Source organism: Rhineura floridana, chromosome 11, assembly GCF_030035675.1.
Source record: "Rhineura floridana isolate rRhiFlo1 chromosome 11, rRhiFlo1.hap2, whole genome shotgun sequence".
Taxonomy (NCBI): domain Eukaryota; kingdom Metazoa; phylum Chordata; class Lepidosauria; order Squamata; family Rhineuridae; genus Rhineura; species Rhineura floridana.
Window position 1 is genome coordinate 25,534,318 of NC_084490.1, and position 52,983 is coordinate 25,587,300.

Sequence of the window (52,983 nt, forward strand, 5' to 3'; positions counted from 1 at the left end):
GGTCAAAGGCGAGGGTAAAGAGATGCATTTTTAACATTCTCCGGAAACTGTATAGTGAAGGTGTCCACTCCCAGGCCACCCCTCCCAAACGTCTGACAGAGCTATCAAGAGCCCCCCCCCTGCTGATCTTATCACTCAAGAGAGTCTGTAAGGAAGGAGGTGATTACTCAGATATATGGGGCCTAAATCATTTAGAGCTATAATGTCAGATATAAGCCAAGTAAGCATGTTGGGGGAGGGAAGCCTTGTGGGCCAAATTAGGACCCTTGGCAGGTCCAATTTACCACAATTTAGCTACCCCATGGGATTCCTTGAGGCCTTTATAATTTTATCATTGACATGAAGCCATTGCAGAAGATCATCTAAAGTTTTGGAGTTGAGTCTCATCACTGTACTGATTATACTCAGATCTAACTTCCTTTTCAACTGATTAAAAGGAGGTAGTGAACGTTTTAAGCACTGTTTGTGCATAGTGATGGCTTGGATGTGTGCTAATAAGCTGAGGCTCAGTCAATACAAGACAGTTGATATGTTTGTCAGTACAGACACTAATTGGGAATTAGAGTTACAGCCTGTTCTGGATGGGGTTGTACTTCCTCAGAAGGGCCAGAATTATAGCTCAGGGGCCTCAATGCTTTAATAACTTTCTATTTACTGAAATGTGCTATATGTACTGGTCTTGAAGAGTGCTTAGAAACTGCAGCTGGTGCAAACTGAAGCAGCAGACTTCTGGCATGTGCTTTCTGGACTATACAACAATTCCTATACCAACTACTAGCTGCCAGTTTGTTTCTGAGCATAATTCTGGGTGCTGGTTCTTAGCTATAAAGGCCTAAATGGTTTGAGGTCAGGGTGTTAGGCCACCTCCTCTGTATGAGCTTCTCTGAAATTTCTTATCTTCATGGCAGGTCCTGTTGTATGCCCTACCACTTCTTTGGTAGGATGGGAACCTTTCTGCGCCCCACTTATGGAAATCCCTCTCTGTGAAAATCAAATTGGTCCCACCTTAGTTCAACTTTAGTTGGTCTATGTAAACTATTTTGCTTTGACTGATGTGATATAAATAAATTTAGCTTTCTTGTTCTGCTGTTTTTTAATTGCTGTTCATATATATTGTTGTATATTATATATTTATTTTATGTCATCTTGTGAGACCTTTTGGGGGAAGGCAATCTATAAAACTATTACTACTACTGTTGCTGCTACTACTACTATTCCTCCTCCTAATAACAACAACAACAACAACAACAATAACAACAATAACAACAGCAGCAGCAACAACAACAACAACAACAAGAATAATAAAGGCAATTTTAGCAATGAACTTGTTCAGATCCAGTTGTGTTGATTTTTATGTTTATCTCTCTCTCTCTTTTTGCAATTTTAACATCAGCTGGTTAGTTTCATAAGGAACAATATTTTCTGCGCAAATTATTTTACTCACATTATCATGCACATGCAGATCAATGTATTAGCCCTTTCCCCTGATGCTTTTGCGCTCATCTGAAAGTGATTTTATTTTATCTCTGTGCTTTCAGTAACAAATAAGGATGCAAACATGTTTTGATTTTTAAGAAAAAAGGAAGATAAATCTCTATCATTTCAGATGGAAATGAAAAAGAGGTTTATATCATGGTCATTGAACTAAATGCAATTTATAAATGTTCATTAAAGATAACTTTTCCTTCAAAATATGAAACATCCACTCCATATTACCATTGCTGTTTTTTTAAAAAAAACATGTTGACATTTAAAATGACTGTTGGTCTCTTTTCACAATTCAATGCACAAGACATAACACAAGACAGTAAGTATCCCATAGCCATTGGATATGTCTCCCACATTGAAGACAGAGCTCTAGTGGCAGAGGGTAAGATTTGATTTTGAATTCCCACTGCCCCTGAAGCCCCTGATGCCCTGCCCCAACTGAATCTCTAACATATGTAAACACCAAAAAGAAAGAAAATAAAAAGTGTCTCAAGTATATTGGGGCAGGTGGGAGTGACAGGAAAGGAAAAGGGAATGGTCGGGATCCCAAACAACCCAGTGGTGAAAATGTAGTTTTTTCCTTCTCTGTCTGCAAATCAAGATCTTCAATTGTTAATTTCTGTTTTTGGCAGTTTTTCATTGTTATCCATCAGACTGAGTGATTACTGAAGTAAGTCATATTGCCTCCCTAAATTTTCTGATGTGGTGGAAGCTAGTAGGTTCTCAAGGCATATGAGAAATGTTGGGCCATTCAAACAGTGGAAAATTGTTTTCTCCACTTTTTAGTTGTTGTGCTATCTACTGCTCATTTTTCCCCAGTGCATCAGAGCCAAAAGACACAAAGAGAGATAGAAGGAAGTATTGTTTCTTGTTATTCTCCCTCATAACTGCCATTACTAGGAATCCAAAACCAAAGTGATGGCAGGAAGCCAAATAAAAAAGCACATTCCCAGAATCCTCTGTTTTAAGCTGGAGATTTAATCAAAGAACTTTCAGCTCAATTCTGTTTCTGTTTATACCTGGCAAACACGTTATTTAGCAAAGCCACAGAGAATACAAAGAGCTTTGAGTTTGTTTCCCTATAGTTATGAAAAAGAGTGCAATTAATTCTGCTGCTGGCTAAATCCCCTGTGGAATCTCAGTGTCCATAACAAAGCTAAAAAGAAAGACAGTAAAAAAATATCAGAAACATACATACTATTCAGTAATAATTCAACTTTGCTTTTTTGTAACCATAAGTCAACACCAGCTACAATCCTCTATAAACTGTGTATGATATTGAAAATGGAGAAAGTAAGACAACAATGGGCATAATCATTTAGCTATAACAATGCACAAAAATTTTTGCCAATTAACTTAAAGCATAATAGTTAAATAAAATGATCTCTGCTGTAGGAAATGAAAACTGGTCAAATTTATGACACATTGAGAAAGAAGTCAAAACTCCTTACACTGGGTTGGTTCCAGACACAATCATGCTTAGAGTAGACTCATTGAAATCACTGGGATTTAAGTAAGCCATGACTAACTTAGTTAGACAGCTATCGAAGAGGGGTTGGAAAGCTCTTTCATATCTTGGGAAGGTAAGAGACAAGCTTGGAGGAAGTTCATAGGATAAAGATGTTTTTCATAAGTGGATGGGCAAACAATCATTTATTGGCACCACCATCTGGAACCTACTTTTCAGAAAGGAAGGAAGCCACCATACAGTGTTGCCTCCAACTTCAATTCTTGAAAGCCAACCTATTTCCCACCTGTCACTCTTCTAGCTCATAACATCTACCAATATGAACATGGTGTTTTAAGTCCAAAAAATGTGATTTCAAACCAGACTGAATTAGATCTAGATAATCATGTTTGTTCCAAATAATCCTGAGTTGTCTGACCACCATTCACTTGAATGCCTTGTCACCATACTTAGAGACTGACCTATAAATGATCAAGGTACTAGGTTTTCTTAACAATTTAACAATTGTATTGTTAAAGGCTGGTAAGAAATATCCTCCCCAAAAAAGTTTTATTAAGTACTATACTAACTAGACTGGCCTTTAGCACCTTGTCTGTGTCCTTGAGTGAAACCAATTGAAACTCATCCAAGCATCTAGCTGAGTAGCTGAGAGACCTTCCAAAACAGTTTTAATAACCAAAGTCATATACAAATGTTCCTTTATCCTCACATTATTGGCAAGACCACTGATGGTTTCCAAAGTTTCACTAAGAGAAGGCAGTAGTACAGAACCAAACTCTAGAAAGCAGGAGAGCAAAACAGAAGAGCAGAGCCACTGCTATGTCTGAAGCCCTGCTGCTTGTATTGGACAGGGCAGAAGGTGCAAGGCATTCTCCTCCTCCTCCTCTTCTTTCCTGTTTACCAGCTCAGTGCTAGCAATGGGTTCCATGAGGCTTTGTAACATGTGGATCAGCAGATTCTGTTGCCCCATTTCGGAGCTTACCAGAGGCTACCACAGGAGAACCCTCAACATATTTGGCCTCCACTGCAGCAGAGACACCCCCTCTCAATCATATTTTTGTGCTGGCAGAGGCCTGCAGGAGCAATCAGAAGTTGAGACATTTCAGATTCTGCCTTTATCAGCTGCTAATATATACAGTAAATGTTGTCACCAAAGTGGCAGTTATAGACCTTTGAGGATGGAAAGCTTAGAGAGACTTCATTTGCAGAAGCTAAGTGATGTTTGTACTGTCTTCCATGTTAACGCCATGTGGTGCCAATGTGTGCAGAGAGTATATCCAAAGTTCTCCCTTCTAGTCAATGCTGCTGGGGGGAGCCAGCGACAGGTGTGAGGGGGGAGCCAGTGACAGGCGGGAAGGGGGTGGCAGGATGAGTGCTGGGGGCACCCCCCCATCATCACTCACCTCAGCTCTTCACCTCTGCTTCTGCCTTCTCCTTCATCCTTGCCCTCCGGTGTGGTCTGGCTCTCTACTTCCTCCCTCGTGCCTCTTAACAGAGAGCACAAGGGAAGAGCAACACTGGGCATAAGCCCAGTGTGAGGCACATGTCTTTTGTCCACCATTCATAGCAGCAGACTTCTCCTGTTCCCCCCCAGTAATGTCCAAATGTAACTCGGGAAACGTTATAGTTACAACTGAAAAGTAATAAAATTACCACTCATTCTGTTACAAGCAAAATGTAATGAAGTTACCCACTTGTTATGCAAAAAAGTAGTGAATTACAAGTAACTCGATATTTCTAACGCGTTACTTCCAAGCTCTGGAAACAATTCAAACAAACATAAGTGGTATTGTGTGGCTGGCTCCTAAAACATGGAAGAATTAGGCTGAAAAAACAAATCAGATTAAGAACAATGAAGGGAGAGGGGGTGGAAAGAAAAAAGTAGGTTTAGGAACCTTTTAAAAAAAGATGCACGGGGCGAGGGAGCGAGAGAGTGTGTTAAACACAATTATAATAGATGGGGAAAAGATCAAGCAGATAGGCTTAAGAGACAAGATTTATTACTACAAGGGCTCTGCTAAAGTCTTGCATTCTGCTCAGAGGGAGAACTAACCGCAGACTGAGTCATGCAGAGACAGCAAGAATCAGTCTTATCCAGCCACACAAATCATGACTGAAAAGCAAAGAACCTTCCCTCCTCTCCCATCCATTTTTCTGTGCTGATTTCCAGGAAGAGCTGTCAATTAAAGTGCCCTGGCTCCCAACAAGAGAAGCAGACTCAGGACTCGAAGTGTCCAGCCAACCAGCTACCTAACTGTATTGTATACAGCAATATTTCTATTTTCAGGGCTGTTTTCACCCTTTGCCATCAAGTAATCAAAAGAAGAAACAAATAGCCACTATAATTGTGGATATAGTGAGTGCTTTAAAAGAGTAAAGGGTAGTCATTCTTTTCAGATCACTTAAGTTATCTCTTTATTTCACCCTTTAGCAATAAGCGCACAATCCTGCTCTACTTATAGTAACTGCAGAATAAACCAACTCTTACTTCTTATTGGATGCAAACAAACATGCCTCTTTATTGCTAGATAGATAAATAGATAGCAAAAATGAAAATGAAAATGAAAAGCAGAGCAAACGAAAGTCCAAGAGGTGGTGTCTAACTGTAGTCCATAATACAAAGTTCTAATATTTAATGCTTCAAGCGTTATGTTACAATACTGACTGCTTTTTTTTCCAGGATCACCTAAGTAATTATAGGGTGATCATGATCATGAAAAATTCACCCTCAGTCAGGGAAAGTCTTGAGTGAGCAGACTTTTGGGGGCTCTTCCAGATGAGGCTTTTGTTGGGCACTCACCCGCCTCATTCACTGAATTTTTCAGAGGATCCTATTCTTAAATTGCTCCTGTTTTTAAAACAAGCTATCATTCTTTAAATGTAGGTTATGGTTGTCTGTCATGCCACAAATTAAAAAGAAGACAATTTCCAAAAAAATAAGGGGGGAATCACAGCTCTATGGGGGGTTGTACCCCCATTTGCCCCCAAAGTCTACAGACCAGTATTGGGAGTACTAAGTGCTCAGTAATAGGGTTGCCAGGTTCTTGTTCTGAAACTGTGCAAGTGTTCTTGCAACACTGTAATGGGAAAAACCACAAGGTAGAATTCCCTTCCCCCGGCACAACTTTTAAAGATACAGAAGACCTCTTGATTGCCAGGCCAGGCCTGTGGTTTTTCCCATTACATAGTTGCAAGAACACCTGCACTTGGCTGACTTTCTCTTCTCCTAAAGATACAGGATCAGTCTCAGGCCATATACCTGGCAACCCTACTCAGTAATGTTGCCTCAACAGAAAGCTGTGTTCAATGATTTTACCTAGAGCAAATTACATCCAGGTTTTAAATGAAAAAGAAACATACTTTAAAGGTAATTAAAGGAAGGGCATTTTGTAGTTAGTATCCAAACAACCTGTGCAACCTTGAAAAAAAGGTTGCAAACACTTGCATTTTGCTACCCTACTCTAGTACATTTAAAAATGAAATGAGCCACTGAGCTCAGCTTGATGGCCCCTTCAATTCACCTTGGTGGCCCCCTCAGCTCAGCATTCCAGGGTAAGGTTGATGTGTGCTGCTTTACCAGAGAATTCCCTGCGGTGAATACGCTGGCAAAGCATACCCCTGCAGCCATCAGGATTAATCTGTCTGCTCAGCTGATCAACATGCTGGCAAACCTGCATGTCAACTTTGACAGGTGGGTGTGACCTCTCATTTATAGACTTGATGTCATCATTTTATCAGATGATTGACAGGTGGGTCCCCACCCACTTGTTAAAGTTGCCCCTCCCAAGGGCAAGATACAGATCTGGCCCACTGGGCCAGAGAGGTACTCCACCTTGCTCTAACTGTTATTGGACTACAACTTCCATCATCCTTGATCTTTAACCATGCTGGCTAGAGCTAATGGAAGATGGAGTCCACCAATATCCAGAATTGGGTTGCCAGGTTCAGGACCTGAGACTGATCCTGTATCTTTAGGAGAAGAGAAAGTCAGCCAAGTGCAGGTGTTCTTGCAACACTGTAATGGGAAAAAGCACAAGGTGGAATTTTCCCTTACCTAGGCATAACTTTTAAAGATACAGAAGACCTCTTGGTTGTGCAGGGGGAAGGGAGAATTCCACTTTGTGGTTTTTCCCATTACAGTGTTGCAAGAACACCTGCACTTGGCTGACTTTCTCTTCTCCTAAAGATACAGGATAAGTCTCAGGCCATGAACCTGGCAACCCTAATCCAGAACCACAGTATCCCCACCTAGCTGTAATGATGCAAATATTCTGGTTAGGCTGTCACTCAAGGCGGGCTGTGCTACCCACTCTGTTCTCAGAAATGGATCAGTATTGTTACCGTAGGGACCCGCTTTTCGGTGCCCCACTTTTCGGTGTTCTGCTAATACGGAGGCTTTCAATTAGAGTAAGGCCCCACTCATACAGTGTTTGTTCTGCTTTTACAGTGTTTTTTGGGCATTGGGCACCATTCTATTGAATGAGTTCTGCTTTTCAGCGGGTTTTGCTTTCAGGCGGGGGTCTGGAATGTAACCCGCCATATGAATGGGGCCCTACTGTACATGCATAGCCCTATATGATTTTTTGTGACATCACAAGTGTTAGGTTTTGCTTTTTCTGTTATCGTTTTCTGGTGGAGTGTTATTGCAAGTCCATGTGTTCTCTGGCATCCTACTAAAATGTAGCAAACAGCTTTCCTTCAGCTGTACTATATAAATAAATCCCAATTTTAAGTGTATGTTTGACCTATAATTATCAAAACCTGGCTGCTTTTCAAAATCTCTAGAGAGTTGTAGTGGTTGCTAGCAAAATTAGTAATGATGTCTATGTAGGCTATGACATAAATATGCTATATCATATTCAGTTTTGGTGCCACATCGCATTCAGTTTTGGTGCTGAGGATAAGAGACAGACATGGCCCTATCAGTCTGATATCTGATATGATTATGGCTTTCTCAGTGTCTGTGCAGGTTTATTTACTGCAGACAAAAGAAGAAGAAGAAACATAATGAGAGGTCCATCAGTTAGTTTTTAGCAAAGTGATTCTTAAAAGGGAAATCTGAAGCTAAGCAGAAATTTGCTTTTAGTATGTTTTCACTGGTGGCATTGACACTGTTTCTCCTGCCTTCCATGATGTGCTATACATATTCTGCTAAGTGCACCATCAGTGATCCTCTTCTAATTCCTCATAAATATTATAAACCAGGAGATCTCATTGTTGGTGGAATTGTGTCACAAGCACTTATTCTTTCAGAGCCGACTTCTTTCCAGGAGCACCCTAACAAGGCAGTGATTGATGAGCCTCTGTAAGTCCACATATACAGACCCTCACTTTGTACAACTGAAGGGTACATATTTTATTCACATTAATTGTATCTGATTAAGTATATATGGAGAGAGAGAGAGAGAGAGAGAGGGAGGGAGAGAGAGAGAGGGAGAGGGAGAGGGAGAGAGAGAGAGAGAGAGAGAGAGAGAGAGAGATAATGTTGTTGCTGAGTCTTATCCAGATTTTTTTAAACAAATCAAAACAACACAGGAGTGTTTCCGAATATTTTCTGAATATTTTATATCTGCATTGAACACTCTACAATATGTGATGTTAACTGTTGATATTTTGAAGTATTCTGTAGCTTATCACAAATATCATTTAGTAAATGCCAGTATATGTAACTGATATATCACTGCATGCCACATTTTTCTGGTTTCTTGAACAACTTTCTCCCTTCAAGGAATACATTCCATACATGTAATCCACTAAGGATCCACCATTTCTCTACCACAGAACTCGTAAGCATTGCATAAAATTTTGTAGGTGTGTTCTAGAGTGTACACTCAGTTGACAGAAGGGGTGGGTGTGTATGAAATAGAGAGAGAGAGAGAATTTATGGCAGGGGTGGGACCTGTTTTTTTCATCTGTTTTACCCATTGAAGAACTCTTCCCTGGAAGAACATATGAAATTATAACTGGAATGAAATATTTTGTAACTTGCAATAATCATTTTAATTTTGAAATATAGATGTCAGTGTTGAATCAGGAAATTGATACAGATCCTGGGTTAGTTCATTCATCCTTATTTGTGGAATCAACAAAAAACTATACATTTATTTATTATATCTATACCCCACCTTTCTTACATGATCAGAGGAAGGCAATGGTAAACCACCCCTGAATACCACTTACCGTGAAAACCCTATTGATAGGGTCGTCATAAGTTGGGATCGACTTGAAGGCAGTTGATTTCCATTTTCTTTCATGATAGAAACCCAAGGTGGCTTACATATGATTCCCAGGCAGTCTTCCATCCAGGCATTAGCCAGACCTGACCCTGCTCAGCTTCGGCAGGGTGCTGGCCTCATGTGCCTTCAGACAATAGCCTGGAACCAGTTGTATCTAAATCTGTTGTAAATCTATTGTATCTAAATCTATCTAACCTTTATGACCTACCTCCTCATAACAACCACATTTGGAATGCTATGTAGAGTTCTGGTTGTCTCACATTGAAAAGAACATTGTAGAGTTGGAAAAATTCAGAAAAGGGCCAACTGAAAGTATCAATGAGATGTAAGAACACCACTATGAGGAAATGTGTTTTTTTCACTATTTGGGTCTTTTTAAAGTCAGTAAAAGTGACATGATAGAAGTGTATAATATTGTGCATGACATGGAGACAGTGAATAGAGAAAAGTTTTTTCTCACTCTCTCATAACACTGGAATTCATGGGCATCCAATGAAGCTAAATGTTGGAAGATTCAGGGTGGACAAAACAAACTACTTCTTCAAACAGTGCATATTTAAACTAGGGACTTCACTGCCATGGGAGGCAGTGATGGCCACCAACCTGAATAAAATAGGACTAGACAAATTCATGGAGGATTAGACTATGATGTCTGCTAGCCATGATGGCTAGGCTCTACCTCTGTGGTTGGAGGCAGCATGCTTCTGAATAGCAGTTGCCAGAAACTGCAGGAGAGAGTGCTGTTGTACTCAAATTCTGCTTGTGAGCTTTCCATAGGTAACTAGCTGGCCACTGTAAGAACAGGATGCTGGACTAGTTGGACCATTAGCCTGATCCCGCAGGTTATGTTCTTAGCAGCTCATCCTAAACCCATTTGGGGAAAAAGAGAAATAGCTGAATGGATGTATAGCTCCTCTTCAAACATTCTGTATACTTCCAAGTATTGGGGGCCATAGCTGTCATTTTATCACAATATATGTAATAAGACTAATGTGTTTAACATGGATAGTGAAGTCAGCATTGATCAAACACAGCACACTCTACACACTGTAGAGACATTTTCTGTTACCTCACATGTGACTATTATTGCAGTGTACTGACTAAGAACTACCAGCATGTCCTGGCCTTGGTATTTGCTGTAAAGGAGATCAACGAAAACAACCAGATTTTACCCAATGTCACCTTGGGCTTCCACATCTATGACACCAATTTCAACACAAAACAGACCTATCATGCAACCTTGAAACTTCTCTGCATAGGCAGAAGACTTGTCCCCAACTACAAGTGTGACACTTGGAACAATCTGCTTGCAGTCATTGGGGGACTTGAATCTGAAACTTCTCTCCATATTGCTACCATCTTAGGGGTCTACAATATTCCACAGGTAGGCTATGTATATATAAAATGGAATGTAAGAAGTGTTTTTGTTGTTTGGAGACAGGTAGGGTTACGTGTGTAATAATCAGGTAGTTCCTGATATGGATTGAACTAAGAACCACAACTTTACCTTACATGATTTGCAAAGGCTTATAAAATTTGTTTTAATGTGAATTGTCTCCTTCTTCTAAGATGAGAGCTAAGGGCTCCTCCTGATGACCTGTTTATTCAGCATTCATCCTGATCTGCTTGCACAAAGCTCACACAATTCTTAGACTATATCCAATCTTTACTGATCATTTGTTCTGATATGTTTCTGGGGTGGCTATATGACAATGTGCATTCAGCCTGATTTTGGTTGTGGAGTGTTTTCACATCTTCCCATTAATCTTTTTTTCTTCATCCCACACTTTTTGGTTCATTTCCTTGTCACTTTTCTAATTGCAAAATACCCCGAGAGCTGCCAATTATCAGAGAACATAAGAACATAAGAGGAGCCTGCTGGATCAGGCCAACAGCCCATCTAGTCCAGCATACCATTCTCACAATGGTCAAGATACCTGTGGGAAACCCGCAAGCAGGACATGAGCACAAGAGCACTCCCTCCTCCTGTGGTTTCCCACAACTGGTATTCAGAAGCATACTGAAGCATATCACTGCTGTGTGGCAGAGCAATTGAAAGAAGTATGATTTATTTATTTATTTAAAAAGAAATTCCTACTGTTTTTCTAGTAAGTCCTCCACACTCACCTATGTTTTGTTTCTCTTCTCCCCTGGAAAAAAATGAAATTAACAAAATGTCTGTAGTTTCACAGCCTTGGGAATGGAGCCACAAAGATTGGGAGGTATTTTTGAATTAGCTCTAAAGTAGTCATTAAGAACATAGGAAACTGAAATTAACCAAATAGACTATTAATCTATCTAGGTCAGTATTGACTATACTGTCTGGCTACAGCTCTCCATGATTTCAGGCACAGTTTCTGTCCCAGCCCTACCTGGAAATAGTGGATATTGAACCTGGGGCCATGTGCATGCAAAGCAGATGATGTACTACTCAGCTATGCCCTTTGACTTCTTTAGAAATAGCTCCAACAGCAGGGTGACACTTCCCTTCTCTTGACAAGTGATTTAAGAGGAGAATGGGAAGGTCCTGAAGCATATCATCTCCATTAAAGTGGCATGATTCCTACTTCTCTCTCAAGAATGTGAAAAGAGCCCTGCAGCATCACACCAAAGACCCATCTAGTCCAGCATTCTAATCTAACTAGATCTATGTGTGAAGGCTCTAAGCAAGACATCAGCTCAACACCACTCTCCACACTTGTACTAACTGGCAACTGGGATTATGAGGTATACCAGCTAGAGATAATATATATCCATCATGACTAGAAGGCATTGATAGGCTTATCTTCCATTAATTTGTCTAAATTCCCTTTTAAAGCCATCTAGGTTTGTGGCCATCACTACATCTTGTGGTAGCAAACGCCATAGTTTACTGATGTGCTGTGCGAAAAAGTTTTTTTTTTGGTCTGTCCTGAATCTTTCAACATTCAGCTTCATTGCATGACCCCAAGTTCTACTATTGTGGATGAGGGAGAAAACCTTCTCTGTCCACTTTCTCAGTACCATGCATAATTGCATACAACTCCATCATGCCTTTCCCTACCCCATCTTCACTTTTTTTTCTAAACTAAAAAGCCACAAATAATGTCTTATTTTCGCACAGAGGAGTTGCTTCAGCCCCTTGATCATTTTGCTTGCCATTTTCTGAATTTTTTCAAGCTGTACAATATCCTTTATGTGGTGCGGCAACAGCACACAGTATCCCAAGTGCAGTCACACTATAGATCTATATAATAGATTAATGATATTGGCAATTTAATTCTTAATCCCTTTCCTAATGACACCTAACATGGAATTCATATTTTTCACAGCTACCCCCAAATGGGTTAACATTTTAATCAAGCTGTCAATTTGAACACCACAATATCTTTCTGAGCCAGTCCTTTCCAGTTTTGCCCCACTTTACTCCTGCTTACATTGAATAACATTTTCCATTTCAATCTCCATTCAGCTAGTCTGGATAAGTTCTTTTGGAACTCTTCACAATCCCTTTTTTGTTTCTGCCACCTGAAGAGTTTGGTGTCATCAGCAAATTTGGCCATCTCACTTTTCACACCTAACTCCAGATCTCAGTACTAATCAATATAGTTGATAGTTACAAAGCTCAGGTCCCAGTACTGAACCTTGGGAAAACATATTTCTTACCTTTTTCCATTATGAAAACTGCCCATTTATTCTTACTCTCTCCTGTTCTTTAACTACTTAGTAATCTATAAGAGTAATTTATAATCTATTATTCCATGACTGATAAACTTAATCTATGATTGATAAACTTAATCCAGAGTCTTTATAACATGCTTTTTGAAAGAACTGTACTGTTTCAAAATAAGAAAAGGTTAGTTAGACCAGAGTTACTCTTGTAGTAGCCAAGCTTATTTTTTCCCAGCAAGATTAGTTCTTCTGCCTGCTTGTTCATTCTATCTTGAATACTGCTTCCTCTCAGTTTTCCCAGAACAGACTTTAATCTAACTAGCCTGTAATTTCCTGGTTCCCTCTTGGTCACAAAAAATGGTGTTCCATTGGCCATATTGGCATGGAGGCTGAGTTTAGGGACAAATTACATATTTTGATATCTTTTGATTCCACAGGAAAAGGAGATTCTCCCCCTTGGATAATTGCTGCACTTTTTGAGAAAATGTCATCCCTCTGAAATTGTTCTTTTTTGCTAGAAAAAACAATGGCAAAAAAGGGGGGGAAGCATAGCCTGTGTTTTGTTTTGTTTTTCCAATCCAGGGACTCAATACTGAAATGTGGATCCAGATAAGTTTCCTCCAAACGAAGGACTTCTTCAGATGGAAAAAAAATGTTTCTGTTGGTCCAGCTAAGAGTTATATTTAATAATGTTAGAGGCATTGTGAGAATTATACATGGCCAACAAATATTTGTTTGTATTACATAATCGTATTGTTAAAATGGAATTGATCAAAGAGCTGTGCATATTACTATACCTTACTCATAAGGAATATTACTTAGGGGGAACATAATTTTTACAAAAGGGAACATGAAGTGAATCTGTTTAAAGTGAGTCCTCCACCCTTCTGCTGACATTCAGAGTTTAGAAAAACCCTATGATTTAAACCAGATAGCCCAACTCCAAAATGATAGAAAAGACAATTAAACCCAATTTTCTACCTTTTTCTTTTTACTCAGTTCTTTCCCATCCTTCCTAATCCATCCCAGTACCTTCCTCTAATATACTGTTCTTCAGTCTTGGGTACTCAGTTGCAGTCCAACATCTGGAGACCCAGAGTTGAATAACACTGTTCTAAGATAGATAGATAGATAGATAGATAGATAGATAGATAGATAGATAGATAGATAGATAGATAGATAGATAGATAGATAGATAGATAGATAGATAGATAGATAGATAGATAGATAGATAGATAGAGTTGCCTCTTGACTGTGTTTTATGGCACAATTCTATAGATATTCCCTCATCCTTGCTCAGGTGTGACTCAGCCGAGACCAATATAAATTTTGCTGGTGTATTGTTGTTGTTATGTGCCTTCATGTCGATTACAACTTATGGCAACCCTATGAATCAGTGACCTCCAAGAGCATCTGTCATGAACCACCCTATTTAGTTCTTGTAAGTTCAGGTCTGTGGCTTTCTTTATGGAATCAATCCATCTCTTGTTTGGCCTTCCTCTTTTTCTGATCCCTTCTATTTTTCTTATTGTCTTTTCTAGTGAATCAGGTCTTCTCATTATGTCTCCCAAGTATGATAACCTCAGTTTCACAATTTTAGCTTCTAGTGATAGTTCTGGTTTAATTTGTTCTAACACCCAATTATTTGTCTTTTTCACACGGTATGCACAAAGCTCTCCTCCAACACCACATTTCAAATGAGTTGATCTTTCTCTTATCTATTTTTCTCACTGTCCAACTTTCACATCCATACATAGAGATTGGGAACACCATCGTCTGAATGATCCTGACTTTAGTATTCAGTGATACATCTTTGCATTTGGGGACCTTTTCTAGTTCTCTCATAGCTGCCCTCCACAGTCCTAGCCTTCTTCTGATTTCTTGACTATGGTCTCCATTTTAGTTAATGACTGTGCTGAGGCATTGATAATCCTTGACAGGCTCAATGTCCTCATTGTCAACTTCAAAGTTACATAAATCATTTGTTGTCATTACTATAGTCTTCTTTTTTTTTAACAATAATTTTTATTCAAATTTTCATAAAACATACAAAACAAAATCATAAAACATTCAAAGACAAAAAACAAAACAAAACAAAAATGATTAAACAAAAAAATAAAATGTTGACTTCCCATTTGTCGCAGATCAAATCAGTTGTAGGTCTACAATATATAACAATCCTGTCTCTTAAATTATATTATAAAATCACTTTCCTCCAGTAGTTATCTTAATTAATCATCAAATCTCATAAACATTACTTTATTCTTTCCACAAAAAGTCAAAGAGAGGTTTCAATTCTTTAAGAAATATATCTATCAATTTTTCTCCAAATAAACATGTCGATTAATCCATCTCGTTAATAATTATAATAATCTTATTGTCATAACCATAGTCCAAATAAACATATCGATTAATCCATCTCATCAAAATCTGTTAGGTCCAATAATTTCAATAGCCATTATTCCATTATCCATATTAATTCCATCTTCCATCTTCAATAGTCCTGTTAAGTCCAGTAATTTCAGTGTCCAATCTTCCATTATCAGTATTCCATAATAATCTTGCTGTCATAGCCATAGTCATATAATAAGAGTCTGATGGGAATTTCCTCTATCCCAAATATTTTCTTGCCATCCATTCTGAATAAGTTGCTGAAATACTGTTGTAAAGTCATATCTGTGTTCTTCTTTTTTACAAAATGCACTGGCTCATCTCTTGAGAGTTTTTCCATTGTCACATGGCTGCAGTTAATTCCATAGATTTTCTCTATATCAAGCTCCATCACGTCATTCCAGTCCAGAAGATTATCCAAGCCATTGATAACTTTATCTCTAATATCTTCATTAATTTCTTCAGAGATAACGTTAAATTCCAAACAGTAGATTTTATTTCTAATATCCATAAACTCCAGATCTTTTTCCAATTCCACATTTGTTCCAATCTCCAGGGCTTGTATCTTCCCTTTATTTTTTCTTTTCTCATCTCTGATCTCATTCTCCTCTCTCACAGGATCCCCTATTTCTTTAAGCTCCTGCGTCATTTTGCTCAGTTCAATTTTCAGCTCCTTACTGCCCTGTCGCAGGGTTTGTTTCGTTATCTCAATCTCATCCATTATTTTCTGAAACATAATTACTTCCAGATTCTCAGCCACTTTCTTGATTGCCATTTTTAAAACCACGAAAACAAAACAAAACAAAAATAAAGAAGAACCACTTCTTATTTCAGCAACAATTGGGTTAATATTCCAGGCTTGATGACATCACAGTATAAACAGAGCAGCCTGCCTTATCTCTCTATGTTCAAGAACACAAAACAAATTTAGTTCCCAGCATCAAAACAGTTAGTGGCGTCGTGAAGAAGCAGATTCGTCAAAATAAAATAGACCAAAAAGAGAATAGTCCCAGACAATATAATGTTCCTCGGAATAGAAATCCCTCTTCTGTTTATATCTTTAGAATGCACTTCCAGGACAGCTTTTTGCAATAGAAACAGAGATAAGCTGTTAATTTCATGAATAACAGAGAAGAGTTATAGCTCACCCAGAAGTTCTTTAAAGCTGATTCATTTGACAAATCTCTTTTTGCTGCAACAATTTAAACCAAGTAAAAAAAAGAATAGAAAGAAGGGTGCTTGCCTGTTAGTCCGTTTTCTCTTTGAAGAAAAGATAAACGTATCGCATTAATCAGATAGAGCTTGTTCGGAAGTCCATCCGGCATTGCTGGCTGGACCTTTTCTCATAAATTAATGAAATCCAGTCCTCCCAACAAAAACAGGCTTTTGAGGTTGATCTCTACGTTTCTCCCTGCCCGGGAGAAATTTCATCAGTCAAAAAAAAATGTTCTGACTGATTTATATCTGAATAAGCTTCTTTTGAGGCGGGAGCCCGTCTCAAAAGCAGGCACAAGCGAAGTCACCCTTCCCGGAAGTCCATTACTATAGTCTTCTTGATGTTGAGCTGTATTCCTGCTTTTGTGCTTTCCTCTTTAACTTTCATCAGCATTCATTTCAAATCATTACTGGTTTCTGCTAGTAGTATGGTATTGTCTGCATATCTTAAATTATTGATATTTCTCCCTCCAATTTTCACACCTCCTTCATTTTGGTCCAATCCTGCTTTCCATATGATATGTTCTGCAAATAGATTAAACAAATAGGGTGATAAAATAACCCCTGACCCACCCCCTTTCTGACAGGGAACCAATTGGTTTCTCCATATTCTGTCCTTACAGTAGCCTCTTGTCCAGAGTATAGGCTGTGCATCAGAACAATCAGATGCTGTGGCACCTCCATTTCTTTTAAAGCATTCCATAGTTTTTCATGATCTACACAATCAAAGGCTTTGTTGTAATCTATAAAGCACAGGGTGATTTCCTTCTGAAAAGGGCCATTCAGTGGGTGTGGTGAGGCAGGACTTGAGGAGCTTTGACATGCCATATCTTACATCCATTCAGCTTAGTCATGTGGTCTATTTTATTTTATTTTCTCTCTGCCCAGCTAAGCTGGCTCAGCCAGCATTCTCCCCTCCCAGTGGCTCCTGAAAGGAGTTAGGATTTGGTGTACTTTTTAATTATGCAGGCTTCCTCAATGTAGGTTTACTCCTTTAATTACTTATATTGTTAGTCTTTGTCACACTCCCACTTGGTGTCACTCAGCCTGCAGCAGAAAGAGACATTTTTTTCAGTCACATACTCTATAACAATGCTGCTGTTAAGGACTTGCTTTATTCTCCACCCACAGTATTTGCTAACAACTGTCCAGGTACACATTCAAGCCTCATCCCCCCCACCTCCATGTTTATCTCTAAAAGATCACAGCCCTGGACTGGTCTGCTGTGACCTGTTACAGTTACTCTCTAGAGTAAACTCAGCTGCCACAATTTGATACTTGTTTACACCTTTGTTTATGTTTTGCCAACACTTGCATTTTTTGTGCTAGCTGGCCAAGACCAGACGTATCTTTTAAAACCAACATATTTATTTAACAGAAGATATGAATAAAACAAGAATATTTTTAACTCAGTTTCTCAAGAGTGTGGTTACAGATTGTTGTTGTTCAGTTCATAGAAAGTATGCTTACTAAGTTCCTTTAATACTATAAGTACAACCCTGCCTCACTACCCACTACTACAACCCTTCCAACCCTATCCCTTTCAAGTTTATCTGTCAACTGTCATTTCTCAAATAAAAACCAACCATTGCCAATTCTCTCAACCAATCACACACAGCATTCATCAACATTCCATCTTACTCATCTCCTCCCTTTACTAATACTTACAATATATAACCTAATACTAACCTCTACATAAATATCATAATATATACATAGTGAAGCATCACAGTCTTCAGTTAGGATAGTTACATAGGCAGTGCCAATCCCCACTTTAGTTTGACCATAGCCTATCCATTTTATTTACAACTGTATCCAATTCAAAATGATGCTACCATGTGTTTGTGTGTATTCTTGCTTGTGTCATTTAATAGTAACATATACTTTTAAGTTAGTTATTAGCCTTCAATTCTTAGCTTCCTAGGTAGTATTGCTATCTTTACCCTTCCTCTAATTTTGTCCACAGTGTTTTATTAATTGTGGGTCATTTGTATATCTACTTATCTGAAATTTAGGAGGATTAATCCCCTCTTCAAGGACTACTATGTCTGTAGGTTCCATGCACCTGTGTGTGGGGGGGGAAAGCACTTCAGTTATCAGAATATTGCTTTTGATTTGGGGCCCTAGGCCAAGCTGTGCCAAAAGTGAACTGAAGTGACTAGGGGTCAGATCCAAAGTGCCAAAACAGTACCCAAAGTGAATCATGGGAGGGGGAGGCTCACACAGTCCTGTCAGGTAGCTTTGGTACTGCCATTCAGAATATCAATAGGCAACAGCAATAAAAAAAAACTAAGCAATGTTGGGGTGGGAGTGGCCATTCCTAATTCAAATAATGTTATGCAAGAACTTTCAGCACAATCTGAATCCAGTTTGGCTGACATTTAGGAACTAGCATTAAGAAAATTAGAAGTATATTTCTATCATGCTCCTTCTAGGTGGAAGGATGGGATATCAATTTAAGAAATAATAAATAATATACATCTTGAAATTCTCATATCATTTTCAATAATCATGTCTCTTCCCCTTCCGGATTTGAAATTTAGCTCACCTATAGCTCTGCTCCAGTGGTGAGTCATAAATTCCCAGGCATTTCCTTCTACCATATGGTCCCAAATGAAAGCCATCAGAACATGGGGATCGTGCGATTACTTCTCCATTTCAGATGGACATGGATTGGGATCATTGCTGTGGATGATGACAATGGAGAAAGATTTCAACAGATCATGCTTCCCATGTTCTGGAAGAATAGCATTTGTTTTGACTTCATAGAAAAAATCATCCGAATGACTTATTTCAAGGATTATTTTCACTTGTTCCAAGTGATGTGGAAAACATTTGACATTGTGATGGAGAGTAAAGCTAACACATTGGTCTTTCATGGAGAAATTGAGTCTCTTATATATTTGAGATGGATGTTAAAATTTTCAGAGACGGGATACATGACAGTTAGGCCAAAGGGAAAAGTGTGGATTATAACAGCACAGATGGATTTCATATCATTTTATTTCCAAAGGAGTTGGGATATACACATCATCCATGGTGCTTTATCCTTCAGAGTTCACACAAATGAAATCCGAGGTTTCCAACAATTTCTTCAGAGCAGAAGTCCTCTCTTGACAAATGAAGATGGCTTCATCAAGGACTTCTGGGAACAGGCCTTCCTCTGTCATTTCTCAGCTATGAAGAAGATGTTTGATGAAAAGTGCACTGGCAAGGAGAGGATGGAGAGCCTTCCTGGGTCAGTTTTTGAAATGAGCATAACTGGCCACAGCTACAGTATCTACAATGCTGTTTATGCTGTGTCACATGCTTTGCATGTCATGCTTTCATCCAGGTCAAAACACACCACAAGAGTGGATGGTGAGAGACAGAAACTTCTGAATGCTCAGCCATGGCAGGTAATGAGTTGATTCTTGCAGGATAGTTTCATGTTTCAATCCTTCAGGATAATTTTTATATACAGAGTATTTAGTCCATGCATCACCAAGATGCCTGTAGGGGTGTGTGTGTGTATATATATATATATAGACAGACAGACAGACAGATATCCTAGCTGATGTAGTCACCATATATCAAATTGGACTTGGGTATGTTCTACATATCTACACCTTTAAGACTTTCCCCCCCAATTTGCATTAAAGGATAATGTAGCGTAATGAGTCTGTAATGAAAAGCCAGTAAGGCCACATAGGCATATGTACCACCATGAACACAATCATAAAGAGGCAGCCTGATCTCAGTTAATTATGTTGCACTCCTGTGTTTACTTTGTTTATCAAGCTCCATCAATTTCTGCGAAGTATGTCATTTAACAGCAGTGCTGGGGACAGAGTTTCCTTTGATCACAATGGGGAATTGAAAGCTGGATTTGATATTATAAACTGGGTCACATTCCCAAACCAATCTTTTCTTAGAGTGAAAGTTGGACAGGTGGATCCCCAGGCTCCAGAGGACCAAACATTCACTATAAATGACATGGCCTTCACATGGCACCGTATGTTTAACCAGGTATGATCTGACTGGGTGGGTCAGAGCTGCTAAGCTAGCTACCACATGGGAGGTTCCTGCTGCTTTCTGGGAGGTGGAGCAATGAAGCAGTAGGGAGGTCAGTGTGATACAAGTACATTGGTGGAGCTAATCCTGTACTCCTGGTGGTGCACTTGTGCTAACTGACCTCCTGCCATCTCACTCCTACCCCTCTCCCTCCCAGTAAACAATAGCCACCCATCAACCAGGAAGAAAATATAGTGGTCCTGCCCCACCTGGTGAGCTGGTACTGCCTTGGTAATTTGGGATGGAATAGAACATACAAACTAAAGGAACATGAAATGAAGGAAACTGTTCATTACACATTTCCATCATTAATTTTAGCATTTCTCATATTCCGATTAGAATTCAATGGAATGAAATGTAGGGCAGAGTGAATTTGTAGAATGATAAAAGGAACAGAATGTGGGGAGATCCTTCCACTTGGGCAGAGCAATCCAAATGCCGAAGAGCCAGTGGAGAGGATTGTGGTGGAGGAGCCGGCTCCCATGAACAGGCCTCCCAGGGAGTAAGTGCTTCCCATAGACTGCCATTTTTTTTTTTTTACTGTGCCAGCCTTTTGGCCGGCAGAGTTTCTGGGTGGATTGGGACCTGGGGGAGGGCAATGCAAGAAGGAACTCATGTAAGTCCCCCCCTGCAGCTCCACCCTGCAGCTCCACCCTCTCCATCTTCCAGGCTGGCTGTCCCCGGCTGTCCCCTGTTGATGTCAGCAGGCTCCTGGCAGAGGAGGCAGGTGGTCTGTGGCATGCAACTTCCCCCAGCCTGGTGGAAAAGGGATTTGGATTGTGCCCCTAGTTGCTAAAGTGTTAGGTTAAAACCCAGGAATTTATCAAAGTAGTTGAGGGTTTCAATAATGCTGCATGTCTATGGTTAACAAAGTACCAATACACTGTTGAATACCAAAGACCTTCTAGAGTGTAAACAAATTCTGCTAAATTGCATATTGAACAGTAAAATATGCATTCCCACAACATAATGTGACTAATAAAATTCTCTTCTTTCATTTCTGGGCCAGGCACTGCCCATTTCTCTTTGTGCTGACAGTTGTCACCCTGGTTATAGCAAACAAAGGAAAGAGGGGGAGCCATTTTGCTGCTATGACTGCATCTCATGTCCAGAAGGCAAGATTTCAAACCAGAATGGTAAGAGATGTAAGAACTGTAAGCATAGATTTATAAAACTTATTAGATGAGATCCATTGGAGTCTTCATGAGAGATATTCCAGATCTCCAGGGGAGATTGACAACACCATGAGATGGGCTCCTTTGGGAGGAAGGGTGGGATATATATTCAATAAATTATCATCATCATCTTCATTAGGGGGCTCCACATCATTGGGGATAGTAATCTTCACTGACCATCATATAACTTTTTTTATTTGCTCCCATGGAGACTCATAGCCTGAATATTATAGGATATCAGCACTTTTTGTTTGTCAAGTCCAAGGCATTGCCTCATGGCAACCTATAAAATCTGCTAGGGAAACCATAACAATGGTTTAGAAATTCTGACACGTTACTATTTTACTGCATTTTACCAGTTATTACTTATAGTATTATTATTCATATCATTTGCATTTCAGTTTTTTTATAATACTTCTTATATACCAGTGATGAATATGACAATATCAATTTTACTTAGTTCTATCCAAACAACCATACCAATCATGTGCACCCTGCAGGCCTGCCATACTCCTCTTTCTTTGTTTTTAATCTAGGAAAGGAATGAAGCATTAAAGTCCAGTTTTACATGAGAATGGGACTCAATCCACGCCACGTCATTTCCATGTGGATTTTTAAAGGGAAAAAACTTTAAAACAACCACTAGAAATACAAATGTATTTTTCTATAAATACTTACAACTCTTCAAGGTGGTTCAAGAGATCCAACACTGCCTGTTTCCTCTAAAAGAGATTTATGTCCCTTAAATTCTTAAAGGATGTGCTAATGCATGGGGCTCCAGGACACTGCATGCTTTGAATGCAATGTAGCAAGTCCACCCAAGGGTGACATGACTTGATATATTATCACTCTTGGGTGGGGGGAGTCATATGGAGAAAAAATATGATCGCCATCATGTTTTGTGCTATTGTATTCCAAAAGAAATCAGGTGTCCAGAGATATATTGGTAAAATATAATAGTTTGGAATCTAAAAATATACCAGTAGATACATTTTATACAGAAAAAATGCATAATGGAGGGCAGTAGTGGATGGCATGGTCGGGCAGCAGCAGTCACTTGATCTTTGGTTGGCCTGTGCTGCTGCTGCTACTGCTTACTGGGAGGGGCCAAGCAGCTGCAAGCAGGGGCGTCACTACCGGGGTGCGGAGGGTGCAGACCACACCCGGGTGACACTCTGAGGGGGGTGACACCCAGAGCCACCCTGCCCCGCGCCATTGGCCGGCAAAGGAGCTGAGAAGTGCTCCGGGTCAGCACAGCCAACTCCTCCTCGGAGGTGGGCGGGCGAGACTGACGGCAGGCACCCACTCACTGGCAGTGAAGCCGGGATGGGCCTTCCACCACCAGCCTGGAGCATGTGGTGAGTGTGTGCATGTGCGCATGCGCATGTGTGCACAAACATGACCAGCCACCCCCTGTCCATGCACCTGGGAGGGGGCGCGCCGGAGGTCCGCACACCTCCGCACTCCCACTAGTGACGCTGCTGGCTGCAAGATTGGTACAAAGCAAATATGCTAGCAGGAGCACCAGATGAGGTCTGCTAGTATATGTGCACCACAACTGCACTGTGTTTGCAGCACCACCTCACTGTTCCTCTTCTATCTTCCAGTAAGCAGCAGCAACACAACTGACTAGAAAATAGCTAATCCCTACCACCCCACCATGCTGTTGTCAGCTGCTGGTGGAGGAAAGTGGGGTATTGTTTGCAGATTTTTAACCAATAACATTGATCAGGAAAAAAGGAAATGAGTTTTTGATCAAATTGCTAAATAAGGAAAGAATAATGAATAAATGAGGTTTTCTTTAATTTTTTTACAAAGGAAAAATAATTATAATTCAGACTGGATTTTTTTTAAAAAAAAATAAAGAATTTTAGTAGGTGGAAGTCCCCTTTCATGATTCACTTTGGGTACTATTCTGGAACTTTGGATCTGGTCCCTAGTCACTTCAGTTCTGTTGCATGCAAAATAATGTGCAGTTAAGAACAAGCCACCTCACTACTGCCCACAAAAATTAATGCTAAATTAATTAAATGGACTGATGCTTTTATTGTATCAGATTTAAGGGAATATTAGCAGAATATTTAAGGGAACACAATAGCATAATATTTAACAGGAATTTTTTTTAGATATGAACAACTGTTTCCAGTGCCCAGAAGATTCTTACACAAATGAAGCCCATGATTTATGCATTCCAAAGGCAGTAAACTTCCTGCATTATGAAGAATCTTTGGGAATTGGTTTAGCCATTATGACTTTTTCTTCTGCAGTCCTTACAGTTTTGGTGCTAGCAACATTCATGAAGCATCATAACACCCCCATTGTCAAAGCCAACAACTGCAACCTCACCTATATTCTCCTCCTCTCCCTCCTGCTCTGCTTCCTTTGTCCTTTGCTATTCATTGGCAGACCTGGGATGCTTGGATGTCTCCTACGACAAACTACATTTGGCATTATCTTCTCAGTGGCTGTTTCTTCTATAATGGCAAAAACTGCTACAGTGGTTTTGGCTTTCATGGCCACCAAGCCTGGATCTAAAATGAGGAAATGGGTAGGGAAACGACTGGCCAACTCCATTGTTCTTTTCTGCTCCCTTGTTCAAGTTGGTATTTGTGTTGTATGGTTGGCAACCTTTCCCCCATTCCCAGATGTTGACATGCACTCACTTACTGAAGAAATTGTACTGCAGTGTAATGAGGGGTCTGTGTGCATGTTTTACTGTGTCTTGGGCTACATGGGCTTCCTGGCCTTTGTCAGCTTCACTCTGGCTTTCTTTGCCAGGACATTACCTGACAGTTTCAATGAAGCCAAATTTATTACATTCAGCATGTTGGTTTTTTGCAGTGTTTGGTTATCCTTTGTTCCAACCTACCTGAGCACAAAAGGAAAATACATGGTAGCTGTGGAGATTTTCTCCATCATAGTGTCTAGTGGTGGCTTACTGGGTTGCATATTTTCCCCAAAATGTTACATTATTATTCTGAGGCCTGAGCTGAACTGCAGAGAACAACTAATAAGAAAAAATCCAGGAAGAATATAGTTACAGTCTCCAGCAATCCAAGTGTTTGTGTGTTTCTGTAGTAAAAGATTAGGAGTCCCCTGTCCCTGAATTCATTTTTTGAAATACAATTTGGAGTAGTGATGAGGATCAAACGTCTGCACAGAAATATTTTCCCTCATAACCATGTGTTGCCCCCATAATCTATCAGCCCCTTTCCCCCTAGAACATGAAATTTTAACATTTTTTTAAAAAAATAAAAAATGTCAAAATCCAACACAGAGTAAGCAGAGATTTTGTAGTAGAGGCTTCTTCATCCTCCCATGTCCGCTGCAGCTCCCTGTGCACCTCAAGATTTGTTCTGGAAGGTTTTGGGGGCCTCCAGAGCAGATGCGGAGAGACCAGGGCATGGGGGGGAGAAACTATAAGTCCTCTTGCAGTAGTAGAGTTCTATTTGCACAAGGAGGCGGACATATCTGGATCTCACCAATAATATATGTATATATGCTGTTAGTCTACAATAGTAATCAAGAAAAATTTCATATTACAGTAAAACCATGCCACAATAAAATATAATATAAAGTAGTAGAAGACTAAAATCTGTAGCAAAACATCTGTCTCAATACCAGAATGTTGTTGTTGTTGTTATTTACTGCCAGCTGCTTGGATGCAAATAATATCTTCATCTAATACCCAATTTATAATAAGGTTTGTGCCCAAAGCCTGTGTTCAGAGTTGACTTTCCTTAGTTTGGAAGCTGTGACCAAAAATCTCTGTCACCAGGAAACCACTCTGTCTTGGAGCTGGCTGTGAGGGCATGAACTGGTGTGGGGCCAAGGCGACTGCAAACTAGGGTTGCTGCTGGTGTACCATTCATCCTGCTGCCTATCAGCTTCTCTGAACAAGCTGGCAGAAGCTATCTTGGGCTATGCTGTTGGAGGACCCCAAAACAATAGACCTGGGTGATTTCAGTATCCATCCTGAGGCTGCCTTTAGTGTTCCAGCTCAGGAATTCATGGCCTCCATGACAACCATGGGTCTATCTTAAGGTGGCGTTGGTCCAACACATAGGACAGGACACACCTTTGATTTGGTTTTTGCTAAAGATGGAGGAAGGGATGGTCTTGATATGGTCTGTGTAGATGCCAACCAATAGTCATAATCAGACCACTTTCTGGTGAAGTTTGGACTTAGGGCTTGGATCATCCCCTGCAGGGATGGTGGACAGATGAAAACAGTCCACCTATGCAGATTGATGGAATCCACTGGATTCCTGAATGCCCTGGGGGAGTTTTCTGTTATGCTGTGGAACAACAAGTTGAATTGAACTCTTGACATGGTTGCCCCTGAATGCCCTCACCAGCATTGTAGATCCCGGTTTGCATCTTGGTACACCAGTGAACGAAAGGCAATGAATCAGGCTGGACTGTGGCTAGAGTACAAGTGGTGAAAGAAGTGCAGTGAGGCAGTGAGGAAAAAAATGAATCAGAACTAGGATCAATGTAGGCTATGCCAGACCTTGTTGTTATAGGAGACCTATTTTCCTTAGTAGATGAGTCCACAGGTGCTTTGGTTGAACTACAGTTGTTCTTAATTGGATTTGGTTCTTACATTTAAATCGTTGAGCACTTACACTTGTTTTCTTGTTTGTCTTATCTGTTAATAATGCTTTGTTGTGTGTTTTTTTGGGGAAGCCACACTGATGGCCTTACAAACAGCATTAAAATATGTTAATAAACTAAATAACTAAAGAGGACAGACTGTACTCAGTGCCCATAGACCTCTGACTGTTGAAAGGGGAGATGGCAAAAGTGTAAACCAAGGGAGAGGCAAATAGGATTGAGTATGTTGGGAAAGGAAGATGGAAGAAGAAATATGTAGATATAAAAATAACCTTCTCATTGTCTGGAACAGTCATTTCCTCATTCACACTGTTTCTAGGAACAGAAGATTATGACAACAACATTTTTATTGCTGTCAACCAACCATTAAAGATTATACCATTAAAGATTATACATAATCACAAAGTCAACAGAGCAAAGATGAAACTTAAGAACTAACAATCACTGAATGTCTAAAAGATATTACTGCATCCAGTAATATTGCTACCTATTCAGTAATGAATCTATTGGACCGCCACCAGCAGGAAAATACTCAGAAGGGTTGCTAAAGATCAACTGGGAAACTGTCTTATAATGGGGTAGATGATACGTTCTCTGGTCCCTTGATAAAATCTACAGTAAAAAAAAATGCACATGGGAAACTGTGTCAACTTCCAGTTGATTACATAGATAGCACCTATCCTTGATAGGAACTATAGCAAATCTGCCCTCTAACATCTTTGAAGGTAAAATGTTGAGAACAGCTTTTGCGGCAGAGGGTTGAAATAAGACACTGAGAAAGTAAACTAGGTTGAACAAAGGGCCACTTTATTAAACTATAAACCAGAACTTTAACTAACCTGCAGAGGAAAACCTAGGTGCAGAACTATCTATCAGCAAGTCTTTGTTTATAGCTGTTGGGCGACCAGCCCCTACTGGGACAAGTGTAAGCCCTTTTATCTTAACCCTTACCCCAGCCACACCTGTAGGTGAGCAGGGGGGCCTACCCATGTCACCACCCCCTGGGGCCATATAACTCTGAGTGGATGAGGTAAGAAGGCCCCAGAAGCCATCCATATCCTGCCTTTGGGCCATAAACCCCTTCCTGGCAGGCCTCCGGAACCACCAATCACCTCCAAAGGTGCCTAAGGGGGCCACCAAGCTGACCTTACCTACTTCCCTTCCTACACCTATCTGCCACCAAAAGGGAACAAATATCTATTTAGTCCCCCTTTACCCCACTGCCGAGTACAACGTCTTGCAGACAACTGAAGCTGCAGGTTGACCTTCTTCCAAGCCCAATCTATCCCTTTTGTGTCCCACACACCACACCAATCCCTGCGTGGGAGAATGTCTGACCACAGCAGATGAACCAAAGGCCAATGTTGCCTTATAAACTGCAAGTCCTCACATGCTTGCAGACAAAGAGCCTTGCCCTTCAGTAAACCCAGGTCATTCCCTCCCAGGTGAATGACCAACACGTGCGGAACCATCCACACCAAACCATGCTGGAATAACATGGGTAGGAGCCCATCCCAGTGCATCCCCCGTCAGCCCAGCCATTGCACTATGGCCCACCGACCGAGGCCCAGCTGCAAAGCATGGCTTTGCAGCCCTATGGCCCGCACAGAAGGCCATGCTATGGCCGCAGATTAGGATGTGCATCCACTGTGTCCCCCTCCAGCAACCTGCCAAAACAAAATAATTACAAGAGGTTAGGCCCTAGGCCCACCTGTCTCTTCCAATGGTTGAATATAGCCTCTATGTGCTTTCAATCTTCATCTCCCAATGGCTTGTACCTGCGTAGCCGAAAATCCATTACAGGCTGCAGTAGAGGCAGCACCATTCATGAATGAATGGGTCCCAAAACTCATAGGGTCTACCCCCAAACTACTTTGGTAAGTGCCCAGAACTGAAATTTAGTTCATGAATAAACAAGTAACCCAGCACTGTCCCCCTCACAGCCAAAAAAACAGTACAATGCCCTCACTGGGCAAATGTCCAGGACAGGGGATGCAGCTAGAACTACACTACTCCCCTTATGCCCCTGGTCCATCTTAGACCATCGCAAGGTAACCGCAGCACAACCCCCTTGTAAACGAACATCTGACAAGAGAAGTGCCCACAGAGATGAGTCCGACCTTTCTGCAGCAATTTGTATTTTAAAATATCATGAAAATCCTTCAGCATTTTAGTGTAAATTTCTAATAAATCAATTTTTGTCTGTGATTTTGACTAATGTACAAATTTTTGCATGATATTTCCCCTAATAACTGATTTTTGCGTGTTATTTTCACTCACATACTCATTTTTATGTACACTTTCCTAGTGATGTAAAGGCCTGCGGGGGCAGAAAAAAATGGAACAGGAGTATTTTTTTAATATATGCCTTTTTGTAAACATTGGTTGGAGAACTGCATTGCAAATTTTGGGTAGGTGCTAATTTTGAAGGATGACTGTGTTCTTATATTGGTATGGAAATGTGAATTGATAGATACAGCATTAAGTGTGAAGTGAAGGGGATGGAGAATTATTCTTCAAAAGGGTTACCAGATGTCTGGTTTTTGGCTGGATACTCTGGATTTGGGGGTCCTTTCCAGGTCTCCAGGTGAGTCAGCTTAATCTCCAGACTCTCAGCTTTTGTTTTTTTAAAAAATAAATTTCTAGGTGGTCTGATTCTTGAGATATACACCAAAACATCAGCTACCACCCCCCATAATTTAAGTGAAATAATCTCTTTGCTGGCTGCTCTAACCCCACCCTTTCAGGTTTGTAGCCAGTAAGTCAAGTCAGGGTTGTGATTGACAAGGGATTTCTGGGCCTCCAGGCAGTCCTTGGACTCCATTGCAAAGGTAGAAATCTATTGTTTTTCCCCCGTTTATCTGAAAATCGCATAAACTGAGTAAGTACCAACTCTTTTTTTCTCTTGTGTTCTCAAGTCAAACAAGTTTAAATTTTCCTGTACTATTGAAGATGGCAGTGAATTCAATGAATTCAATAGGACTTACTTTTGAGTAGATATGATTAGGATTGTGCTGTAAATTGATGGGACTTTTGAGTGAACATAGCAAAGAATTGTGCATTTGTGTTGTAAATCTTTCTCTCTCCCTTCAATCCTATTTTTAAAGCAATTAGGCAGGGTTTACACAGATATCACTGTTTTTATTATGTAGGAAACTAATACTGATTTTTTTTAAAAAATGTTCTGCAATGATCAACTCATTTGGACAATGAACTATTATAATGGGCCTATTTATTTTTAATTTCCTCTGTGTGTGTGTGTGTGTGTGTGTATGTGTGTAGTCTTCTCAACAACTCTGTGAAGTAGGGTTGCTGATTGGAAACCATGGCAACTCACAACAAGAAATAAATCCCTTCAAAATCCAATAACCATAAAAACAAGTACAAACACTTGCAAAATAGCTTAAAGTGGCATGATTCTGAATTTTGGGTTGGGTGAGTGTTCTGTATCACTCGAGGCTGCAGTTCTGTGTGCACTTCCCTGTTTGAGTAAGCCCCATTGAATACATTGGGACTTGCTTCTGAGTAAACAATCATAGGGTTGCACTACAAATATCTTTACAGGTTGTGTAAATAATAAACATCTTTGACAGTCATGCTTATATAAATATTTCTTCATTTAGAGCACATGACTTCCACTAAAGAATCCTGGGAAGTGTAGTTTCCCCTTCACAGTTATAGTTCCCACCACCCTTAACAAACCACAGTTCCCATAATTCTGTGGTGGGATTCATGTCCTTCAAATGTGTGTTGAATGTGCTTTAAATGAATGGTGTGGATCTGCCCTAGGTATGATATACATTCATTAGTGAATTGAAAAGAACAATTTTTAAAGATACTTTTCTAAACAGGGATATAGCTCAGTGGTAGGGCATATGCTTTGCATGCAAAGGACCAAAATTCAATTCTGGAAAAGACTATTGCCTGGAATCCTGGAGAGCTAATGCTAGTCCATGTCATCAGTACTCAGCTAGATGACACCAAATGGCCTGAGTCAGTGTAAGGCAGATTCCTTAAATGGAAAGAGACCCAAGGGCCACAGTGACTCTAAAATTTATTTATGTATTTTATGTACAACATTTATATATCACTTTACTGTAAAAACTGGAGAAGTGTGAAATCCAAAAGAAAAATCCATTCTAATTTGCACATTAGTCTGGAAAGTGAGGATCAGATCAGTTCATATGGGAATTTATAAATATAAATTTTCTCAAGCATGTAGTGCTGTGCTGAAAGCTGTCCTTTTCTGCCAACAAAAAACAAAACAACCCCCCCCCCAAAATCCCTTTGCTATCTAAGAAAGAGGATGCCTCTTCCGCAGGGAGTGAGAAATGTAACCCAAATGAATTAACATAAAGTTAAATTTAAGTAACCCTGTCTTTCAGACTTTGAGAATTTGATACATAAGTTTCAAAAACTGAAACTTAAACAAAATAAAACCAGGGAGTGTAAATTTAAAATTCATGTAAGAAGATGTCAATCAAAAGCACACACAGAGGCAAAAATATACAGGGGATGGGGTCGGAAAGAACCATTTTGCAGAGGCTGGGGTTTGCAACTACTGATAAAATAGTATAAAGAAAAACGTGAAATTCATTCTTATATATTCATTTGATTAAAATTAAGTTTTAAAGTTTCTGCTTTATTAGTTGTTCTCTGTTGTTCAGTTCAGGCCTCAACACAATAATATAACATTTAGGTAAAAAGATGCAAGCCAGCAAGCCAGCACTAGATGTTAAAATGGAGAAGACTTCCACAGCTACAGTGTATTTTCCTTTAGTACTTAAGTAGGTTGGAATAAAGGAGACCCAAACACTGCAAAAGACCAACATGCTGAAAGTGATAAACTTGGATTCATTAAAACTGTCAGGTAACTTCCTGGCAAAAAAAGCCACAGTGAAAGTGATGATGGCCAGGAAGCCCATATAACCTAAGACACAGTAAAACATAGTCACAGACCCCTTATCACATCCTAGTATAATTTCTTCAGTCACAGAGTGCATGTCAGCATATGGAAATGGGGGAGACATTGCTAGCCAAGCAGCACAAATTGCTACTTGGATAAGGGAGCAGCAAAGGACAATGCAGCTGCCCAATTGTTTCCCCACCCACTTCCTCATTCTGCTTCCTGGTTTGGTAGCCATAAAAGCCAGAACCACTGTGATGGTTTTTGCCAATATGCACGACAAAGCGACAGAGAAGATTACGCCAAAACTAATTTGTTGGAAGAGACATATCATCTTCTTTGGGAGAGCGATAAATAGCAAAGCACACAGGAAGCAGAATAAGAGGGCAATGAGGAGAGTGTAGGTGAGACTCTGATTGTTGGCTTTGACAATGGGAGTGTCTTGTTGCTTTATAAATATTCCTAGCACCAAAGCTGTGAAGAAAGAAGAGGAAAGTGCAAAAATGGCTAAACTGATCCCCAATGGTTCTTCATAGGACAAAAAGTTTACTGTCTTGCGAATACAACAGTCTTGTTCTTTGTTTGGATATTGATCTTCTGCACATTCAAAACAGTCATCCATGTCTGAAAAAGAGGAAAAAGTTTATTTCTGTTTTCTGTTATTATTATCATTATCGCACAAATATTCCTGTATCAATGTAAGAAGTTAGTGGCATTGTTGTTTGGCAAAGAGTATGTACTGGAAATTGTATTTGTTTTGTTTGTGTGTTTTGTTGAAGCCTTGCATATTTTCTTTCTGGAGATTTCTTACAGCCTTTGTTAAGCCGAGCAATTAAGCCCCCAAGCCCCAATGTTAAGCCTCCAAGTCCATTGTTTGTTTGTTGTTGTTGTTGTTGTTGTTGTTGTTATGTGCCTTCAAGTCGATTACGACTTATGGCAACCCTATGAATCAGTGACCTCCAAGAGCATCTGTCATGAACCACCATGTTCAAATTTGTAAGTTCTGGTCTGTGGCTTCCTTTATGGAATCAATCCATCTTTTCTTTGGCCTTCCTCTTTTTCTATTCCCTTCTGTTTTCCCCAGCATTATTGTCTTTTCTAGTGAATCAGGTCTTCTCATTATGTGTTCAAAGTATGATAATCTCAGTTTCATCATTTTAGCTTCTAGTGACAGTTCTGGTTTAATTTGTTCTAACACCCAATTATTTGCTTTTTTCACAGTCCATGGTATGCACAAAGCTCTCCTCCAACACCACATTCCAAACGAGTTGATTTTTCTCTTATCCACTTTTTTCACTGTCCAACTTTCACATCCATACATAGAGATTGGGAATACCCTGGTCTGAATGATCCTGACTTTGGTGTTCAGTTATACATCTTTGCATTTGAGGAGCTTTTCTAGTTCTCTCATAGCTGCTCTCCCCAGTCCTAGCCTTCTTCTGATTTCTTGACTATGGTCTCCATTTTGGTTAATGACTGTGCTGAGGTATTGATAATCTTTGACAAGTTCAATGTCCTCATTGTCAACTTCAAAGTTACAGGAATATTCTGTTGTCGTTACTTTAGTCTTTTTGACATTGAGCTGTAGTCCTGCTTTTGTGTTTTCCTCTTTAACTTTCATTACCATTCATTTCAAATCATTACTGGTTTCTGCTAGTAGTATGATATCGTCTGCATATCTTAAATTATTGATATTTCTCCCTCCAATTTTCACACCTCCATCTTGGTCCAATCCCGCTTTCCGTATGACATGTTCGGTGTACAGATTAAACAGGGTGATAAAATACACCCCTGCCACACACCCTTTCTGATTGGGAACCAATTGGTTTCTCCATATTCTGTCCTTACAGTAGCCTCTTGTCCAGAGTATCGGTTGTGCATCGGGACAATCAGATGCTGTGGAACCCCCATTTGTTTTAAAGCATTCCGTAGCTTTTCATGATCTACACAGTCCAAGGCTTTGCTGTAATCTATAAAGCACAGGGTGATTTTCTTCTGAAATTCCTTGGTCGTTCTATTATCCAACGTATGTTTGCAATATGATCTCTGGTGCTTCTTCCTTTTCTAAATCTAGCTTGGACATCTGACATTTCTCGCTCCATATATGGTAAGACCCTTTGTTGCAGAACCTTGAGCATTACTTTACTTGCAGTTCCATTGTTTGTAGATAACTTGAATCATAATGTACTTTGGAAACTGCATTAAGTTCAGCTGAATATGTATCATTGTAGGTGATGATGATGACTATTAGATATTTATGCAGGCTTAGAATTAACATAATACTTTCATTCACCCTTTAAGGAAAATCAGAATGTTACTTCCTCATGTGGAAACTGACTTCTGTTGGGGGAGGGGTGATTTGTTTCCTGAGCTTGTCCCTGTGTGGACTGGCCTCAGATCTAATTTGTACATGGGTGCTTCATGCAAGTTCCTTAGGATTATATGATAACCCTGTACACAAAATATCTTACCATCATGGTTTGAAATTTTCCCTTCTGTACATGGGATGCAGTCGTAGCAGCAAAATGGTGCCCCCTCCTTCATTTTCTTGCTATACCCTGGATGGCACCTCTCGGTACATACAGAAATAGGCTGAGCCTTTTCATCAATGAGAGAAGATAATGAAAATCTTATTATTACATACCAGAAATAAAGGCAATGCTTGGCCCATAAATTTTGTGTGTGTGTGTGTGAGAGAGAGAGAGAGAGACAGAGAGAGAGAGAGAGAGAGTATGTGCATGCCGTGTGCTTATGTGTTACCATTCAGCAAATATCTGAGTAACTGTGTAGGCATTGTTCACCAAAGTAAACAAATTCAACTCCCTGTATATTTCTGCATATGTTATATGGTTCAGAAAGATAACTTTATTTGTTTATTTACTCATGCCTTTCCTTAAATGCTTTCCATTAATTCTCAATGCAAAATGATCATGAGACGTAAACTAAATACATGATTCCAGCAAAAATTTAAGCAAAGCCACAAGACTGTCTTAATGAAGTTATGAAAGTTCATTGATTTTTAAGGATCTAGTCTAGGTATACCTTAGTTTGTATATCACATTCTATGTCTAACCCTAAACTCTAAAATGTTGTCTAAGCCAGCTTTCAGTTCTTGCAGTTAGCTTTGTTGAATTTCATCATATTTATTTGTGTCCTTTCATTCAGATAAATATGAAATGTCATCGTACTTTGCAGTCCCTAACAATTATACAGAAATACAGGGAATGGGGAATTCAATGTTTTAAAAAGTCTTAAAGGTCCTAACATAGGTGAGAGTTACTATGATAATGAAAGTCACCGATATTTAGTGTTCACTTCTAAATGGGACACTTTCCAAATTACCTGTAGTCTGATTCTACCTGTTTAAAACTGCTGGGCCATGTAATGCCATCTTCATTAATAGTGAATGCTTTTGCTCTGGCATCCAGCCTCCCAACTCTCACTCTTTGAAAGGACTGGTTTGGGAAAGTAACCCAGTTTATAATATCAAATCCAGCTACCAATTGTCCATGCTGGTCAAAAGAAATCTCATCCCCAACACTGTTGTTAAATGCGACTCTCTTCAGGAATTGGTGGAGCTAGAATGAAAAAGAAAGCACTCTATTTTCTGCAACAATTTCAGTAGGTAACATATGAAATGGTCTCATTCTTCTCCAAGTACTGTCTATTCCTCTAGGCACCAGTTCTTCAGGATGTACTGGACATACTCAGAGAGACCTAGCACATCCCATGACTTAACACATCATTGAATTAAGAGCACCATTCTCTTGATGTGCAGGAGGCTGATGGGTAAATGATAGGAGGCTCAGAGGCCCAAAGGACATATCTGGGCTAGTCCAAGTTTTGCTTTGTCTAATCAAAGGTCTGTGGTACACACAGCATGCCAAAGGTCATACATGGAGAAATGCATCACAAAAGTGTGCCTCTCATGTTGTTCTGCAGCAGGCCAAGTTTATTGGGCCCATTCAAGAGATATGTTTGCTCAACAAAATCCATTGTTTGACCATAGAAACTGGTTGGAGCTTAACTTTATCTCATTCCTAATGTGATGGTTTTCATTACTTGCTCATCATGCACAACATAACTTGCACTGACTGATGCAATTTCAGACTAAACTAAGTGGAAATGTTCAAAGATGTCACTTTATCAACTAAATAATTCATTTCTGGTTCCTTGATAAAAAAGGATGGATCTAGAAGATGTAGAAGGGAATGGAGTCTTCGTAAAAATCCATTCCCCTATCTTCAAATTGCCATAGAAACATCAGAAGTTTGTATTGGACAGTGTTGGAAGAAAATAATTCTATTTTGAGGGCAATAAAGTGATGAAACTGAGGTTGTCATACTTGGGACACATAATGAGAAGACATGATTCATTAGAAAAGACAACAATGCTGGGGAAAACAGAAGGGAGTAGAAAAAGAGGAAGGCCAAACAAGAGATGGATTGATTCCATAAAGGAAGCCACAGACCTGAACTTACAAGATCTGAAGAGGGTGGTTCATGATGGATGCTATTGGAGCTCTCTGATTCATAGGGTCACCGTAAGTCGTAATCGACTTGAAGACATATAACAACAACAACAGATAAATGGAGAACCAGTAAAAGAATCTGAAAAATTGCAGCAGTGTGTGCTGCGTGCCTAAAGCTAATTTATTCATTATAACTATATTTGTACACTACTATTTCATTAAAAAAATTTAAAGCAGTTTACAACAAATAAAAAAAGTGAAAACCATTAAAATGTGGTAAAAACAAAGGTCATCTCTCATAAAAATACATCTTAATTGCCTGCATAAGCCTGGCAGAACAGAAAGGTTTTCTGCAGACGTTTAAAGTTTAAAACATAAGGCACCTGGTGAATCTCTTTTAGCAGAACTTTCTAGAGAACTGGGCCAATGACACTGAAGGCTGAATTTGGTGCTGATATTAAATGAGCTGCACCAACTTGGGGAATGGCCAATGCCACTTCTGCCAATGATCTCAGTGGTAGCACTTGGAAATATAAGGGTTCAGGTGGTCCCTAAGAGACTGTTATGGAATCAATGGATGAGATAGATGGTTTCTTTGTGTCCCCTCCAAGCCTGTGGTCTTATATCTGAAGTTGGGATATGCAAGCAATAAACCTGTCTACTGGTCAGACTAGTTTCCTTTGTTAAGCTAGACTGTGAGTTATTGACTGTGGATTTATTGAATAGTCTGTGAGTTATAGACTATGGACTTATTGCATAGTCAATCTGCATATCCAAAGGGAGCTACTGGAACTCTTTTCAGAGGAGAGGCCCTCCTCTCACATACCCATCCTTCAGCCAAAGAGAGGCTTGTGTTTTTAGTATAGTGGGAGGAAAGGCTGGGAACTGGAATCAGACAGAGAGGCTAGCTTGCTGTCTGGACTCCCAAAGCTATGCGCAATGCAAAGCAATATCTGATTGACTGCTAATGCCGTGAACCCTTCCATCTTCTCAGGTTGGAATGTGTGTAAATAAAAACCATATATTCTATAAGTCACCATAGTCTCTACTGGCTTTTTCCCCAAAATTAATACAAGTACCTTGAACCTGACTCAGTAGTGGATGGGAAGCCAGTGTAGAATTTTAAGAGCAGTATCACATGTTGTCAGTCATGTGCCCCCATTATCAGTTTGGCCGTTGCATTTTGCACCAGTTGAACCTCTGAACCAGGGCCAAGCTTAATAGATTTCAGATGAAAAGAAAGTAGGGAATGTTCATTTAAAAATATGTGTGTGACATTTATATATGTGCACTGATGAAAGTAGCTAAGAAGGTAAGTTCATGAAAACACTGCACATGTTGGGACTGCTATAATAACCAATACATATAATGATCTCTCATATTTGCCTGCTTAGGCCATTACCTGCCATGACTGCTGATCTTGGAGATTTACCATCCTTCTGTGTTTGAGTTGGCATAACTGCATGGCATGCAAACCATGGGCCACAGCATAGACAGCGTTGTAGATGTTGTAGCTGTGACCAATCATGGTTATTTCAAAAAAATCCCCAGGAAGGCTATCCAGTTTCTCTGTACCAGTGCAGTATTTCTCAGCTTTTGTGTTAACAAATATATGTGGTAATAGACACTCAAATACCTGTACCCAGAAATCACTGATAAAACCATCTGCTTTGGTCTCCAAATGGTTTCTGCTCTGAAGAAAATTATGGAATCCTAATACTTCATTTGAGTGAATGGTGAAGCCCAAAACACCATTGATAGCTTGTTTATCCCAACCCTTTTGATAAGGATATGAATTAAGTTCCTGCTGAACTGTAAGAATCCACACTTTACCTTTGGGTGGCATTGTATCCTGTTCAATTTCTGGAATGAATAGCAACCATCTGAAATGTGCTATATTTACTGCATAGACAACCACGACATTTGCATTGCTATGTAAGCAAACATTATATATTCTCACCAATGAACTTAACGCTTCATAAAGTTCAGTGACATACACTGATTCAATTCTTTCTATGAAGGAAAAACAGATTCCACTTTGGGGAAACATTGTTGATATTGTCCACACAAACCTATCCCCATTTTCATTATTTTTTGCAATGATTCCAACCCACGTCCATCTGAAGTGCAAAAGTAGCAGGAGAATTCCTTTATGCTCATAGGCTTCATTTGGGACCATCTGGTAGAAGGAACAAGTTTCAGCGTTATCATTTATCAGTGGAACAGAGCCATATGTGAACTGTGGAAAGATATAACGTGGATAGATTCAGATGGGATGGAACAGGATATGTCAAGAGAAAAAAAGAAACACTAGTGTGTACTTTCATTCCACCTAAGTTGCAATGACCAAACACTACTAAATAATAACAGAATTTGAATCCACAATGCAATGTGTTTCTTTGGTGTATATAATAAATATGGATTTAAAATGTTTTCACTTTTATTTATTTATTTCCAAATTATTTATATACCCCATTTATATACTGCAATAACAGAGTGATATACAAGTAGTATATTTATTTATTTATTTTAAAAAGGGTTCAAATGCATATAACACATACAGTGCCACAGTAACTAATTTTCCTCCACATATTTCTAGTAAATGTTATAGAAATTAAAGAACACAACCTCCCCCAACATTGCCTGGTCAACTTAGCGGTCTGATTCCCCTCAAGTTTTCTGTGATCTTTAGAAATATGATTTGGTTGCAATTAACAGCTTATTTATAAGTAAGAACAGCTGATGAAGGCCAAATCAGCCTGCACCTGTAACCTGAAATGTGACTTTGGACTTATATTTAGAGTATCAAGGATTGCCACCTTTAGTTTAAAGAACCATTTCTATGAATTCTTGCTGCCAAAGGAAATTTTCATGGAGGATAAGGCTATCAATGGATACTAGCCATGATAGCTATGCTCTGCCTCCCTGGCCAGAGGTGGTATGCTTCCAAATACCAGTTGCTAAAACCCACAGAAGGAAGGAGTGCTTTTGCACTTAAGTCTTGATTGCAGGCTTCCCATAGGCATCTGATTGGTGATTGTGAGAACAAGATGTTGGACTACATGGGTTGGCCTGATCCAGCAGGCTCTTCTTATGTTTTTATGTATAAATACAACAATAAAGCAAGGGTGGCACCAGGCATAACTGGGCCCTTGGGCACCAGACTGCCCCGGGGACCCAGCACCTGCCTGTTCTACCTACCTCTCTCCTATCTTTGTTGTGGTGTGTGGTGCGTGCACAGGGCTGCCATCAACCAAGATGGCAGCGGAGGCTTTTCTAAGGGGCTGATGACCCTGCTGCCATCTTGGTTGATGGCATGAATGCACAGTACACTAAGTGTGCGCACATGCCTGCCATCAACCAAGATGGTGGTAGGGGCATCAGCCCCTTAAAGAAGCCTCCACTGCCATCTTGGCTGATGGCAGCCCTCTGTGTGCACAGCAGCAGAAGACAGGAGAGAGGTAGGTGGAACGAATGAATGGGTGGGCAGCCTGGAAGCTCCCTCCCATGGAAGGGGAGCTCTACTGTCTCACACTAGTGAGGGCCCCTTCAGGGGCCCCTCTGGGCTGCAGGGGCCCTCAGCTAGTGCCTGACCTGCCCTTCGTTTGGCGCCGGCCCAGCTATAAAGCATAAAACATCATTAAAAGCAGTACAAAACAATAATTACAATGACTGGCTAGTCAAAAAAGTTTCAAACTGTTGCACAGGCATTTCAGCATAAAAAAAGTCTTTAAGAGATGCCTGAGAGTCAGAGTGAGGATGCATGCCAAATCTCTGCTAGAACAGAGTTGCACAGCATGGGACTAACAACCTTCCCAGGGGACATATGGACAGCAACTGCAGATATTTTAGCAGAGGTTTCATATGCTTTGGGGGACTTGTGCTCCCATCAGCAGTCTGGCCTCTGCATTCTGTACTAACTGGAACTTCCAGACCAGGAACATAGGAATCTACCTCATATGGAGGTAGACCATTGGTCTGCATTGTCTACAATGACTGACAGTGGCTCTCCAGGGTTTCAGGCAGGAGCCTATTCCAGCCCTATCTGGGAGATGCCAGGGACTGTACCTGGGACCTTCTGCATGCAAATGCAGGTGTCCATTGCAGTAAACCAGTCTTGAGGTTAGTAATGCATGGACTACAGTGGCCAAATTATTTCAATATGGCCATAGCTGGCATACCACATGGGGGTGGTAAAATGCAGTCCTAGTCACAGAGGTTGTTTGGGCCTCCAGTGACAAAGATGTATCCAGGAGTAGCCCCAAGCTACATACCTGCTCCTTTAGAGACAGTGCAACCCTATCTAGAATGAGCAAACTGAACTATCTTCCACTTACCTCTTACCCACAGAACCTCTGTCTTCCCAGGATTCAACCTCAGTTATTGGCCCTCATCCAATCCACCACTGCATTAAGCACTTATCCAGGTCTTACACAGCATCTCCTGATTCAGATGTTATGGAGAAATATGTCATCTGTGTGAGTGTACTGATAGCACTGTGCTCCAAAACTCCTAATGACTGCTCCTAATGGCCTAGATAACACTGGGGACAACATCATGCCCTGTGAAACCCCATAGCAGAAGTGCCGAGAGGATAGAGAACACTCCTTCAATGTTACTGTCTGGACTTGACTGTGCAGGTAGGAATGGAACCACTGTAATACAGTGCCTCCAGTACCAATTCATACAGTTGATTCAGGAGGATACCATGGTCAGTGGTGTGAAAGGCCACCGAGACACTGAGTAATAGTAATAATGTCACACTTCCAATTACAAAGCCATAGTTAAGTGATATTTATTCTAGACTAGCATACCCTTCTAATGTTACACATATGAAAATACCGAGAAGCTGATGAAGTTGCAGTATCCCTATCCACACTTTCTGAGCAACCCTTCCATTACCCCCATTAATCATTGTTAAGATTGCTTTCTGTTCACTGCAATAGCCTGTCCTGCGCTGGCTTCAGAGGGGGGGGATCCTGAGACCAAGATATTTGGCACTCTGGGTATGTTTTGAAGGCACATGTGGCTAACACCTTGCTGAAGCTAAATAGGTCTGAGCCTGGTGAGGGTCTGGATAGGAGATACTCTGGAAATTATGTTTGCCACCTTATGTTTGATGATGAAAGAAAGGTGGAATATAAATGTTAGGAAATACAGTACATACATGTAATATAATGGTTTTGAAACAAAAACCCTTCAGAATGTTAAAAAATAATGAAAAATACCGCAGCATGATACTTTGCATATGATTGCATCCCTTGGTAAAACACATCATTTTCATCTCCGGATAAATACATATGGTGGCAATCTTAAGTCCTATTGAACTAAGTTCATTGCTCCCCAAAAGTCAAAAACAGGGACAGTGTTTTATTATGAGCAGGTAACAGAAGATAGGGACAGTTTTTGGTAAACAGGGGAAGTCAAAAGTGTGAATTAAAACACATTTTCAGCTTATCAGAGGGTTGCATTTTGCACTGTTATACCATAACAGGCCATAAGAATTATATAGTAGAAACACACACCACAATTTGGGTAAATGCAGGCATTATTTCTCTTCACAAACCACTGCTAAATAAAGTAGCTTTGCCTTATAACTTTGCTATATGTCTTATGTGCAAGTCTGAAAGTTTATCTCCATTTAGCAACAACACAAAGTCATATCTGACTGGGAAAAATTAAATGGCTTATTACATCACCATGACACATCCTACCTGTGGAACTTTGTACATTCCTAGTACTGTTGCCATGTGGAGAGAGGTTTCAGAATAAAGAGCTCCAATAACAGCCATCAGTTTGTTCTGGATACCACACTTATAGTTTGGGATAAATCTGTTCTCTGTTGAGAGAAGTTGCAATGTGCTATGGTAGGTCCAATATGGAATGGAGTAACATTCGTAGATGTGAAAGCCCAAGGTGACATTGGGTAAAATACAGTGGTTTTCATTGATCTCCTTCACAGCATATACCAATGCTAAGGTGTGCAGATAGTTCTTCGGCAGTATACTACAATGAGATTTGCATGCAATATGAAAGTAAAACTTTGCTCTTACTAAAACCATTACTACAGTGTTGTTATCAACCAAGAGCATCTTTTACTGAAGATGCAACTCACACAACTTCACAGTTAACATATCTAGAATAGGGATGTACCCAAACCCATACTATGGCTGTTTGGTGACTATTAATGTTACTAAGCCTTTTTTATGTGGGTAAAGGGCTACAATTAAGTAGGAGCCTGTGTCTGTAAGGATTGCTGTAATTCATTAGGAAAACCAACAATGTTAAAAATATACAGTACAACAGAACACCACAATTAGCTGTATTTAATCTGTTCAAAGGTATGAATAAGGATATAATATATATAGCACAGTGGGGAGGAAAGCCTGGCTGGGAGTCCAGAATCCGTGAGTTCAAATCCCCGCTCGTTTCTCCTGGGTGTCAGCTGAAAGATCACCCCCACAGTGAGTGGCTCAGGGGTTATGTGCCCTGCCACCTGTGCAGCCGTGGGCAAGCTGCATAGTCTAGGGTTGCCAGGTTCTTGGCCTGAGATTGATCCTGTATCTTTAGGAGAAGAGCAAGTCAGCCAAGTGCAGGTGTTCTTGCAACGCTGTAATGAGAAAAACCACAAGGTGGAATTTTCCCTTCTCCCTGCACAACTTTTAAAGATACAGAAGACCTCTTGCTTGCCAGGCCCAGCCTCCAAGAGGTCTTCTGTATCTTTAAAAGTTGTGCAGGGGAAGGAAGAATTCCACCTTGTGGTTCTCCTCATTACAGCGTTGCAAGAACACCTGCACTTGGCTGACTTGCTCTTCTCCTAAAGATACAGGATCAGTCTCAGGCCAAGAACCTGGCAACCCTAGCATAGTCCCAAGGAGCCCAGCTGGCAGTTGTGGACAAGGAAGGGGCTGGCTTGTGCAGCTGTGGCAAGCTGAGCAGGCCCTAGCCAGCTGGGGAGGACTAGCCTGAGAGGGAGGCAATGGTAAACCCCCTCTGAATACTGCTTACCATGAAAACCCTATTCATAGGGTAGCCATAAGTCGGGATCACCTTGAAGGCAGCCCATTTCCGTTTCCATATAAAACATTAAAAGGTAATTTATTAACGGCTGCCAGAATCACCACAGTGAAACATTGGAAAACCTTACAGGGAATCACAGTGGATTACTGGTAGCGAAAAAATATGGTACCTTGCTTTTAAGAAAAAAATTAACATACAAAAGTATAATTCTCCATCTTTGGAGATGGCAGGTGTTGCCACCACTCACCATATGTTCAGAGGCACGTTACCAAATTCTTCCAAGCTACACAGGAAGTGGATTGGACTGTGAAAGACCAACCCAAATTGTGTTTGCATTTTGACAAATTTGTAAGGCAGTCCAATATCTCAGAGAGGAGAACAGGTGTCCTGCTCCCCTGGTGCATTCACTACAGCTGCCCAATTTCCCTGCTTTTTAAAGTTTGATAGAAATATCTGTGGGCTATAGGTATGTTCTTAAACCGCAAGGTTTTTTGCCTATTAGTGAATTACTATATATACAGTGCCGGTCAAAAAGCTCTCCTCTTCACCTTTGAAGGAAGTTTTTATTCCACATTGTACCTCTTTGTAACTAGCTATCCCTGTGTAGTGATACAATATGGAAAGCACAATCTGCTTTGCATGCAGCAGGCTCCAGGTCCAATCCTTGGCATCGCCAGGTAGGGCTGCGAGCGGCTGCTGCCTAAAACCTTGGAGAGCCACTGTCCATCACTGTAGACAATGCGGATGTACTAGTGGTCTGACTCAGTATAAGGTTGCTTCCAAGGACTCTATGTTGATAATGGGAAAATGTCTGATTATGCAGTTACTGTATGTCAATGCCAACACATTATGTTAGATTAAAGGATATGACTGATGTTTAACTCGTTAACAATTTAACGAGTATTGGAACTCAGTACACTTTAATGGAGATAACATGTTCATATAGGATGAACTAATAAAAATCCAGCTATCATTTACCTTTGATCTGGGGTACATCATTTGGTATTTGTCCATTTTAAAAGAGAGATGCAGAGATTTAAACTTCTTTCTAATTAAGTATGCATAGAATAGCAACCTTAAATTAACAGTCTGCATGCATATGGCAATGAATCGGGAGGTTGTCAGTTTTATTTCATGTGGCTTAAAGTTAAGGACACATATCTCTATTTGTTTAGCTTATTTTGGTTCTTCTGTGATATTCTAAATTGGTTTTCAAGTAAAATATTTATTAGGGAAGGGATATAGCCCAGTGGAAGTGCATCTGCTACAGAAGGTCTGATGTTCAATCCCTGGCATCTCCTGGTAAGGCTGGGAGATAATCCTCTCTGAAATCTTGAAACAGGACAATATTGAGCTAGATGACCAATCGTCTGTCTCAGTATATAGCAGCTTCCTATGTTCCTATTGCTTTTCCTTTTAACAAGGAGTGGTAGCTTTTTCTGAATAAACTGTAACATATACAGACTTCTGTAGGAGCTATTTTCTAAGGACACATGTCAAGGATTTCACTGTTAATATCTGAAAAAGGTGAGCATATTGAGGCTTTTGTATAGAAATCAATGTCAATGTGATCAGTAAATAAATAGTTCAGTTGCTTCAATAATAAATACATTCAACCAAGAATTCCTTAATCATGTAATATTTTCCATTAAAAAAAATCTTACAAAAATATGGTGTGGCAATATAATTGGTGGAGGAGAAAACGGAAGATATATGACAAAGGTAAAATAGATTTTTAAAGGTTCATATAACAATTTGGTCTTTTGCTCTGGATTCTGGTAGGATACAGGTAAGCACTAAAATAACATATTCATTACAATGACTAACAGAACAGATGGTTTAAAAAAAATCAAAAGGTTTTGGCTTCCAGTGTAGTTGAGGGCTTAAGCTTTTAAAGCTTAGATATATGCTGGAAATTGTCTTCTCAGCAAAGTGAAATGTAAAAATGACTTTTCTGACTTTGATGATTTCCTACTTAAATGGTGTGATTAGCATTTCATATCATGGATGTTTAAAAATTAAACATTAGGAGTGTGTGTGGAAGGAGGTTGTAATGAACACTACATGTGGGAAGGGGGAAGGTTTTAGCTTTCCTTCCTTAGCCATGTTTTAAGTAACCATTCCCCACATTAGCATTATAAACCAGTGGGGTTCTCTTATCTATCTATCACTAATTGCTTGTGCAGGGGGTGATTTTACTAACATCACAGCTGCGGAGGGAATGGTTAAACCTCCTTTCCCAACACACTGTGGTGTCCATGGCAATCCTACCCACCTTACAAATGCTATTTTTATGCCCGCAATCTATGTGTATATTAGTGTCCAACCATATTTCCAGTATATCACTGTTGGTTGGTTTCATTCCTTCTTTGAAGTCAAAGGTGTGAAGACAAGCAGTTCCCTCTGTTTCTTTTCAGGAGCACAATAAAAAAAAAAGCAAAAGAATAAGGGTGGGGAAAATGAGTTCTTCTTTTCAATCTACCTGAAAAAAATCACTTTACGTATAACTGTTGCTAATTTCAATCCATACAGCTTGTCTATCTGAGAGTATGGCATGGAAAGAAAGAAAGAAAGAAAGAAAGAAAGAAAGAAAGAAAGAAAGAAAGAAAGAAAGAAAGAAAGAAGTCCTTACGGAGTTTCTTCTATCAGTTCATCATCAGGGTCTTTATCAAAGGTGTTCAGTTTTTCAGGCAAAAAGAACTGAGAAGTAATGCCACCAATGACTAGATCAGCAGGTTGCAAATACCTATGAAGAATAGGGAAGGGATCACTAATGATACAATGATGAGTTTTATGTGCCACATGAGGCATAAGCATATGCAACAAGATCAGTAATATCATTATCCTACATGCAAATCTCCCCTCAAAACATGAAATTCCTTGTTTTCCCATCATTCTTAGAGCGTCCAAGAGTACATCATTCTGATTGCTATGGCCATGCACTCTTCTCATATTTTGCTCTGCAGCCTGCAATATAAATCCTGAAGCCTCAGAAATCAGATAACAGTAGTGCAGAGAATGTTTATTCCACTCGTCATACGCTCAATTCTTGGTTTTGCTAGTGGCTACAGGGCTTTGACAGTGTGTTCAAGAGAAAGCAAAACTAATCAGTCATTTTAATAATTATAGTGACGTGAGAGAAAAATTACTTGTTTGAAATATGGTGTCTCTGTAGCATTGCTGAGGAAAACATGTTTGTCACTTCTAAGCCCAAATCTTTAGTGGGATACTTATTTTGAAGATGCCTCTCAACAAAGGGGATAGTTAAAAAGGATATTTAAATTTTCAGTGCAAAGTTGTGCAAATGTTCAGTGCAAAAATGATTGTGGGTCAGGGCCTCCCTCAGTTTCTCATTTTTTTCAGTCTTAACTTTAGTTCACCATATTTCTGCATCAGTTTGTGATTTATTTATTTTAAAAACTTCTTAAGAAAATACTAGTGCACATTTCTCCTAATATACACGTTTTGCAGGTAGTTTTGACTAATATACACATTTTGCAATTTTCCTTAATATAATGCATTTTAAGTTATATTCACTGCTATCTGTTTTGATGCTCTTTTCCCTCAATATACACGTTTGTCCACTTTTATTTGAGAACTGCATCACAAAATTCAAAGAAGTATGAAATAGGAAGCCCCTTTGTGGAATATGAAGTCACAGTTTCACTCCTGGTAAGTCCTTCTTTTGTAGCTGACTGTTGCTGGCTAGCCCGGCATGCAAAACATGTCTGGGATCTTGTTCTTACTGTGTCCTGTATGCAGGCCTCCTGCCAAGAGTGGTATTTGGATGCTGTGTTGTGTTCTCTCTTTCTTCCCTTCCCTTTCTGAGTTGCAGTCACAACTCAGAAAGTGTTTATTAGATGATGCATGCATGAATGGTATAATGGGATTCCTAGGGGCTTTTATTTGCCAGATGCTTGCTTGCTACACCTCGGTGACTTATTCAGGGGAATGTACATGGTCACCAACCTTTTTGGGGGCTAATAGGCACATTTGGAAGTGCTGTGGGCACCATAACCTCTGGTTGCCTCTTTCCCACTCTGCATGGGCACTGTCCCCCTCCCAGGTGAAAAGACAGAAACACAGAGAGACACTATTCTCTTGCACTCCTTTCTCTCACTCACTCTGGCATTCCATTCTCTCCCTTTCCTGATTTCTTTGATACCTCACTTTATCTCCCCTGCCCATGCTCTTTTCCTTCCCCAGTATCTCAGATTGCTCCCTTTCCAGTGCTCCCTTCCCATTTTGCCTCCTGTTCTCTCAGACACTTTGCATTCTGGTCAGGTGCCAATCTGAGCCTTGCAAAGTGGGAGATAGCATCACTCCTACAACATCCTCCTTCAGCACTATGCACATGTCAAAGGGGAGGGTAACTCCCTCACCATCTCATGACAGAGAAGGAAGAGGTGGCTCAGAGGCTTCATAGCCATCACATTGGCAACCCCAGCACTATGGGATTTTGATGTCTGACAGATGATGCCTTGTGTGTGTAATGGAGTATGGCACCATCACAGGAGCATTATGGATTAGCTCTAACCCTACCTGGTTGATGTAGGAGCTTTGTTTTCATACCATCCCATCATTGGTGTGAGTCTGTAGTATTGCAGTTGATGTTGATGATTTGGCTGCTGGTGTTGCTGTGTTCTATTAATTTTATTTATTTAACATATTTATATACTGCTTGATTGTTCATAGTTCTAAGGAGTATACACAAAAACAAAAACAAAACAAAAACAGAAAATGAAGTAGTGAAACCATAAAATGTTTTCATAAAACTGAACATTAAAACCAATGTTCTATATCTTTGCAATGGTGTGCATTTCTACTCAACATTTGCCTTGGAACTGTATAGGATAATGACTAATTTATGCCAACATTACTCTAGTGTAAGTGTTCTGAACTGATTACAGAATTGATCCTTCAAGGGTCACATTCAACTGCAAATATTTTATATCACACAAATCTTGTGATACCGACCATCCCTGTATTAGGTCTAGTCAACACTAACAGCAGATCACATGATAAAACTACTATTGGGTTGTACTGCTTCAGTTGGGAAATCTCATTATCAAATCTTCCTCCATATTAACTCCATACAAATATATAACTAGTTGCTTTCATGGGATGAGTGTCACTATTTTAATGACAGAAACACTGGTCTTTGGGGGAGAATTATGTAGATAATAATTGTGGCCTACTGCTGAAATAAAGCACAGACACTGTTCTTTGGGTTGAATCATGGGCCACTTTATTGACCATAATTCAATTAAAATATGAACCTGCAGAGGGGAGCTTAAGTGTGGGTGCATCCTGATGAGCCAGGCAAAGCCTGCTTGCACCTATAGGGCAACCAAACCTTGCCTGAGCCAGGGGCTGCCCTTTGCCAGACCTCCAGCTCAGGCCACACCCTGAAGATGTGTAGGGGGTCCAACCCATGTCACCCCCCTCAGAGTCCTGAAACTCTGAGCAGATGAGGCACGTTGGCCCCAAAGGTGGCCCGTATTCTGCCCCTGGGTCATATAGCCCTGAGCTGCAGGCCTCTGGACCTCATATCACCCACAAAGGTGCCTAAAAGTGTCACCTAGTTGCCCTTCCCCTTTTAACCTTTCCCCGCATTTGTTTGCCATGAAAGGGGGACAAGCCTCTGCTTAGTCTCCCTTTCCCTTTACCCCACACCCAATAACAATCTTGTGTAGGCCCTTCTGCAGGTCCATCAGGAAGATGTCATTGTCCACATCTGTCAAATGCACACCATCTTGCTGAAAAAGCTCCAACCTATCATGCCTTATCTCTGGGTGGTGAATGACAGAACCCCAAGAGTCCCTCAGAGCCTTCTGGATTTGCCTATTCACCTTTTTGCGTGTCCTGTCCATCGCCCATGGGTCACCAGTGCAATTCCATTTCCTGTGCGGCACGATGTCCGACCATACCAAATGCACCCCCGGACAGTGATGTGCAATGGCCGGGAGGTCCCTATATGCCTGCTCAATTAGGGCCTTGCCCTTCAACAGACCCAAGTCATTAACCCCAAGGTGGATAATGAGAAACTGGGGCATCGTCTGTTCCACCACCAGCTGAAACAATGCTGGTAGGGGCCCATCCCAATGCATCCCATGGCGGCCGAGCCACTGCACTGAGGCCCATTGACTGAGCCCCAGCTACGTACCAAAGCGAGACTTCGCCGCCCTGTGGCCTGCCCAGAAAACCATGCTGTGGCCACAGAGGAGGATGTGCGCCTGCCCCGTTCTTTCCCAGCAGCCTGTCAAAACAACAACAACCAACATCAGGACACAGGGTAGCAACTAGCTCCTGGCCTTGTGCATCTCAGCCAGTGGTCAAACATAAGTTTTATATGTGTCCGAGGACCATCTGCCCACTGCCTGTAGCCTCTCCTTGGGAAAACACAGGTGGGCAGTGGTGGAGGCTGCACCTATCCAACATGAGTGTGTCTCGAACATACGCAGGCCAAACCCAGGTTGCGCAGTGCGGCCTTTGCTACTGTCCAAAACTGATACCTGGTGAGGGGCTGGGCATCCCTATGTATGAACAGGTACCCTCACTGCGGCCCCCAAACCACTGCAAAGCAGCACAGGGCAGTTACCAGACAAAGTTCCTCCCGCTTGCAGAGGGCTAGTACAATCAGGCGTCCCTTATGATGTTGGTCCATCTTGGACCCTCTGAGTCACAGGAGGGCCTTCTCTGTGTTCCAGCTGAGGTCAGAAACCAGAAGGGACCGCAGGGACTGGTTTGTCTTGGAACCCACCACCACTTCCCTGATCCGAAAGGCACTGAAAAATAGGGTGAGGGCAGTTGTGTGATATAGCAGAGCTTCAAAAGGGGAAGAACATAAGTCCTTCCACTGTCCCTGTAGGCCAAGCAGTAGTTCTGGGGAAAGGGGGAGGCGGGCATCTGGAGGATGTGGGCACTCTTGGGACCAGCCCTCTAGCATACGGTGGACCCTAAAGTCACCAGAGTAGTCCTGAAAGCCCTGTGACTTTGCTAGCAAAGAGAGACCTGAGAGCTTACCTCTGCTGGTCCTGACTGAGAGGCCCCTCAGTTTGCCCTCCATGCAGAACTCCATAAGATGCTCCACTGGGATGGGCCACTCCTGGGCATAGCCCCTGGCCTCCCTGAAGTTTGACAGCTCCCTACCTGCTCCCTGGTAGCTGGCCATAGTGCTGGGTGCCACGGACAGGCTTATGGCCCTTTCTGACTTGGTCCTCCAATCTCTCATAGCGCTGGGGGAACAACATCCGACTGAGCCCTTGCCCACAGTGCCAGCTGGCAAAACCTCTCCATCTGGTTCCGTGGTAGAGCACCAGCAATACTGTTGTCAACACCTGGAACATGGCTTGCAAGGAACTGGATATTATAGCGAAGGCACTGGAGCACGAATGTTCGCACAAGGCACATAACATTGGGGTTTCTAGAAGACTGGGTGTTGATGACCTACACCATAGGTAGGTTGTCACACCAAAAGTGGACTATGGAGTTACACAACTTGTCAGGCCAGATGTGCACTGCCACGACAATGGGAAAAAACTCCAGGAGAGTAAGGTCTCGGGTTAGCCCAGCCTGTGCCCAGTCCTGTGGACAGCTGCCATGACACCATGAGTGACCCCAAAACCACAGGAACCAGAGGCATCAGAGTTCACCTGAAGCTCGGCCTCCAGCAGGTGGTCCCTTCTCCATAAGGAGACTCCATTAAATTCCCACACAAAGGTGGACCACACCGCCAGGTCGGCTCTAAGACTGGCCATAACCCGTGTGTGGTGCTGGGTCGTGATAAGCCCAACATGTATGCACAGCAGGAAAGCACGTCCAGGCACTACAACCCTGCACGCGAAGTTCATGTGGCCCACCAGCTCCTGGAGTGTGGACAACGTCACCTTCCTGGACCCGACTACCTCTGAGATTTTCCCCTTAAGGGCCACTAGCTTATCTTGAGGGAGCCTACAGCACTGGGCCACGGTATCAATCTTGATGCCCAGAAAAGTGAGGGCAGTTGATGGGACCTTGGTTTTCTCGGCTGCAAGGGGGACACCGAGTTCCCCTCCCAGCGCTGTGAAATGGGCCATAAAGGCCTTACAGGTGCCAGAGCCTGCGGGGCCTGCAAACAGGAAGTCATCCAAATAATGCACCACTGATTGCAGGCCTGCCCATCTCCTGACTGCCCACTCCAGGAAAGACCTGAAGTGCTCAAAAACAAAATTGAGCAGCCCATAGGCAATGCCCTATCCACATAATATTCACCTGCAAAAGCAAAGCCCAACAGCTCAAAGTCCTGTGGGTGAACAGGGAGAAGACTGAAGGCTGACTTGATGTCACATTTTCCCATAAGGCCCCACAGTCCCTAACCATGCACACTGTGCAATCAAATGATGTGTAGCAGACAGAACAGAGGTCCAATGGGATGAAGTCATTGACTGACTCGCCCCGAGTAAAGGACACGTGGTGTATTAGGCGAAATTCACCTGGTGCCTTCTTTGGAACAAGACCCAATGGGGAAACTCTGAGCGAGGGGATGGGTGGTGCTGGGAAGGGGCCCAACACTCGGCCAGCCTTCACTTCTTTCCCAATTTTTTCCCAAATGACCAATTCCACACCCACCACTGACTTAAGATTTTAGGGACATAAAAGGCCACCTGGGACCCAAATAGGGGATTCGAAAACCCACTGTGAAGCCCTCCAGCAAAAACTGTGTGTCCTGGACTAGAGGGTAAGGGCCAAGCCAGTGTTGGAGCTCAGCAAGCTGGGGCCCTTTTCCCTGAGCGGTGCTTGCAGCTCCTGGCTTTCTTGGGCCTGTTGCCTCCCTGTTCACACCCCTAAAGGGGCGGCCCCTGGGGCAGTTAGTGCAGGCGTGGGGGCCCTCACATCTCACACACTTGTGTCAGAATCTGCAGAGGCTCCGACCGCAGGAGCCATGGGAGCTGAACTCCCAGGAAAGCAGGTGGAGTTGAACCCCCTGCCCTGCATGCCTGCGGGGAGGAGCTGCTGCCACTTGCCAGGCTAAGAGGTGGCCATTGACTGTTCTGTCACCAGCCACGGGCTTGGAGTGTGACATAAACTGCAGCCACAAGTCAGCCTCCTTTTTGTCCCAGGGGAGGGAGGTATCAAATGCCACCCTCATACGGAATGGCTTATCATAGGTGAGCCAAGCAGCCCCCTGAAACTCTGAATAACCTCGATATATGATATTGAGGTATTTAATAAGCACTGAGCCCCTATGTGGCTGTTTCTGCATCACCACCTCCATGTATGTTAGGAATGCAGGCAGCCAGTTAGCCCAAGTGCACTCTGTGCATTGCCACTTGGGTTTATCTGGTTCTGTGTCCTCTCCCTTATCCTTATCTTTCTTAACTGTCTCCCTGTATATAAGTGAGAATAGGTCCGCATACTCACCCCTCCATATTTTCTCCTTGATGGTGGGCAGGAGGTGAAAACCCAGTGGGGCTGACATCTCTCCAAAAGGTATGGCCCTGTCTCTAACTGAGCCAAGAGGACCAGCAGCCTCTGTAAGAGGGGCAGCCGATGTGGAGGGCAGAGCCCCCCTTCCATCGACATCCCTCCAGGGGACTGCCAGACTTGCTCACAGGCCTCTCCTAGATGTTGAGACTTGAAGGCACATAACAACAAACAACAACAGGGGCACAATCCAAACCCACATTCTGCTTGGATGAGCAAGCTAGGATGTGGTGGATCTCCAGCTCAGCTGGCTGCTTCCTGGCTCAGCCAGGCTATGCCAGCATATCTCATTCATTACAGCTCTGTCACAGATATGATTAACTTGTTCGTCCCAGCTCAGCTGGCTGAGATGAGACTAGTATAACTTATGCCAGCATAACTCTCCCAAAATAGGCATTCCAGGGGAGTTGCAGGGACAAGATTGGGGGAGGGGCAATTTATGCTTGATCATCCAGCTCAATTACATAACCCAGAAACTCAGCTGAATTTACAATGGTAAGCCCTCCTCTGAATGGGGTTTGGATCTGGCATACTTTATGCTAGTTTAACTTAAAATAAAATAATTTACGCTAGCTTCCATGACTCACGATTGCTATGTGAGCTATTAAAGGCTTGAACCGTTCAATTCCCCCCCCCTTTACTCCACTAAGTCCTTCCACATTCTCAACTGCCCTTCTGTAGGTTCTGGAAGCTAACAGGACTTTTCTTGCTGTTGTTTTATTTTCCTTTTCTAAACTAAAATATTTCTGTGTACCTATGGAGTCATGGAGAGCCAATGTGGTGTAGTGGTTAGAGTGTTGGACTACGACCTGGGAGACCAGGGTTCG

General features: G+C 41.2%; 2 protein-coding genes across 2 annotated transcripts; one reads left to right on the plus strand and one right to left on the minus strand.

The window, feature by feature from the left end:
- The first annotated feature begins 8,088 nt into the window (after window positions 1-8,088).
- LOC133367583 (vomeronasal type-2 receptor 26-like) lies at window positions 8,089-24,714 on the plus strand. The gene is made up of 7 exons (XM_061591678.1): window positions 8,089-8,261; window positions 10,285-10,576; window positions 18,993-19,687; window positions 19,784-19,847; window positions 20,230-20,457; window positions 21,512-21,638; window positions 23,804-24,714. The coding sequence occupies exons 1-7, from the start codon at window positions 8,089-8,091 to the stop codon at window positions 24,712-24,714; spliced, it is 2,490 nt and encodes an 829-aa protein (XP_061447662.1).
- Window positions 24,715-28,926: 4,212 nt separating this feature from the next.
- On the minus strand, window positions 28,927-48,564 carry LOC133367584 (vomeronasal type-2 receptor 26-like; the record flags this gene model as incomplete). Its single annotated transcript, XM_061591679.1, has 8 exons — window positions 48,368-48,564; window positions 45,324-45,437; window positions 41,386-41,677; window positions 37,074-37,850; window positions 34,560-34,778; window positions 33,672-33,798; window positions 30,975-31,824; window positions 28,927-28,951 (listed from the first exon to the last, which is right to left on the minus strand). Coding segments are annotated over exons 1-8 (2,601 nt in total), but the record flags the coding sequence as incomplete, so codon positions are not given.
- Between the last annotated feature and the right edge of the window lie 4,419 nt (window positions 48,565-52,983).

Excerpts from the sequence above, each read along its gene's own strand:
- LOC133367583 (XM_061591678.1), top strand. The coding sequence starts at position 8,089 with ATGTGCTATACATATTCTGCTAAGTGCACCATCAGTGATCCTCTTCTA. Across the intron at positions 19,688-19,783 it reads AGGATGGAGAGCCTTCCTGG|GTCAAAACACACCACAAGAG; the intron begins GTCAGTTTTTGA and ends GCTTTCATCCAG. Across the intron at positions 20,458-21,511 it reads GGCACCGTATGTTTAACCAG|GCACTGCCCATTTCTCTTTG; the intron begins GTATGATCTGAC and ends TTTCTGGGCCAG.